A 72,089-nucleotide genomic window follows, 5' to 3' on the forward strand; every position below is an offset into this window, starting at 1 on the left:
CTATACAACTGTCACAAATATATAGAAGGCCTAGGTTGGACCCATGAGGACTCCTTAGTTTACAGTCAAGTGTCTATGAGCTCCTACCAGCCCAGGTTAGTAGTCTTTGTGGGTTCCCTTGTGATGACCTTGACCACCCTGACTCAAACAATCCTTCCTCCTTCTCTTAACAGTATTCCAGATGTTGGCCAAGTGCTTGACTGTGGTCACTTTTGATTTTCCATGTGTGGCATACACAGTAATACACATCTTCTGACTAATCCAAAATTTTATAATCTTAAGCCAGTTAGAGATAATCCTGTAGAGCAGAGTTTGCAAAAAAAATAAGGTAATTGGTTTAGATTTTGTTTGAAAACCTTCCTTTCTTATTCTAGTTATGCTAAAATTTTATATACATATATATATATACATATATAGCTAAAATTATATATAAACATATATATATATATATATATATATATATATATATATATTATGTGTGTGTGTTTTGTTCATTCCTAGCTAGAATGGAGATGAAGTCTGCAGCTGCTTAAAGCTGAATAATTCTTCCAGAATTCCATTAGTTCACAGAATGATGGAATACACTGATGTCTAGGAAAACATCATCTTGAAAAGAGACAATTTGAAAGAATGTATTACAGAAACTAATGTAGTGATTCATATATTATCTTATTTATAAATTGTGGAAATTCTCTATTTTATATTAAAATACAAAATCTTTATGAGTGTGGAAGTAAAGTCTCTTAAAATGATGTATTTTGTAACTTACATGGAAATTCACATCCAGATTTAAGGATAATAAGAGGATAGCCATATGGAAAATAGCTAATTTAACCAGAATATATTTCTGTTTTAGCACAATTACTGATTAGTTTGGAGTCACAGAAAATCAATCTCACCAAGCTAAGACTTGAGGTTTTAAACTGTATAAAGTGATGGCCAAAAGCAAACGTGATAGAATTTTATTTCCAATCCAGATTGTTCTATTTGGCAGTTAAAAGCAATGTACACTGCCAGTGTCATTGTAGCTTGTTTTCTTTTGCCTAGTTGTTACCATTATGGGGAAATCAATACATGGTTATGTGATCCCCTTGCCCAAGATCTGCTCCTTCTCTAAAATTTTTCACATTTATATCTTATATTCAATTGTTATCAAAACACTGTAAATATGGAAATTGATCCTAAAAATTCCAATAGATGTTTGATTTTGAATCATCACACTGATCTAAATTATTTTTAAATTATGAATACAGAGATAGATAGATAGATAGATAGATAGATAGATAGATAGATACAGACAGACAGACAGACAGACAGACAGAAACAAAGAGAGAGAGAAAGAGAAAGCAACTTCTTAAATCCAACTGGTCTTTTGTGAATATGTCTATTTTCTAAGGACTCTACCATCATATTTCCTATCTCTTGTTCCTTAAAAAGGACCCCCATTTAGTCCTCTTTCTTTCAATAGCTTTGATTTCAAAGGTTGTTTTTAATGAGGCAATTCTACGTAATTTTTCTGGTAATCAAGAGAGGTTTATTTCTGGGGTAACTTCCAGTCAGTTGGGGTTGGATACAAGATCTGAGAGAGATGAGGTTCCATCCAATGGAGAACTCTGTCTTGGTCTCATATCCAGCTTCCAGGACCATGAGGTATTCAGAAGGACTCAGATCATATGCACCTTGAGTCATTTTTTTATGTTGTTTTTTTTTTTTTTTGCTGTCTTTTTTTATTATTTTATTTTATTTTACAATACTATTCAGTTCTACATAACAGCCACAGATTCCCTTGTTCTCCCCCTTCCTGTCCCCCTCCCCTTCCCCCCAGTCCAGCCCCCATTCCCACCTCCTCCAGAGCAAGGCCTTCCCCGAGGACTGAGATCGACCTGATAGACTCAGTCCAGGCAGGTCCAGTCCCCTCCTCCCAGATTGAGCCAAGCATCCCTGCATAAGTCCCAGGTTTCAAACAGCTAATTCATGCAATGAGCCCAGGACCTGGTACCACTGCCTAGATGCCTCCCAAACAGATCAAGCCAATCAACTGTCTCACCTATTCAGAAGGCCTGATCCAGTTGGGGGCCCCTCAGCCTTTGGTTCATAGTTCATGTGTTTCCATTCATTTGGCTATTTGTCCCTGTGCTTTATTCAACCTTGGTTTCAACAATTCTTGCTCATATAAAACCTCCTCTTTCTTGCTAATTAGACTCCCGGCGCTCCACCCGGGGCCTAGCCATGGATGTCTGCATTTAGATTCCTCAGTCCTTGGATGGGGTTTCTGGCACAACTATTAGGGTGTTTGGCCATCCCATCACCAGAGTAGGTCAGTCCCGGCTGTCTCTCGGCCATTGCCAGCAGTCTATCACAAGAACACTTGCTCAGCTATGTTCATATCAGCATTGTTTGTAATAGCCAAAACCTGGAAACAACCTAGATGCCCTTCAACTGAAGAATGGATAAATAAATTGTGGCACATATACACAATGGAATACTACTCAGCAGAGAAAAATAATGACATCATGAGGTTTGCAGGCAAATGGATGGATCTAGATAAAATCATCCTGAGTGAGGTAACCCAGACTCAGAAAGACAAATATGGTATGCATTCACTCATAGGAGGATACTAGATGTGGAACAAGGATGACTGGACTGCTACTCACATCACCAGTGAGGCTACCTGGAAAACAGGACCCCAAGAAAGACACGAGGATTACCCAATGACAGAGAAATGGCTGAGATCTACATGAACAGCCTGGGCATGAGTGGAGCGATGAAAGGCAAGGGTCGAGGGAAAGAGAGCGGGAGATCCCAGCTGTATCAAGAACAGAGAGGGAGAAGAAGGAATAGGAGACCATGGTAAATGAAGACCACACGAGAAAAGGAAGAAACAAAGTGCTAAAGAGGCCAACAGAAATCCACAAAGATACCCCCACAAAAGACTGCACCTTGAATCATAAGGGGCTCCCTATTTGCCATGCCCCAGGGGCAGGTTATAGGCAGGTGTGACAGTTCCTGCTGTTACTCTAGGGTCAGTGTTTCAAGGTCAAACCTGGAACAGCTACCCACTACATCCCCCCCTTTTGTCTAAATAAGAAAATTCTAATCTAATATAAAACCATTTACAAAAGTGATCATTACCAAATATTTTCCCAGAGGAATAGGGATAATGACCTATACAAGATGAAACTAAACAAACAAGAACAACACCAAACAAGGAACACATACTAAAATCCAGAGGAGTCTGGAACATAGGTAAATGGCATGTGACAGAGATCCTTCCAAAAGATGTCTTACATTGAAGAACATGAATCTAATCCTTAATATGTTCTAGCTAAGATACAAGAAGATTGTAATTATAACTGTTAGTCTCCAATCCCATCAAAGACCTGAGAATGAATATAATAATAGGTGAGAAACTGGAGAAGGACTAAAGCAACTTTTGGGAGTCTTGCAAGACCAGACAGAGACAGCTGGTAACCTGGACAGTTACCTAGAATTTCTCAGTATTGTTGATACATTCAAATTGGCTACAGGCCTACAGTATCTATCAGATCATTTTCAGAAGCAGGTTTTTTGAAAGACCATCCTAAACCTGTCTTGACAGAGTTAAATAGTTGCTTTTCCTTGTGTCCTGATCAAACCAAAGGGACAGTATTCATGCTGTCAACACTTGAGGCAAGACAAGTCTTTGTCCAATAGGCCATTTTTTTTGTGCCAAAAAGAAGACAAACTTCCAAATGGAAATGTCTCAGAAGCCCAACATTCTCTCAGGATCAGATCAGTCCTGTTAGGAGCAGTCATGTCTCGTGTCAACAGAATTCTAAATTATCAAAACATTTAAATGCCATATGCTCTAGGTCTATGAAGTGTTTGAAGACTACCTATCCATCTGACATATGTTTCTGTAAGTCTGAAGAACCTAACTAACATAACTATAGAAATGACAAACATGAGAGACTATAACTCAGTATGACTTCTCTGCTAAAATAACTTAAGGACTAATGCTTCCCATAATAAGATAAATAGTCTGTAAGCAGATATACTATATAAGGACAATGACTAACAGATTGTGACAATACACAAAATAGATTAAACAGAGGTAGGAATGAATATATAGTACAATATGCAATATGACAATAATCTTAAACATATATCAGTATACAAAATATCTTAAACAGAGGTAGAACATACATACAGTTTGACAAATATAATTTTACATTTGTATCAATACACAAAATACTTCAAACAGGAGTAGAAATATACATACATTACAACAAATATAGTTCTGTATTTGTATCAATATACAATGTATCTTATATAGGCATATAAAAACAGTTTGTATTTCTATCAATATACAATCAACCAATCAGTGAAAATTATCTAAGGTTGATACTTTACTAAATTAATTTACTAGTAAATACAATAATCTACCTCTAATATCCTATACCTACCCATTCCCCCTTTTTTTAAAAGAAAAAAAGAATATAGAGTCCAAATTTTATTGTTCCACCCCCAACCATACAACCATACATTTATCTCAGAAAAAAATGAAACATTTGGGAGAGGGGCATCATTTTCTTATAGTTATTTCCTGTTGTTTAGGGGTCGATGGTATCTCTGTGGGGTACTAGAAGAAAGCTTAGATTGTTATGTCTCAATAAGGCTATCCATAGAGTATGCAGCTAGTCTCAGAAATGGATAAGATTTTCTGATATCTGGCTAAAACTGTAGTATGATGGACTATCTCATCTTGGAACTGTCCTGAAGAGTTTTCAGTCTGAAGCTGATCATGAATAATGTTCCTAGGTACCATGGCATCATTCTTTATTGGGTAGAGTTGTTGTCGCAGGGCCCCATTTTCCTTCTGGAAACTTCAGAAATTGCTATTGGAGAAAAATTACTTTTTGTTGTGGAAAAATGAGCATTATTAATATCAAAGTGGAAAGTTTGGATTTAAGGATAACATGGCATTTAAAAAGGAATTTCAAGAAATCAAGAATAAGCATGGGGAGAAATAGAATCTTGATGACAATGGTCCTTTTTTATTGTTTTTTTCTGTCCTACATCAGATGGCTCTTTTGATATGAGGCAGAATCTCTCTCTCTCTCTCTCTTTCTCTCTCTCTCTCTCTCTCTCTTTCTCTCTCTCTCTCTCTCTCTCTCTCTCTCTCTCTCTCTCTCTCTCTCTCTCTCTAGCAATATGCTTGGTATTAGAGAAAAAGGGAGCAAACTTCCAAATCCAAGGCAAGCTTGATATATAATTGAATCAGAACCATAACTTTTCTAGAATTAAAGAGATATGGATGTTAGGGAGTGAGATTTTACCTTATGTAGATGGGTACCAATAGATTCTTTTCTTCTGTTGTAGATGTTTAAATATCCAAGGCCTTGTGATTTCTGGAAGATGGGTATTTTTATTATCCTGTAAAGACAAAAAACAGAACCCTGCCCCAAGCCTTGTTTGTTAAGTATTTCTTACAACTTATAGAGATGTCACATCTGTGGATGAGCTTTTACTTCTCCTCATCAAGGTGTTTCTCCTGTTTAAATCAATTTTTTTTATTAATTTTGTTAGTATCCATAACCTTTCTTCTTTTGCAGAAACAAAAGCAAAACCTCTTCTCCAACTTAGGATGTATCCTGGTTTTCATTTTGAGTTCAACACATCCTTGAAATAAACCAGTTGGGTTAGCTCAGAAGCTTTATCTGTTGTCCAATGTCTTTCCACAGATGATATTTCTTTCTCATCAGCACTGAGAAAATTCAAGATAAATAAAGCAATATGCAATCGATTTCTAGGAGTCATTGTTACCTGTTGCTGTTTATTTAGCATCTCCTTTAAAGTTTGATTGGATCTTTCTCTGACTACTTGGCCTGTGGGATTGTGTGGTATACCTGTAGCATGCTTCATATTGTAATAGACAAAAAAACTGTCTCATTTTATTGGAGACATATGCTGGGGCATTTTTCTGTCTTAATTTGTAAAGGTATTCCCACAATGGTAATAACTTATAATAGGTGTAATCACAGAATCAGCCTTTTTAGAACTCATAGGAATTGCCCACTGAAATCATGAATAGGTATCAATGGTATGATGTACATACTTTAATTTTTCCAAATTCTGTGAAATGAAACACATCCACCTGACAAATTTTATTTCTTTGTATAGCTTTTTGATTGCTTCCTGCAGGTAATGGATTTTGGTTATAGAAGGAATAAGTAGGTTATTTTCTTACAATTTCTTTTGCTTGTTGCCAAGTGATAGAGAAATCCTTCTTCAAACATTTGTTATTTACATGATGTTTCTTGTGAAATTCTGAGGCTTCTACCATGTTACCTACTAGTAACTGATTAATCTCATCATTACCTTGTGCTAGAGATTCTGGCAGATCTGTATGGGATCACATGTGAGTTATATATAAGGGAGGCTTTCTATTCCTGATTATTTCTTGCAACTGAATAAGTAACAAGGTTATTTCTGACTTATCAGGGATAAATTCTGCAATCTCAATATGTAATACCACTCTTTCAGTATACTGAGAATCAGTAGCTATATTAAGAGGTTCCAAAAAAAATCCATTAATATCAACAGAACAGCAGACAATTCCAATTTTTGAACCGAATTATTAGGACTTTGAACAATTTTACATAAATAGTCTGACTTGTAACCTGACTTTCCTTGTTTATTTGCATCCATATAAAATTTAAGGGCTCCAGATATGGGTTTTTTCCTTACAATATGAGGTAGAATATAATCAGCTCTCTTTATTATTTAATTCTATCACATTTGGGATATTTGCTATTAATCTCTTCAAAAAATTACTGCAAGCTCTTTGCCAAGGTTCACTTTCTGCCCATAATTTGTCAATGTCATCCTTAGTTAAAGGTACTATAATTTCTGCTGGATCAATTCCTGCTAATTGACAAAGTCTCAATTTTCCTTTTAAAATCAAATCAGAGGCCTTTTCTACATAAGTTTTTAATTTTTTACTCTATTTGGTAGAATTATCCATCCCAATATATCTTTACTCTCCATTAAAATTCATGTAGGAGAATGCTAAGAGGGTAAAATAACCAAAATGCAATCAAGATTTGGATCCACATGATCCACATGTCTTTCCTGTACTTTCTCTTCCACCAAAGCCAATTCTTTCTCCACCTCAGCTGGTAATTTGTTTGGACTATTTAAGTCCTTGTCACCTTCTAAGGTTTTGAACAAATTACTCAGTTCATCATTTTTTTTACCCTAACAACAGTTCATAAATGGGAAATGTCTCCAAATAATCTTTGAAAGTCATTAAGAGTGTGCAATTGATTTATCCTAATTTGCATCTTTTGGGGTCTAATTTTCTGTAGACCTATCTTATATCCAAAATAATTGATAGAATCTCCTCTTCGTGTCTTTTCAGGAGCAATTTGTAATCCCCAATGAGGCAAATTTTTCTTTATTTCTTCAAACTTTTTTGTTTAAGGTAGCTGCGTTTGAATCAGCTAGTCAAATATCATCCATGTAATGATAAATTATAGATTCAGGAAATTGTTTATGTATTACTTCCAATGGCTGTCATACAAAATATTGGAACAGGGTTGAGCTATTTATCATTTCCTCTGGGAGGACTCTCTATTGAGACCTCTTAACAGGCTGAGAACTATTATAAGTAGGCACTGTGAAGATAATTTTTTCTCTGTCTTTTTCTTGTAAGGGTATTGAGAAGAAAGAGTCTTTTAAATCAATAACTATAAGAGGCTATCCTTTAGGTAGCAAAGTAGGCAAAGAAATTACAGATTGTAAGAGCTCATTGGCTGAATTACATTGTTAATTTCTCTTAGGTCTATTACCATTCTCCATTTACCAGATTTCTTTTTAATAACAAAAACTGGAGAACTCCAAGGGCTGGTAGATTCTTCAATGTGTTGAACATTTAATTGCTCTTGAACCAGCTGTTCTAAAGCTTGTAACTTCTCTTTTGTCAAAGGCCATTGTCCAAATCTAGACAGGTTTATCAGTTAGCCGTTTTAATGGTAGGGCTGTTGGTACTTCTGAGAGTTAAACAGCAGTTGTACTCTGCTTTTGTACAAACTGAATGTATAATGTTATAATATTATTCCTAAAAAAATGTATTGGTCTGTTTTCCCTTTCTGAGACTGTAGAAATTTTAATATGGGTATTCTATTACTGTAACAGATCTTAGCCCCAAAGAGTAACTGCTACATTTACCACATATGGCTTCAGCCTTCCTTTCTGTCCTTCTGGCCCTATGCATTTGACCCATGTTGAACTCTGTTTTGTTCTGACATAGGGTTCTAATCCTTAAAAGTTGGACATCTACTTCTTGATGAGGCCAATTTGGATGCCATGATTTTGGTGTAATTATAGTCATACCCATATCTGTGTCTGGCAGACTTTCCAGAACAATGCCATTAATTCAAATTCTAAGCTTTGATCTTTGTTAATTTATGGAAGTCTGCCAAAATATTCATTTTATTGTGTTCTTTGGAACTTTTGATTCTCCTATCAGTGTTGTTCTATCATCCAGTGCAGTGTCACTCTCTACATTATGCATTGGTTTATTTAATTGTCCTGGAGAGGCATTTCCTCCACAGTGGCTGGAAATGTTTGGACCACATTCAATTTTGAGCCTGCAAGAGGTCCCCTGAGGTGTTTCCCACTTGTAAAGGGTTGCCTCTTGTATCTATTACTGATCTGCACTCATTGGTCCAATGTCAGCCTTTGCCATATCTTCTACATAATCAAGAGAGTTGGGGTCTCCTCTTTTGGTTATTTCTAGAAGTATTACTTCTAGGAGCACCCCATGTACAGTTTTTACTTATATGACCTGGTGTACTACATTTAAAACATTTTGTACTTCGGGTTCTTCTTCCACTTCTGGAAATTGCCTATTATATCCAAGCCTTGTTACTATTGTTAAGAGACTCAACACCATCTGTATACTGAATCCATTCTTCCAAAGGAGCTGATCTGACATTTAATGGCATAAGTATTATTTTGCATTCTGTATTAGCATTGTTGAATGCCAAGGACTCAGTTAATACTTGTCTTAATCCTTTATCTGACATAGCTTTCATTATAGCTGTGGTCATTCTTTGTAAAAAAAAAAAAATCAGTGAAGGGTTCATGTGGTCCCTGAAGTATCTTTGTATATACCACGGTTGGTTTTCCTGGTTCTGGAACTTTCCCCCAAGCATTTAGTGCTGCTGTACAGCATGGAGATATTGTATACTCATCATAAGTGGCTTGTACATTCCTATCAGCAAAATGTCCCTCAAAAAGAATTAGATCTTGGGAGATCTCAAAACCTTTGATATTACCTTGTTGTTCTAAAAATTCTGCCTCTTCTCTCAACCAGTTTTTCCATTGTAACTGCTGGCTATATTCTAGAACAGCTGAAATTAATTGATTCCAGTCATCTGGAATAATTCTATGTGAGGTAGATCACGAATTTAACATCTGTCTCATATATGTTGAGTGCATACCATATATAACTATGGCTTCCTTCATATTTTTAAAAATCCTTCATCAATATCAGTTGTAATGTATATTTCAGATATGGCTCAGGGTGTCTATCATCTGCTGGCCTCTCATGGAGGATGACAGGATAAGCCACTGTATAAGAGCCATCTGGAGATGTTATGACCTATATGGTTTTGCCCTTCTGCTTATTGGGTCCCTTGTTATGTTTACTGAGAGTTTCTTCCAGGGCTTATAAATGAGCACCTAGTGTCTGTCCTAATGAGTAAACCTCTGTTGCAAGATACTCTAAATTTCTCATGGCATCATGCAACTTTTTATGTTCTTCTGAAAAACCTGATTCCATGGACCTTATTTTATCAATTCATGATAATCTTTCTTCTTTGTAAAGTGTCTGAGCAGCGACAACATCACCCTGCAAAGTTATTGTTCTGTCCATTGTGTATTCATATTTATTATCAATAAAATCAATTCTGTTTGTACATTTGTTATTAATAGACTGACATTCTTGTAATAAGTTAGCAGATTACCAAGTAAGGAGCCTGTTATTTAATTCTGTATTGCTCTCTTATAAATCCTGGTTAGTAGATTTCAAGCAAGAATCTGTTTATTCAAGTCTGTAGTTATACCCTGTAAAGCCTGAGTAGCAGATTATATAGAAAGAGTATTTTTGCTTAAATCTTGGTTGCTATATTACAAAGCCTGTATCAGTCCCAATAATGAGTCATCTTTGTTATTATATATAACCAGTTGCTCAATGCTATGTAAATTATTATGGTATATGTCAAATTGGTGTATGCTAGATACATTCCAGAAAATTCGTACATTTTCCATAATATTTCATCTATCATATGAACAAAGAAGTTTTTGAATCCTTGTGAAGTAATATTTTGAGAAATATTCACAATTTGTAAAGAAAATTTTATTAATTTGTTTATTTATTAATCAGTTTTAAGGTGTAAAATTATCAAATACTCTTACTTGCTTGTGTTTACTTTTTTGTGATAATTGTTTGGGTGTAGTAATGCATTCGGCCATTAGGAGGTGGTGGTGTGTCATTAAAGCAGTACTTTTTTTGGGGGGGGGGAGGTGTAGTAACACAGTTTGGCCAGTAGGTGCAAGGTCAAAGCTGGAGCAACTAACCACTACAGGTTGTTTTCTGAATTACAAAGATAATGACAAAATTCAAAAAAGGTTGTGTTTGTTCATACCAGTAATCTCAAAACCTGGCACATGAACAATCCCAGGCAAAGATTAAACATGATTAAACATGGCCTTTACCTGGTTTATATAATGACTTGTTTCCCTACTTTGTATTCACTCATGAGATGATTAATGATATAACACGTTGATGGGATATTCCTTTTAAATGTCCTACACTCAATATTTCATTCTTCTCTATTTATTAAAGAATCTTTTTTTTTGTTTTCCATGCTTTTTTATTGTCCTCTTGTATTACTTAGTTATACTGCTTTGTACTTTTATTAGATTTAAGTTTTTCTTGTTAGCTAGATGAGTAATCCTTTGTATTAGCATCAGTTGCTTATTAGGATGGTTTCTACTCTGTAAAAAATGTTGTTTACTTTTGGTAACAAATCTTAATGTTACAATGTTTTAAGCAAACATCTCAATCATTGTTTTTGCTCCTTGCCATTGATCTGTATGTCATGAGTCCAATACCAGATGAACAATGTCACAGCACATATGTCTCTGGGGGACACTCAGAATGACAGAAATTATTGTTATTGTGGTTCAAAGCCTTAAAGACTTGAAACAGCTGTTCTTCTGATAGCAAAGGAGGTGCCAAGAGATACTATTTATCAGTGTTATAATAAACAGAGACCCAATGCTCACCATGAATGCATTTGTCTTTACCTTTAATACAGTTAAAAGACAATATTAAGATACACCAGGACGAGAGAGAGGTTATTGATGAACAATGAAATTTTCAGTTCTGAAAGTAAAGTAAGGCAGAGTAATAAAATCTATAGTAAGGAAGAAAATAGGGGCCACAGGCTTGTAGGTGTATGAAGGAACATCTCCTTTCCAAGAGTCTTCCTCTTGGCAGCAAATTTTGTGCTAACAATCATATTCAAGACAATACATGCAAATGTTTATAAGTCATAGAGTTGCTAATATAATAAAATTATTTTACTGGACTAAATATTTGCTATAATATACGCTAATTCATGATAAACATTAATTATAAAACTAGAAACCTGTTTTTCTAGATACAGCATATTTCATATCAAGTTTATCATGTGTCTTGGTTACATCATGTTCGTTATGGAGATAGTTTGCTCATTATGGCTTCAAAATACACAAAGTCAATTTCCAACTTTGACTGTAAAAGACCATGCCAAATAATTGACTAAGCTACGGATATGAAAGTAATAAATGATTACTTGTGTGGAAAATCAATGCTGGGTCACAAACCAGGCAGTTCACTTTCCACCATATTAACCATCATAAACAAGAGCAAAGTGGTGGGAGCTGTTAAATGACCCGATTCATTAAAAGCTACTAGTATAACAAGAACTCCTGTCACATCATGGAAAAATTTTAATTATGTAAATCCAAAACCAAGCATTACATATCTGTCAGCAGTATAATAATTTTTGCTGAATAAAATGCTTGTTTTTAACATTCACGAAGCAGCATGTATGCAATTAGATGAACTGTTATAACTGAGTTGTCTAAAGACATCAATACTTGTTAATGTTCATGGTACTAGAAGGAACAATGCATGCCACAAAATGAAAAAAAAGTCAACCTAGATGTAAAACATTTGATGTACAACATTCTGTTAGTGCAATATGTTAGTGCAATAGTGACACAAGTATGGTTGGAATACTCAAACACTATCTGAACTGATTTAAGACCCACTCCATGAGATGGAATCCTCGTCTAACACTGCTCATGGGGCCAGAAACCCAACAGTGGATAGCCCATGGATCTGGGGAAACCAATACTATTTACTGTTCTCTTAAATTAATATAATCATATAATATAATCATAAAATGACTCAATGCCATTCTGCTATAATCTTAGAACAGTGACTTATTCAACTTGTGTCAGAAAAACTTCCTTTTGTAGTACATGGGAACATAAATAGAGACTCAAAATTGGACATTCTAAATGGATATGTACATAAAATCCCTCCCTTCAAGTCTTAGGGAAATCTGTAAAAGAGGTGGCAAAAAGATTGTAAAAACCAGTAAGGATGGTTGACCACCAAGGCAACAATGTCTTCTAAACACAACAGGACTGACACACATATGGATTCACATGGAGTGTGGCTATATGCACAGGGCCTGCACATGTCTAAGACAGATGGGGTTTCAGGTCTGAGAGAGCAATTGTATTCAAGCTTCCATCCCTAACCCAGGAGCTTTCTCCAATTGATAACTCCTCACAAAAGAAATACTGTTTTCTCATACAGATTCTCACTAGGTACACAGAATATTGTAAGAGCCAGTGAGAATAGAAGACAACCAAGGCAAATGTCTTCTATACACAACAGAACTGAAACACATATGAATTCATGGAGAGTTTGGCTGTATACACAGGGCCTATACATGTCTATCTATGTTTATACTAAATATATTATCTAAATCAATATCTATATCTGTCTGAAAGCTGACAGTGACTTGGACTCTTTGAACAACAAAGCCTTTCTAGACTTCTCTTCTTAAGACAGTGAAGTTTTACCTACATGAAATATCTGTTCTTTCATTTGTATTTCTTTCACCTTTAGCTCAGGTGGAGTGTCCAAAGACTATTATGCTCATAAACTATATGCACCTTCATATTACACATTGATTTTTTTTATTTTGCAAAAATTAATTGTTTTTAAGTTTTAACTAATTTTTTTGAAATATTTTTTTCTGACACAAAATATTCTAATGATGATTTCTCTTCCTTGGATTCCACCCAGGTCCATCCCACCTCCACATTCACCCAAATCCACGAGCTTTCTTTCTTTCTCAGAAAAAAATATACATGCATCTTAAAAAAATAATTAAAAAATTAAGAACAAAACAAAGCAAAATAGGATAAAACAAACAAAAAAGTATAAGTGAATCAGAAGAAGAAACACATACAGATGCAGAGACACACATTGTTATACATAGAAACCCTATAAAAACACAAAACTGGAAACTGTAATATATAAACAAAAGATACTGTTAGTATCATCATTACTCAAACACAGGTTAAACTATCACCACGCCTTTGTCCACATCTTGATGACATCATTATAGGCATACTGTTGAAAACACACAACCTACTTTTGTAGATTATTCTCATTCCAATATCTAAAGGCCACTTTTCCCTCAAAACATCATAGCTCTGATCAGTGAACCAAAATGTTATAATAAATTTATCTGAGGAGAGCCTTTCTCATGCTATGGGTGCATCCACAGACACATTTAGAAAACCTGGATGCAACTCTATAAAATGTTGACTTCTTAGCTGTAACAAGAACAATGCCCTTGCCGGGCGGTGGTGGCGCACGCCTTTAATCCCAGCACTGGGGGGGGGAGGGGGGGGCAGAGCCAGGCGGATCTCTGTGAGTTCGAGGCCAGCCTGGGCTACCAAGTGAGTTCCAAGAAAGGCGCAAAGCTACACAGAGAAACCCTGTCTCGAAAAACCAAAAAAAAAAAAAAAAAAAAAAAAAAAAAAAAAGGAACAATGCTCAAGCTTATAATGATATCATCAACATGTAGAGAGCTGCATGCAGCCGCGCCTCAAAGATGGCGCTGGCTCTGCCTTCCACACTCCCGATGGTAAGTGCTCTCTATGATAAACAACTCCTTATTTGGCTTGCTTCTGCGTACCTGGACCTATCCGCAGTATGCACGTGGCAGATTGGTGTTGGCTGTCCAGAAGCTATTTAGGTTGTGGGTTGGTTTTCCCCGGGGTCAGAAGATTGTTTCAAGGTTCCTGAATAAACTGCTTGGAGAAGAGCCTGGTGTTGCCTCTTCCTTGCTGGTGAAGGCGGACGCGACATCAACATATGAACAAAAGGCATGTGAAATACTATATGTTAACAACCTTGCTTCAGGCTACAAACTGAAATCCTTTCCCTCCAAGCAGATTTTAAAGCCCTAAGCTTTAGAGCCGATCAAGATGTGCAACCTGCCAGTATCTTACAGTGACAGGGCAGCATGTCAAGAATTACTTGCATCTACTTCTAAGATGCCTTCATACTTTGTATACCTTGGAATGAAAGAAAACAAACAAACAAATGAAAAGGCAAGGAGCAAACAAACATAAGCATTGTTTGGAAAGAAACGTATTTTAAATCATTTAAAATTTCAACAATATAAAAATAAGTGTAAATATTTTAACAGACTATATTCCTGAGTAAAAGCTGTTTCAAAGAGTTGTAGCACAAAGCATGCCAGAGCATAAGAAAATCTCATTTGATAGAACATGCTACAGCCTTATGATTCAGTATACATCTGTGTGTAAAAGAGGTGTCAGCTGCAGTAAGAAGGTATTTATATAGGACTAACATACTAGTATTACTAAACAGTGTCTATAAGCCTTGATTTTTAACAAGTAATATTCTTTATCTCCTTTCAAGAATTAGTGACAGTGATTGACAAGTGCACTATACTTCTGCACATCTAAAGAATCAGTCAACCAGGTGAAGAGTTAGCCAATGGAGTGGGATAGAATCTATGGAAGCCACAAATATGATGGAGGATTATTATTCAAAATATGGAAAGAACTCTAAAACAAAGAATCAAAAAGAGAATTATCCATTTGACAAGTGGACATTGGAGCTATAGAGAGAAAGACTTCTGAATGCAGAAAAAAAATGGCTAAGAAATACCTAAAAAACTGTTGCCTCTTGCAATTATGGAATTTGAAATGAAAATATATATGTTTTTAATTTCATTGAAATAATATTTTCCCACTTATTTTGCACACCAACAGCACTTTGTCCTCCCTCTTTCCCTCTCAACCCCTTCCCACCTGCCTCTCTTTCCATTCACTCCTCCTCCACCTCCATTCAGGCCTCCCATGGAGTTACACACAGCATGGCACACTATGTTGAGGTAGGAACAAGTTCCTCTCCTTGCCTCAAGGCTGGGCGAGGTAATCCAGCATGAGGAATGGGTTCCCAAAAGCCAGCTAAGTGCCAGGGATAGGTCTTGATTTCATTGCTAGGAACCTTACAAAGAGACCAAGCTACAAATCTGTCACACATATGTGGAGGGACTGGGTCAGTCCCGTGCAGGTTCCCTAACTGTTGGTCCAGAGTCCATGAGGTCCTACAATTTCAGGTCAGCTGTCTCTGTGGGTTCTCCCATCATGACCTCCCAGAGATCAGCCCAGGGCTTGGCTGTGGATCTCTGCATCTACATTCATCAGTCACTGGACAGAGTATCTCTGATGACAATTAGGGTAGTTACCAGTCTGATTACAGTAGATGGCCAGTTCAGGCACCCTCTCCACTATTGCTAGGAGTCTTAGCTGGGGTTATCCTTGTGGATTCCTGGGTGTTTCCCTGGTATCAGGTTTCTCCCTATCCCCCAAATGCCCTCCCATCAAGACATCTCTTTCTTTACTCTTACCACCCCCCCATTCACCTCCCCTGCAGAGCCTGCCCAAACGAATTCCTCAAGTTCTAATTCCTACACCCCCCACACCTCCAGATTCCCTGGGAGATCTCTTCTATTTCTCCTACCCAGAGAAATTCATGCATCCCTCTTTGGGCTCTCCTTGTTATCTAGCCTCTCTGGGGCTCTGAATTGTAGGTTGATTATGCTATACTGTACTCCTAATACCCATATATGAGTGAGTAGATACCATGTTTATCTTTGTGCATCTGGGTTACCTCACTCAGAATGATTTTTTTTTTTCTAGTTCCATCCATTTGCCTGCAAATGTCATGATGTCGTTGTTTTTTACAGCTGGGTGATACACTATTGTATAAATGTATTACATTTTCTTTATCCATTCTTTCATTGAAGGACATCTAGGTCATTTCCAGGTTCTAGTTATTATGAAGAATGATACTATGAACATAGTTATGCAAGTGTCCTTGTGGTATGATTGAACATCCCTTGTATATATGCCCAAGATTGGTATAGCTGGGTCTTGATGGAGATTGATGCCCAATTTTCTGAGAAAGCGCCATATTGATTTCCAAAGTGTCTGTACAAGTTTACATTCCCACTGGAAGTGAAGCAATGTTCCTCTCAAAACAACTTGGAGATTTCCTCCTCCTACTACTGTCTGAATGGCTAAGACCGACACAACCAAGAATAAACTGTGGAGTGTGAAAATCAGAACCCACACTCATTGTGGGTAGAATTGCAAACTGGTGCAACCACCATGGAAATTACTGTGGAGAATCCCCCAAAATATGTCCTATTCAGGAACACCTTTCCTATGCTTGTGTCATATTTGGTACAGTCTATGTTTTCTTATATCAGTTTCCATGTTTTGGGTTTTATGTTTAGATATTTCATATTTGGATTTAATTTTTTGTTATAGCTCATAGATATATGTCTGATTTCATTCATTTGCATATGAACCTCTGGTTTTCACAGTGCCATTTCTTGAAGATTTTTTTCCTTTCCCCCAGCTTATATGTTTGGCATCATTGTCAACTATTAAATGGCTGAAGTTACACATATACATGTTTGAGTCTTCAATTTTGTTTTATCTGATAACACTTCTGGTTTTGAGTCAGTACAATTTTGTTTTTATTATAACATGTTTGTAATATTTGTTATGATCTGGTATGGTAATACTTACTGTGTTGTTCTTTGTCAGGGAATTTTTGGCTATGTATGGACTTCCAAGGCTTTAGGTGAATTTCATAATAGTTTTTTCCTATTTCTGTGAAAAATAGAATGGGGATTTTGATAGAGGTTGAATTGAATGTATAAATACCTTTGGACAAATGGTCATAAACACAATATTAATTGTACCAATCCATAACTCATGACTTTTTTTTCTTTTTCTTTATGTATTTATTTATTTATTATGTATACAACATTTCTGACTGCAGGCCAGGAGAGGGCACCAGATCTCATTATAGATGGTTGTGAGCCACCATGTGGTTGCTGAGAATTGAACTCAGGACCTCTGGAAGAGCAGTCAGTGCTCTTAACCTCTGAGCTATTTCTCCAGCCCCATTTTTGCCTTTTCTATCATTGTTCTGTCTCTTTATTCAGAAGTTAAAAGTTTTCATTGTAAATGTCCTCTTTCTTATTGGTGTTTATTTCTAAATATTTATTTTCTTTTCAGCTATTGTGGTGGAAAATCCCATTCTCTGTATGTTCACTGTTATTGAATAGAAAAGCTATTGGTTGTGCAGGTTGTATCTTTATCCTCTCACATTCCTGAATTTATCACTTGTAGATGTTTTGGGTGTAGAACTTTGCGGATCTTTAACATAGAGTATCATGCCATCTGCAAGTGGGAATAGTTTGACTTCTTTCTTTACATGGATCACTTTAATCTCCTTGTGCCTTATTGCTCTAGCTAGTACTTTTAAAACAATATTCAAAAATGAATGTAAATTGTTGAAGTATCTGCCATCTTCATTAATTCAGTAGGATGGCTTCAAACTTATTTTTTTGATGATGATGACTATGTTTTTTTTCAAACCTATATTTTATTGTGTTGAAGTATGTTCCCTTTAACTTACATTTTCTCATATTTTTATGATGAAGGCATGCTGGAATCTAACACGGGCTGTTGTTACATCTCTTGTGATGATCAAGTGATTTTTTTCTTAATAGTTCATGGTTCTTTATTTTTACTGATTATATTTGTATTGAACCATTCATACATTCAGTGATAAAGCCAACTTGATTATTTGTATAATCTTTGTCATGTATGTCTGTATCCTATTTACAACTATCTTATGATCATATTTGAGTCTGTCCTCATTACGAATATTGACCTGTAGTTTTCTCTTTTGTTTTTCTTTATCTTCTATTTTTGTCTATTTTAACTTAATTTATTTTTGAGACAATTAAGTGTTTACATTTCCTCCCCTTTACTCCTACAAAATTTCCCATATAGACATTACCATTATAAATTTATATCTTCTTTTTTAACTACTTGTTATCATATGCATATGTATGTATATATGTATTCTTAAATATAACCTATTTAGTCTATATAATATTTTTGTATGTGTATTTTAGGGCTAAATATTTGACATTGAGCAATCAATTGCATATAAGAGCTCTCTATTAGGTCTTAAACACTCAGCAAGTGGGAAATAATGTCTGATACTGAATATCTAGCTAAATTTTGAGACTAGTAAACTCATGGTTAGTGGAAGAGACTCTACAAGGTCTTATTCATTAAACCATCAGAATTTATAACTATCTGTAAACATTTGTCTTTATATCCAAAGATAAGTGTAGTCTTCTCCCCTCACCCTGGCTGTGTTTTCAGTGTCATACTGGCCTCACAGAATGAATTTGGGAATGCTATTTCTTTTTCTATTCGTTTGAATTTTTGAAAAAAGAATGGGTATACATTTCCTGTGACAGTCTGAAGAGAACTATGCTATGAATCTGTCTGACCTTGGATACATGTTAACTAAAAGGCTTTTGATCAGTGTTTCAACCTCTGAATTTGTTATGGGTCTAATTAAATTCTTAACTTCTTGGTGTAAATTGGTTGTTTGTCTGAATCTAGGAGTTAATCTATTTCTTTTAGGATTTTGATCTTAGGGAGAAATACTCTACTATAATATTCTTAATTTCTTTGGCATCTGTTGTATATTTCCCTGTTCATTTCTGATTCTGTTAAATAGGTTCTTCTCTCTCATTTGTTTGGTTAGTTGTGCCAAGGATCTATCAATCTTAATCTCTTCAAAGAACCAGTTTTTAGAGTCTTTGTATTGTTCCTAGTTCATTAATTTCCATTTTGATTTTTATTATTTCTTGCCATAAACTGGGTTTGAATTTGGTTTGTTCTCAATTTTCCAAGTATCTGGGTTGCATCATTAAGCCCATTATTTGTGCTCTTTCTGACTTTTTAGTCTAGGTAATTTGAACTATGTAATTCTCTCACATAACTGCTTTCAATATGCCCCAGATATTTCTCTGTGTTGTGTTTCAATTTTAATGTAGTTGCAGGAAATTATTATTTCTTTTTTTATTTCTTCTCTGACCCATTCTTCATTTAGTAATGAGCCATTTAATCTCCATGAGTTGCAGACTCAGTAGATATATGTGTGTTTTCAATTTTAAGTTTTATTTTGTGGTGGTCAAATAGGATAAAGAGAGTTATTTCAATCTTTTTGAATTGTAAAGATTTATTTTCTCTCACAGGATGTGTTCTGTTTTTGAAATGTTTCTGTATATGCTTTGTAGGAAGTTTATCTTTTGTTGCTTGGTTGGAATATTTTGTAGGTACATATGAAGCCCAATTGATGTGTGATGTCAATTAATATGGATGTTTCTCTGTTAATATTTTGCCCACATAATCTGTGTATTAGATGCAATTGGGTATTAAAATGACTTAAAGTTGATGGATTGAAGTTAATCTGTATTTTTAACCCAGCAGGCTTTTTTTTAAAGTAAAAAATTGTGTGCCACAGAATTTCATGTGCATGTGTTTAGGGTAATATTTTTGTTGCTGTTCAGATCTATTAGGATGAAGTGTCTCTCTTTATCTCCTCTGATTAGTTTTAGTTTGACATCTGTTTTGTCAGATACCACGATAGGCGTGTCTGCTTGCATCCTAGTCCCATTCCAGTGGTATACTTTTGTTCATCCTTTCTCACTAAGGTGATGCCTACCTATATGTGTTTCTTGTGCACAACAATTGGTTCGATTTTGTTTCTTGATCCATTCAGACAGCCTGTGTGTATTGATAGAAAATTAGTCCATTGATATTTAAAGATATTATTGGTAAGTGTACATTGATGACTTGGGGGTTATAACTAGAAAACTGAAAGGAAAACCTTGCAATTTGAGTTATTGTGTTTTTCAATTCCATCTTCTTTTCAGGTTGGGTCTTTGTAAGTGTCAGGACTTACTTATCATAAGTGGCTCTTCTACTATGGTTGGTGAATATTAAAACTAAGCTAGTTTGGAGAAATCTCAGTAAGACTGATGCTGAGATAAGCTTATTCTAAGCAATCATATTTTTATACACTTATCACAACAAAATGAAATGACAGTTGCCATGATATAAAGGTGGTTGCAAGCTAGACAAGTTTCACAAGAAGAATGTCTAATGCTATTTTTTCTGCCAAGCTCTACATGCTTACTGATTTGTGAGGAACCCAGAGAACCACAGGTGGCCTGAATACTTCACTGCATGAGGGAGTATCTCCGTTTATCAGGAACTATGAGACACACAGTTTCCCCATAAGCCATGTACTCAAAACTCAGACATTCATGATGTGTGCATCTCTAGGCAGCTAGACCATGCCAATTCCATGACTCCCTGCAGGTCCTCTTCAATATTCCTACATCCTTACTGAATTCATTTCTTGAGTCCTGGATTGTCCTCATCATTACCATCATCTTTATGTTTGGGTTTTATGTGCATCCCTCAGGCATTTATTTATTATCTTCTTAATTTTAATGATCTCTTTCTTTGTGTCTTCCTTACACTTGAACTATTTGCTTAATTTTCTGATTGTTGTTTTCAATTCTATGTCCTAGGATTCAACTAGACAATTCTTCTCATCAAATGTTTTTAAGGAAATATTAGGTTTGGGGAGAAAGAATAATAGCTGAATCTGCCATAATAATGAGAGTTTTGATGTGATATCTTAAATCTTCTTTCATTATTTCTAAATCTAGTTTAGACAAACAGAGCAGGTTGTGTGAGAAGATAAAATGTGTGAGTTGTTTGGATCTAGAGGTAGGCAATGGCCTAAGTACAATGGAGTCAGTAGGACTCAGGGGACTGGCTGGATGTTTCAGTATGTGCCTTCTCTTACAAGCCTAGAAAGTGATAGTAGATCTGGATTGGTGGAAAGGTTGGCTGTGGCCTCAGAAAGGTCCATGTCCAGGGTCTTAAGAATGTAAGATTCTTCCAGAAGCCTACAAGTCATTTACAGTTCAGGCACTGGAGGTCAGACTATCTCAGACACTGTGTGTGGGACCTAAGTTAGATCTGGCAGGTTGGGGAGCATGCTTAGGTGGTGAGGTCAGGGAGACTCACTGTGCAATACCCCCAAGAAAGTGTGAGGTCTGGCTGTGTGGTGAGGTATAAATGGTAACAGGGAAGGAAGGTTCTCACAGAAGCCAGAAGATGTTTGATGTACAGGCATGGGTAGCCAGAGTAGGATAGGACACTGGGTGTGGATACTTGAATAGACCTGTCTGATGATGTAGAAGGCATGGGTAAGGAAGATATGAAGATTTCCTGGAATGGAGCCTATACAGAGAAGTTCCTACTACTGATTTTTGATAAGATGAGAGAAAAATATTTTCCAAAAATGATTATTGGAAAATACATATCTACCCTAAATAGAATGAAGCTGTTCTGGATGTAAGACCTAAATGTAATATTGAAACTGTAAAATCCTTTGATAAAAATCCAGAGGGGAGATATTTTTCAGATAATGGATTTGGAAATGAGGTTTTAACAACACAAGAAATTGAAGGAAGTAGATTGAACCCTATCAAAGTTAATGATTTGTGAATCAGTTCTTTGCTATAATGGCATCTTATCAGTAATAATATAGTATGTTGGATAGTTTCTTGTCACCTTGACACAAATTAGAGTCATCTGGGAAGAGAAAGTCACAGTTGAGAAAATGCCTGTATCAGATTGTACTATATGCAAGTCTGTGGGACAATTTCTTGAGTAGTTGATATAAGAGGTCCCATTCCAGTATGGAAGGTGCATTCCATGTGTCAGTGGTCCAGGTCATATGAATCAATAAGCTGTAAGAGCCGTAGAGTGCCTACCAGTAAGCATTATTTCTCTTTGGCTTTCACTTTAGTTTCCTACCATCATCTTTCAGTCCCTGACCTGACTTCCCTTCATAAAAGACTATAATCTGAAAAATGAAATAACATCACAGCAACAGAAAGCAAACTAGAAATCTAGGATGAGTCATAAAATTGGAAGATATTTTTCAAGATAATGCTTAATGTGACACATTTGTTCCTTTTTGAATTCATAAAATATTTACAGAAGCATGCATATAAGAAACATTTTAAGGACTGAACAGGATATATTAAGGAATATATATATCACATGCACGTGATAACAATTAGTTTTAAAATGAGGCCGTGAATTTGAAGGAGAGCAGGAAAGAGTATATGTAAAAGTTTTGAGGGAGGGAATGGCTAAAGTGTTGTAATTAAATTATAATCTCAAACGTTCAAAAATGTAGGCAATTAAAACAATATTTACAAATACAAATTAGGATGGAACACATCTTTAATGTGTTAAAAGAATGACATAGCATAATGTGGGTGTTAGTCTTGGCGTGAGTGAATATGAGAATCAACAAGGAAATGTGGTTTCCCCATTTTAGTCAGGGCTACTATTGCTGCGATGAATACCATGACCAAAAGCAACTTGGGAGAGAAATGAATTTATTTGACTTGCACTTTCATATCCCTGTTCATCATTAAAGAAAATCATGACAGGAAGTCAATCAGGTCAGGAAGTTAGAGGCAGGAGCTGATGCAGAAGCAATGGAGGGATGCAGCTTACTGGCTTGCTCATTATGGTTTACTCAGTCTCTCTTATATAACTCAGATCCATAAGCCCAGGGATGGCATTATCCACAATGAGATGGGCCCTCTAACATCATTCACTGAGAAAATGCCCTATAGTCTTGCCAATAGCCCAATAGTATGGAGGCTTTTTCTCAATTGAGGCTACTCCCTACCTGATGACTCTGGCTTGTATCAACTTGACATAAAACTAGCCAGCACATCCCCTTAACATTTATGAAACTTGGAATAAAGTCAATGAATACAGCATTCTATTATTGCTGTTATTCCAGCTTAATAAAACATCCTAGTACAAAAAGCAAAACAATAAGCTACCACTACTTTCTTTCTAGACAAATTGTGGATCTCTGCATTTATAATTATCTCTTTTTATATGAACACAGAGAGAGACATTTTCTAGTTTCATATGATAATAGAGCTGTCAGCAAAAGTTAAAATAATAGAAACCAACATAAAAATATATATGGTGAAAAGAAATGGATTGGAAAAGGCAAACTGATACTTCTACCAAACAAAGTTAATATTAGTGACCTTTTATGACATGCTTGTTTCTTGCTCTATTAATTTTTTTGAAATTTATTATACATACACATATATACATATAATATTTATAACATAAAAAGTATTATGTTGTACATGATGACATATTAATTTTCTACAACTTTGCTCTTTCTATATTGATACACATAATGAATTGTTCTATTGTTAGTTGACCAAACAAAAGTACCTTTTTTCTATTTTGATTTTTTTCTGTTTTCAGTTAAAAAAGTTTAAAAAAAGTCAACAGTGTAGGGGAAAGAGGCCATGATGTACTTCAATTATTATTCTTCAAATACTTCTATGTCACAAATAAATTAATTATTTGCTTACTGAACTTGTCTTGTGATAATATGAAAACTGTAGAAAACTCTTTTCTTTTCCTTTCAGGTAAATATTTCATAATTTGACAACTTTTATCTTACTTCACAATACATAACTTCAGAAATCATAAATAAAATTAATTACTGAGAAATTCATTGAACATTTTAGATTGTTATGTATGCCATTAATCAGTATAAAGGTATTTGTGTTATTTTTCAGACATTTAAAAATACTTGAATTCAAAGAATTACAGAATTTGAATGTAACAGTTGATATCATAAGCATAAAAAGGACATATCTTAACCTATTTTGTAATCATTTGTTAATACTAGTATTTAAATATAAAGCTGAAGATATGTAAGTGTTGCTGGAGGGCTTCTCTCCAGGTTCCACCAAACCACGAAGTCCCACAATCCACGTATAAAATAATCACTCAGACACTTATATTACTTATAAACTGTATGGCCATGGCAGGCTTCTTGCTAACTGTTCTTTTATCTTAAATTAACCCGTTTTTATAAATCTATACCTTGCCACATGGCTGGTGGCTTACCAGAGTCTTTACATGCTGCTTGTCCTGGCAGTGGCTGCAGTGTCTTCCCCTCAGCCTTCTGCTTCCCAGAATTCTCCTCTCTCCTTGTCCCACCTACTTTCTGCCTGGCCACCTACTTCCTGCCTGGTCCCTGGCCATCAGTGTTTTATTTAAATAGAACGATTTCCACAGCATTTGACAACTTTTATCTTACTTCACAATACATAACTTCAGAAATCATAAATAAAATTAATTACTGAGAAATTCATTGAACATTTTAGATTGTTATGTATGCCATTAATCAGTATAAAGGTATTTGTGTTATTTTTCAGACATTTAAAAATACTTGAATTCAAAGAATTACAGAATTTGAATGTAACAGTAGATATTATAAGCATAAAAAGGACATATCTTAACCTATTTTGTAATAATTTGTTAATACTAGTATTTAAATATAAATCTAAAGATATGTAGGTGCTCTCACTAACTAATAAAAACCAATAATGGCTGTGGAGATGGTTCCTTGGGGAACGAACTTACTGCACAAACAAGAGTAGTTGAATTTGGATTTCCAGAAACCATCTATAGAGCTAGGATAAGTGGCATCTGAAGCCCAAACTTCAAGGATGTAGGTAGATTATGGTGGGTTTACTAGCCAGCCAGTCTAATGAAAGAGCGATCTTCAGTTTTAGTGTGAGAGCCTGCCTCAAAAAATAAGGCTAAGAAACAATGTACATGTAAATGCATATAATATAAATGTATATATGGTGATATTTTATTTGTGCTGAAATGTAATTTTATTTGTATGTTAATAAATAAAGTTGCCTGGGGATCAGAGCTAATAGCAAGCCATTTAGCTGAAGTCTGGCAGTGGTAGCACACGCCATTAATCCACATGGCAGGCAGAGTGTCTGTGTGTTCAAGGACACAGCCAGCATGGTGAAACATGCCTTTAATCCTAGTACCAGCCATAGAGACCTGGAGGTCTGTATAGACAGGCAGTGACGAGAAAGTCATGTGGTTGGGTTTAGAGCCAATGAGAAGACAGAACAGAAAGGCAATAAAAAGACAGGATACAGGAAGAAGGTCTTTCTCAAGAGAAGGACAGCAGTGAGTGATAAGATAAGGTGGTCTTAGCTCTTGGCTACTGCTCTGATCTCTGGGATTTTAGCTCTTTATTTGGCTCTGTGTTTCATATTTAATAAGACTGTTTAGAATTACATCTACATACATATATATAATATATATATTTTATATATATATATATTATATATATATATATATAATATATATATAAAATACACACATATATAACAGATGTTAAACATAAACACAAAATGATAGAAATGCCCTCACTCCTCCAAATGCTTCTGCTTATTTGCTGTAACTCTAGGTCCTCCTTTCCTGACTTTTCCAATTTACAAAGCCCCTTATTGTCTGAGATTTGTCTTCAACCTGATGTTTCCTATCACACCATTCCTATTTATCTACTGTTATCCCATGTATCTGTGGCTGGAGAGTTCTCCAGTCCTACCTGGCCCACAGTCAGGACAAAGCTCTCTCACCCGTCAGTCCTGCAGCTGCTCAGACCCAATCAAACATACAGAGACTTATATTGCTTACAAACTGTATGGCCATGTCAGGATTCTTGCTATCTAATTCTTCTAACTTAAATTAACCCATGTCTATTAGTCTATAAGTTGCCACATGGATCGTGTCCTTCCAGTACCTTGCATCTTGCTTGTCATGGTAGCAGCTGGCAATGTCTCTTCATTTCAGCCTTCTTGTTCCCAGAATTCTCCTCTCTGCTTGTCCTGCCTCTACTTCCTGCCTGGCTACTGGCCAATCAGCATTTTATTTATACAGAGCTATATCCACAGCATGTATCTTTAGTTTTGTTCAAAATGATGATTAGAAGGATTTCATCTAAATATTTTAAATTATATGTCGTGATTAATTGTACCTATGTACATGTATAGAGGTATGTATGTCATGTCAGGTGAAATTTTCCCCAGTTTTCAGTCTTGAATATTAGTCCACAAACAACCCTGTAAAACTGTTATTGACATATTTTTAAGAGTTTTTCTCAAGGCTTATCTTCCACTTCCTTTTTCAAATTTTACACTAACTTACATTACATAAGAGAAGTCCACATGCTCCTATCTAATGAACCAACTAACAACAAATTATGAAGGAAGTGTAGGGGCACAGTAATATTCATTCACTATTGGTAGGATTGTGAACTTGTGCAACCAGTATGGAAATTAGTGTGGAGAACTCTCAAAAACCTAAAAATAAATTTACCATATGACCTAGTAACACTACTCCTTGGCATGTATCCAAAGAACAAGGCATCCTATTCTACAGATACAAATTCAGCATTGTTCATTGCTGCTCAATTCACAATTACTAGGAAATGGAAACAACCTAATGTTCTACAGTTTATGACTAGATAATGAAATTGTGGTATATGTACACTACACAATACTATTTTCCTGTTAAAAAATGAAATTATGAGTTTTGCAGATAATGGGGAGGAACAAAAATAGCATATATAGTACATAAACTGCCACTCAGAGAAACAAGCTGAGAGTTTTCTCTCTTATCTGAAGATCTTAGCCCCAAATCTCAGATGTGAGTGCATATTTTTTGAGGAACTGCAGAAAAAAGGAAAGGGGAAAGGGACCATTGCTGGAGTGGGGAGGTGTGGGGTTGATAGATACAAGTGTTCTGATTGGAGAAGTGGAGAAAACTGTGGGAGAGCCTAATTTAGTGAAGGTGGGGGTAAATAAATAAAAAGAAGACAGGAGAAGGTTAAAGAAACATTAAAGAAATCTGAAAAGTAATAAGAATTTATTCTATTAATTATTTACCTAAAAACCCCTACCATACTTGTAAGTATATGTACACATATAGATATACATTTTAAAATATATAAATTTTAGTCAGGTCTAAGAGTCTTTCAAGAAAATAATGACAACTTAACAGAAACCACAATATATGATGCAAAAAGTCTTCTTTTGAGTTCTTGGTCTCAATTGTCCAGGAGATTCCTCAAATGTCTTTGTTATAGCTCTTGGTTGTCTCCAAAGAGGTGGATTGCTGAATGCATAATGCACTTCAGACCGAGCCCTCAGAATACACTGACCTGGAACCTGAATGACTCCTCCCTGAGGACTGACTTTCATAGTAGTAGAAGGCACCACAGAAGCTTCCAAAGGAGGGAAACAACCAAGAGTTCTACACAGCTATGATGCCCAGTAGCCACAGCATCAATGAGCATGATATGATAACCCCAAAGGTACCTTGGAAATTACCAACAGCTTTCTAATTGGACTTAAAATTCCATCAATTAAAGGGAAATAATGCCTAATACCCAATACCTAGACAACTATCCAGGACCAGTGAAGAAGAACCTACAACTTCCACTTTACTAAACCAACAAAACTGTTAATTACACTCTAAATATTTGTCCTTACACCATCATCGTAGTCATGATCCTTCATCAAGGAAACTTCTCTTTGCAACTTTTCTTGAAGAAGATAATGAGAGAAAGAGACAACCAATAAAAATGCAGAATTGTGGATGTCAGTACCAAGGGATATACCTACCAAAATATTCCTGCACCTAAGGCTCAAGGAATATTGTGGAAGGGGTGTGTAAAGACTCTAAGAACAGGGGAGAGAGATGGTTTAGTGATTAAGAACAATAGCTACTCTTCCAGAGGACCTAAGTTCAGTTCCTAGTACCCACAGGACAGCTCACAGTTGTCTGCAATTCCAGTTCCAGCGGATCTCACACCCTCATACAGACATACATGTAGGTAAAACACCAATGCATATAAAATTAAAATTAAAATTAGAAGAAAGAAAAAATACACTTAAAATATATTATGATAAAAGTGTGTAAGAGCCACATGATCATAAAGTTTGCTGGAGACTGTGTCTCCTAATAATGTCAGAAGTTATACCTAGAAACTCACACCAACACGAGGAGAACAATTTCAAAAACAATACACATGCAAAACAAGACAGAGGAAAGTCCACTGAACCTCAGCATTCCACACAGACCTACAGACAATTAAATAGTCTTCTGCAGGGATGAACACATCAATCAGTTTTCCAATATCAAATGGTTAGCCCTGAAATCATAATGCATGTAATGTTGTACAGATTGAAAATGCTTTATTTAGGAATACATACACACACACACACACACACACACACACACACACACACACACACACATACACACACTATATATATACATTCAAATAGATATATTCATGTAAGAATAATTTATGAAAGAGGATTAAAGTAGAAAAATGGACTGGAACTATAATTGAGGGATTGGAGTGGGAATGTAAAGGAATACCTTATTTAATTATATTACTATGTCAAAAAGAAAAGAAATAATCTAGGTTTTCGACCTGTATCTTTATATTTAAGTTCAAAATAATGTTTCTAAAATAATAAACACTAGTTCTACCAATTTACAATTTTATAAAGAAATATTTATTTCTTCAAAAACGTTCAGATATTGTTCCTTAGTTTTTATTTTCAATATTATTACATTTCATGTATATAAAAATCTGAATTGTTTTTTCAAATGCCTTCTGTGTTCTAAAAATTAGATGCCTTTACTTTTTACTTTCTATGCCTAATTAATTTTTGTAGTTTATTTAATACTACTTGTCATTTATCTATCATATGAGATAATTTATTTCTGTAACTCATATTCATATTAACTGTCTGCGTCTTCTCAACATTTTTTAAATTTGTTGTTTTGAAAAAAAAATGAAATGTATTATTTTTTAAACATAGTCTAGATCTCTAACTGTACTTCTTGAATCTTTGCTAATGAAATACATGAAAGAAGACACTGTTTGCTTACTTACATCAAAGTCCAACAAGCAGCAATCGTGTGCACAAGAATAGATTCTTTATGCTCTAAATCTATGAACTACATCATAGTTACATGCCTTTCTCTGTCAGTAGTAGGAATGAGCTGTATAAGCAGCTATAAGAAGACAATAGCTCAAAAGTAACCTTAAATAACTTCTCTGTCGTATAGAAGCAATTGATTCTATATGAGCTGTACTATCATTCCCAGAATGTGCTTGACCATGCAGCTGTCCTGGCCTAGTTTTTGCATTAAATATTTCCACGCTCATGTTAAGATTATGCAAGTGTTTGCTTTGATGATATTTCTACTATATACTGATTCTCCTTTGGGCATTTGGGCTTCATTTATGCATATCCTGCATCATGTTTAATAGATAATTGTTTTACAGCACACTGTTATAATATATATTCACCTTTACTAAATATAAACAAATTTGAAAAAATGTCACAGTAGATATATTGTGTTGCCTATTCATATATTTCTTTACAAAACAGAAGAAAGGAATTAAAGTGTGAAATGGACAGTCCTATTTCAACAACACTCCTCTGATATACACTGCAATTTGAAGCGTTTTTTGCACAGGATGCTTTTACAACATTGACCGAGCCGAAGTCCCTGAGAAGGGAAATGATGGGTTGTGGTTGTGGTATTAAACATGTGGCTTTGGGCATAGACTGTTCTCCAAATGCTTCACAGGAATCAGTCATCCTAAATGCTGTGCCACCCTTTCCAGGAACCATGCCATCATTACAGTCTCTATCCCAGGCTTCCTACCAAAACCAGGTGAATCCTGAAGTACAACTCAAGAAGCAGTCACCCAAAATGTTGGCAGCATGCCTCTGATGATTTCAGACAAAGGTAAGATATTCTGAAATAGGTTTTGTGCTATCAGACCCAATGGAGCACTCCAGGGTATGAAAAATGTTTGAAATAAAGTGAGTAAATGAGTGAAGTAATGTGAGTTTGAAGTAAAGTAAGTAAAATGTTGGAAGGGATTTGCCCTCCAACTGATTCCTTAACCACCTCAAACTGCTTTGTCTTTTCACAATCCACAGAGGTATATAAGAACTCATTTCAAAGCTTTCCAATTGATTGCTTTAGAACCATTTTTCTTAGAGCAGAAAAGAAACACTCTGCCCTTTTCTCTTTGTTAGAGACCAAGTGTATGCACGGCTCTCTGATAAAGGAGCTGCCTAAACAGAATGTCACAGCTGGTATCTCGGTGAAAGTAGTGTGTATTAAAACTAGATATAGGCCAGAAGGAAGGCTCAGTTGGTAAAGGGACTTGCCACACAATCCTGACCTGACTTCAACTTTTGGAAACTACATAAAGTGGAAGAAGGAAAGAACCAGCTCCACAAACTTTTCCTCTAACCTACACATGTACATTGTGGCATGAATTACCACGCAGGCATCACACACACTCACAATCATACTAATTTTTAAAACATATAAATATACATGTATATGTGTGTACAAATACACACACACACACACACACACACACACACACACACATATATAATTTTATTTTCAACTTAGGAATGGAATTCAAAGTGTTGCAAACTCACTATTATGTGTATTCTTTCATTATATAATCTAAAAACAGATTACTGAATCTCAGCACAGTTCTGCTCTTGATAGGCTTTTATTTAATGCACTGACTGTTTACTCTAGGTATTGTTCAGTAAACTCGATTTCTGTATGTTACATAATGAGACATCCATCTACTTAATTTTATCATAACATTTTCATACATTTTGACAAAGAGAACAAAACACAATGTCATACTGAGAATTCATTGTCTGGCTATTTAGTACTGTCCATATTTTAACAATGTGCTGAATGCTTCTCTACTTTTTGCAGGTGATCATTAGTGATTTTAGTATAAAAACTAAAAATTAATGTTTTAATATAAAATATTTTCTCAGTACAGGCTAGAATATCTCACTATTTGGTATCATTTATTTCTTGCTAAACATAAATAACTGTAGCACAAATAACTACAGAGAAGATGGATTTCACAAAACAGTATAGTAGTAGTTTACATATTGTCCTAGCCAAAGTGACTCACTCAAATTAATTAGCAAGAAAACACTTAAAATACTACTATGTAAAGATCAAGGTAATTAATATGAAAATAAATTACACTTTTTTCTTAGAATTAAATACATATTCTTGTTCATTTAGAAAATAAGTTGTGTGGTGTAAGTGGCTTAATTCTGAATATACTTTGCTATGTTGTGAGTAGATAATTATCTTTTGTACAAAATGTATATGTGTCTGCATGAAATCCATGCTTCAGAGTACTGAACTCTAAGAGCATAACTTTAATCTATGAAACAAATTACATACTGAATGACCTTTTAATCTTCCAAAAATATAAATTGTAATATTCTCTCATATCATGTTTTTATTAAATCAAACTTTACATGTTATCATACATCAACATATTATAGGAAACCTCAGATTATTCTTTGTATTTATAATGTTTTAATTAAATAATATGAAAATTAAATTCTATAGCAAAGAACATAAAAACTGTATTCATGAATACAGCCAAATCTGGTAATCTTAAACTTGGATATATGGCCATATAAGTCCAGGAAGAACTATGGTATTCTTTTAACTACAAGTAATATGTATTCTGTGTTACTACCAGAATTGTTTTCCACATAGATTTTCAAATATCAGGTTATTAAGGAAGCAGTTAACTGAATACATACACTTACTCTTTGGCTGTAGTATGCAAATAATTATAAGAAGACATAGTCTTCATGAATGATATTTTTCTGCTTGACAACAGTTTTTTATAAGCATTGGCATTTAGGTTTTGGCAACTTAAAATATTATCCAAAGGTACTAAATTTTAATAAATATTTTTCGCTAAATCAGTATTTAGAAGAATGTGACTTTGTGAAATATTAGAAGTTTGTATCTCTCCCCCATATCTCACATATACCTTTATACTGCCATGCATGCCTCATGTGCATTCTAAGGCTTGAGGTGATTGGCTGCAGGCAAAACGCTTGTGACCCTTTAGTTCATGTAGCTCACTTTTTTGACAAAGTGCTTGACAAAATCACTTAAGAAAGAAGGTTGTATATTGTGCTCAGTGAGTGACAGCAGTGGGAACAGGTCTATCTGTGATGGCTGGGGACTGATGCAGCCAGTCACTTGTGCAGGAAATCAGGGAAAAGAGAGAATATTGGTGTTCAGCTGGCCTCCTTCTTTACAATTTCCATGAAACTGATGCCAAAAGTCTAAGCTGTAGATCCGCCCACATTCAGGGAGGATTTTTTTCTCCTCAGTTAATCCTGACTGGAAATGCTCTCAAAGCCATACCCAAAGGTATGTTCCTTGTGTGATGGTGATTTCAAATCTAATCACTATAGACTACACTACAAAAATCAATCAACTCATGATGTGTTTATCTAATTATTTATTATCAATACAAATCAGAACTCAAATATTGGGATAAGAACAGGAAAAATCAGAGAAGCAGTGGAGCAGCCACCAGTGACCTCCCATCTCTTCTGTCCCTCCATCCAAAAAGGACGAGATCCTCTCCCAGTCTTGCTTTATTACTTCCTGTCCCCTATCTGTCCTCTGTCTGCCATTAGTGGTGAGCTCCCTGCTCTGACTCCAAGCAAGATTTACTGTCAGCGTATGACAAAATATCACACAACTTTCCCCCCTTTTTGTCTAAACAAACGGTAAGGTTTTTAACTAACATAGTAAAACTAAATACAGTAAGTACAATAACTATATATAAACATATACAGAAAGGGATCACCTTAACAATGTCCAGTCCATTTGCCTTTGGCAAATGCAAAGACAGTACTCCATTAGCTATTACATTTTGGTAAGTTCAAAGTGTTGTACCTAATTCATTTTCTACCCTAACTTGCAATACCAACCCAAAATTACATTTTCATGTCTCTCAATTTTATACACTTTATGCCTCTTTTGTGATTTTCTTTTCTGGTTTTGGTAGCAAGGAAAACTAATTATATCTAGTCTTCAACTAAATCAGAGACTTGAGAAAGATAAAATGTTACCTGAGTAAATAGGAAGTACAAATAAAACAGCTTCAAAAGCTAGAGGGTCATTCAAGGTTCTTCTGTAACATTGAAGTATCCATCTTTGGTCTATAGGCCTAGAATATCTGACAGACTTTTCTGTGAGGCAGCAATTTTGAAAGACTGTCCCACTCACCTTGTTCTGGCAAATTTCAGCAGTCACTATCTTTTGTGTCCTGCTTGTCCAATTTGGGCAGCATACTTTCAGCAGTTGATGCAAGGGCAGTTTCTTCTTCAGTGGATATCTTTTGTCAGAAAGAAAGCAGACTCCATATGGAGTTTCTTTGATATCCATCATCTTCTCTGAAGTACATTGGTGCTGTCAGAAGTAGACATGTCTCATTGTCATAAAAAATCTTATATTATTAAAACTTATTAAATGTCATATTCTGTATATCTTTGGAGTGGTAGAAGAACATCTGACTATCTAAAATATATCTCTGTTCAACCTTAAAAACATACCAAACATGCCTACAAGTCTGGTTGTAATAAGCAAGCAACTAATAACCTGCAGTTCTTTATTATCCTAAATAGTCTGTAATAATAACTTTGAAGGACTAGAGATTTACATTGCATTGTTAAATGAGCTGTACAGGTAAAATAATACCTTAAACAAGAATAGAAAGTTATGTACAGTTTGTACTAACAAAAAATAATCTTAAATTTGTATCAACTTACAGAAATCCATACCAGTGTAACATATTTAAGACTAATAGATGCTTTTTTATTTAAAAGTAAATCAAATAACCTACCCTTTTTTTCTATTATTTCTATAACCCCCATTTTTCTTTTCAGAATGAGATTCTTGAATTTACTCTCCTTTGTTCAGCTTCTTTCCTGGCCATTACCAATAACAATTTGTAACAAACTCCCCAATGATGACAACCCACTAAATGTCCAAAAACTACCCACCCCTCCTCTTTGGAATATGGTCATCATGTTCTTAAAGGCACTTCCTGTTGTCTGGGGGTGATGGCATTTTTAGGGAACTCCAAGAAATTGGGATAATCAAGTCCTAGGAGACCTAGCTGCATCATTGTGTTCCAGTCTCTGTGTAATGGGAAAAAAGAGGGCTTATCTCAGTTCCTGGCTAGAGTAGTCTGTGAGGCTGGATCATCTCAGGTAGCCATCTTGAAATTGTCCTGAGAAGTTTGCAGTCTAAAGCTGATTTTGGGGTGGTGTTTGGCAGCTTAGTAGAATTACCATAGTCCTGGTGAAATCGTCCTTGTGGGGCTCCATTCTCATTTTGGCTACTTCAAAAGTCACTATTAGATTTGAATGGTCACAGTTCACTACAGAAAACTTAAACATTTTAAATGTTGAAGAGGTTAAAGGACCACGATTTGTTATGTACATCCAGAGCACAAAAGTACCTGCAAGAGACCCAAAGCTGAAATCACATACAGGAATCTAGATGAAGTCCTTTTCTAGAATTAGTTACTAATCTACATGACCATTAATATAATAACAGAAAGTTTGAAATATATAATTATTAACTTTGAGATAATTTTTTATACCTTAAGAAAAGTTTTAAAGAATCAAAATAAAATCAAAGAAATATGAGATTAGTGGCAATACATTAGTCCCTTAATTTTGGTTTTCTTCTGTTCCATACCAAGTGGCTCTTCTAATATAAAACAGAGATTTTTGATTTTCCTTTAACAAGCATGCTTGAGTTTAAAGAAGGAGAGAGTCACACTCCAAATCCAAAGCTAGCTTTAATTTTTAATTGGACTAAAACTACAAAAAGACCATTTGCTTTATGTGTCTGTAGAGAAAAGCAAAATCAAACATTTAGGAAGATTTATGAAATTTGAACCTGTTAAAAATGTGATATATCAATAGGCCAATTTACTCTTTTTCTTGTGATATTTTCTCTGAATAATTTGCCCTTCTTCAGATTTCTCATTTGTCCAGTGGTCTTCAGAGTCCTTAGTTGGATACTTTTATTCTTCTAGAAAGACAAAAACAAAGCCCTATCCCAACCCTAACTTGGTGTTTCCTTTTTGGCAAGTTATATGTGTTCAAGTAGTATTTGTTAGTCATATAAGTTTAGATTGAATGGTGACACTGTTTGATGAATGATCACCTCTTTTAATCAAAAGGCTCTCCTGTTCAAATCTAATCTTTATCAGTTTTGATGGTATTTATAGCATTTTTTTTCTCCTGTGGAAACAAAAGAAAAACCTCTCCCCCAACATAACACACATCCTGGTTTCCATTCTGAGATCAACACATCTTTAAAGAATACAGGTTGATTTAATTCAACAGTGTTTTCTATTACCCCATGTCTCTCCATGACTGTCATTCCTTTATCATTACCATTTAAAAATTTAAAATTAATATAGTATTGTAAAACCTATCTCTGTGGGTCTTTATTACTCCTTTCTGTTTATTAAATATATCTTTTAGAGTGTGATTAGATCTTTCTATAACTGCTTGCTTCTATCATTCTGTGATATACCTGCATATGCATTATGTTTAAAATGCAAAAAAAAAATGTTTCATTTTACTAGAAACATATGCTGGAGCATTCTCTGTCTTAATTCATCCAGATGTCCATCCCCATGATGGCCATATCTTCTAATAAATCTGTAATTACACAATCAGCCATTTCAGAAATCAGAGCAGTTGCCCAATGAAATCCTGAATATACATCTATGGTTTAATGTACATATTTTAATTTTCCAAACTGTGCAAAATTAAACACATCCATTTGGCAAATTTCAATTCTTTGAGTACCCTTTGGGTTATTTTCTAGAGGTAGTAGTGTTTGGTTATACAAAGAACAAGTAGGACATTTCCTTATAATTTTCTTCTATTGTTGCCAAGTGATGGAAAAATCTTTATTCAAACGTTTGTTATTAACATGGTGTTTCTTAAGAAATTCTGCAGCTTATAGCACATTTCCTACCATAAGTTGATCACTATCATCATCAACTTGTGCTAGAGGGCCTCATAGACCTGTATGGAATCTGACAGGTGTTATATAGAAGTGATAATTTCTATTTCTGATTATTTTTTGTAATTGAATAAATAACAAAGTTAATTCTGAACCTTCTGGAATAAATTAATTAGTTTCAATATGTAAAACTATCTTTTCTACATATTGAAAGACAGTAACTATATTAAGAGGTTCAGGAAAATCTAATAATACCATGAGAAAAGCACATACATCTGACATTTGAACAGAATCATAAAGACTTTGAGCCACCTTACTTAAATTTTATAACTTATAACCTGCCTTTTCTGATTTGTTTGCATCAGTATAGAATGTAGGGGCTACAGAAATTTGTGGTCCCCATAAAATGTGAGAAAACATCCAGTTAGTTCTCTTTATAAACTGAAGTTTCTTGCTTTGGGGATATTTGTTGCTAATTTCTCCAAAAAGAAAAAAATTACTGCAAGCTCTTTGTCAATGTTCATTTTCCATCCATAATAAGGAAATTTCTTTATTAGTAAACGGTATCACAATTTCTGTTGGATCTATTCCTGCTAATTGATGAAGTCTTAATTTTTCCTTTCTGAATCAAATTAGACCCTTTCCGCATAGATATTTATTTTTTCATTCTGTTTGTGTTGTAAAAATATCCATTCTAATATAATATATTATCTTCTGTCTGCATTACAATTCCTGTAGGGGAATGCCCAGAAGGTAGAATAACCAAAATACAATCAAGCTCCTGACCCAAACAATACACATGTGCATTCTGTAATTTTTTTTCTACTGAAGCAAATCTTCTCTCATCCTCAGCTGATAATTTTCTTGGACTATTTAAGTACTTATCACCTTCTAAAATTTGAAATAAATTACTTAGTTATTGAGTTGTTAATCCAATTGTGGGCAATAGCCAGTTAATATCTCCCAGCAATTTTTTGAAAATCACTAAGTGTTCATAATTGATCTTTCCTGATTTGTACTATCTGTGGTTGAATTTTTGTAAACCTATCTTATATCCTAGGTAATTAATAGTTTTGTATTTTTTTTTTCAGGAGCAATTTGTAATCCCCAACAAGGCAAATTTTTTCTTTACTTCTTCAAGCATTTTCTATAAGATGTCTCCATTTGAATTAGCTAATAAGTTATCATTCATATAATGATAAATTATAGATTGAGGAAACTGATAATGAATTATTTCTAATGACTATTATACAAATTATTGACACAAGGTAGAGCTATTTAACATTCATTTGGAAGAATTTTCCATTGATATCTTTTAACAGGTGGACATAATAAGTAGGCACTATGAAGGCAAAATTTTCTCCATCCTGTTCTGGCAAAGGTGTAGTTAAAAAAAAAGTCCTTTAAATCAATACTATAATAGAGCATCCTTTAGGTAATAGAAAAAGTAAAGGAATTTCATGCTGTAAAGAGCCTATTGGCTGAATCACCTTATTAATAGATCTTAGATATGTTACCATTCTCCATTTCTAGATTTCTTTTTAATAACAAATACAGGAGAATTCCAAATGACTTGTCAGTTTTTCAATATACTGAGCATTTAGCTCCTCCTATGCTCCTATCCCAGCTTCTCAAACGCCTGTAATTTTTTTTATGTCAATGCCCATTGTTCCACCCAGGCAGGTTTTTCAATTAACCATTTTAAGAGTAGGGCTGTTGGTACCTTTGGAAGATCAGCAGTTGCCGTGGACTGTTTATGTACAACACGAATTGTCAGTGACTATTCTTTATAATCTTTTAATATTTTTCTCAGAAACATAAGTTAGTTTACACCTTGTTTCTAAGATTGGAGGAATGTTCTTCTGGGTAGTCATTGCTGAAACAAACTATGTTTCCATAAATTCATTGCTATGTTAACTACACATGGTTTTAATTTTTTTATTTGTCCTCACCCTATGCATTCGATCCATTTTGCACTTTGTTTTACTGGGTATAAAGTTCCAATCCCCAAGAGATAAAAATTTACCTCCTGAAGAGGCCAATTTGGATTCCAAGATTTTGATGCAATTATTAATTTTTTGTTATATACAATTTTACTATGTTAAGGTTAAAGCACTCTTTTTTAATTAGACAAAAGGAGGGATAATCTTGTACCTGTGAAAATGTATTGCTCTCATTGTTAATAAAAAAAGCTGTTTGGCAGGTACTAATCAGGTTTTAGGGGCAGAGAGAATGCTGAAATGAAGAAAGGCAGAGTCTGAGGAGTTGCCAGGAGATGTAAAGGGAGCATGACAAGGTGGAGGACAGGTAAAGCCACGAGTCATGTGTCAATACATAGATGAATAGAAATGGATTAATTTAAATTGTTAGAGCTAGTTAGTAATAAGCCTGATATACTAGCCGAGCCTTTATAATTAATATTAAGCCTTTGTGTGTTTAGTTTGGAGCTAAGAGTCTGGACAAAACTCTGCCTACAATCTCATTTATATTTGCTATAAGTAAAATATCGAATGAGTTTAATCTTTGATACTCAGAAAAATAAATACTTTGCATTAGAAAATTAAATCTTTAAAAATAAAGTTTTCATTGTGTTTAAAGGTAATAGAGTCAATGCTATAATTAAAATGGTATTTGATACTTATATTGGCTTTGATTATCTGATTGAAAAATACCAAAATAGTTCTTTGTGCTTGAGGACTTGATCAATGCAGGTTCTGTAGTTTTAAGAAGATATGGAACATTTAAGCAATGGGTTACAGATGCAAGAAGCAGAATACATTTTGAAATCTTCCATGATAGCCACATTATGGTTCTTGGTCAGTCAAGATTTTGGCAAGCAGTCTCATGTTTTTTCTTCCACAAAAACGCCCAAACGCCATTTATTCTCCTATATGATGGATCATTGCCTTCCACAATGACAATATCATCTAAAACTCTGAGAGAAATGGCTCCTCGATTATTTAAATTTATTATAGATATTCAATAATCTTGCTATTACAAACAGTTGTTTCAAAATTTTCACACTTATTCTTTTTTCTTTTTAAATTTTTATTTTTATTAATTATTTTTTCTCATCTGGTTCACAGTCTCCCCTCCCTCCCTTCCCTCCTCTCAGTCACTCCCCCAACCTTCACTCTCCCCCCCATTCACTCCTCCTCCTTTCCTTTAAGAAAAGGAGGGAATATCCTATATATATATATTTTCCACCCAGGCAGGTTTTCCAATTAAAAATTGAGGGTCAATTCAAATATATATCAGCTAGCCCTGGCAAATCTAGTTGCATCTCCTCATCTATTAAGGTTGGATAATGCAATTCAGTGGAAGGAAAGGGTCCCAAAGGCAGTTATCAACCAGAGACAGCTCCTCCTGCTCCTACTGTTAGAAGTCCCACAAGAAGTCCAAGCCACACAACTATAAAATATGTACAGAGGGCCTAGTCCTATGCAAATTCTCTAGTTGGCAGTTCAGTCTCTGTGAGTCCCTATGAGGCCAAGTTAGTTGATTCTTGCAGTCACATGATTGGAACTGGAAAAGATCATCCCGAGTGAGATAACCTATATTCTCACTCAAACATGGTATGTACTCACGTATAGGTGTATATTAGCTATAAAGTAGAGGATAATCATGTTACAGTCCCTCAAAGAAGCTAAGTAAGAAGGAGGGCTCAAGGGGGTGGGACACATGAATCTCACTGTGAAGGAAAATGGAATAGACATTACAGGTGGGCATGGGAGGTGTCTGGATGGGGAGTAGGCATGGGATAAGGCGGGATCAGGTGAGGGGAGAATAGAGGGGAAAGTACTTGGAAAGACAACTGTAATTAAGGGGATCTCTGGGATGAGCTAGAAACCTAGTGCAATGGAAACTCCCAGGAATCTACGAGGGTGACCCTAGCTAAGATTTCTAACAATTGGAAGATATGGAGCCTTCAGTAGCCATTTACTGTAACTTGGAAAGACTTTCAGTCGAATGCCATGGGATGTCTTTCTGTATGCTGTGAATATGTGTTTCTCTGATTGATTGATAAACAAAGCTGCTTTGGCCTGTGGCAGGGCAGGATGGAGCCAGGTGGGAAAATCCAGAAGAAATAGTGAATGGAGAAAGGAGTGTAAGGGTAGACGCCAAACTGCCATCCAAGAAACAACAGGTAATGGGATGCAGGTAAGGTCATGGAACATGTGGTGATACTTAGATTAATACAAATGGGTTAATTTAAGATGAAAGTGTGCTTGATATATTGTAAACCCCAATAAACTTATCTGAGGGTCAGAGAACAGAACAGCCACTATATTAAACATAGGTTTAGGCAGTGGTAGCACATGTCTTTAATTCTAACATTCTGGAGGCAGAGATCCGTTTGGATGTCTGTGAGTTCAAAGCCACACTGGAAACAGATAGGCATGGTGACACACACCTTTAATTCCAGGAAGTGATGGCAGGAAACAGAAAAGTATATAAAGCATGAGGACCAGGAATTAGAGGCTTCTTAAGTTTTTAGGCTTTTAGCAGCAGTTCAGTTGAGATCAATTTGGATTAAGACACAGAGACTTCCAGTTTGAGGAAACAAGATCAGATGAGGAATTGGCAAGGTAAGGTTGGCTGGCTTGTTTTGTTTTTCTGATCTTTCAGTGTTCACCCCAATACCTGGCTCTGGGTTTGTTTTTATTAATAAGATCATTTAAGATTAATGCTACATGAAGGAGCTAGCTAGCAAGAACCTTGCCATAGGCAACACAGTTGGTAATTAATATAAGCCTCTGAATGATTATTTTATGAGTGGCTGTGGGACCTCAGGGCTAGGTAGGACCAGAGAAACTTCCAGCTACAGTGGAGGGCAAGGACCCCAATCCACCACATAACCTTTGACCTAGAACTTGCCCCACCTACAAGATATGTTGAGGTAAAGATGACATAGAAGTTATGGGAGTGGCCAAACAATGACTGGTTCAGCTTGAGACCGATATCATATGAGGGAGCCCATCCCTAATACTGCCTGAAGGGCCAGGACTCGGGGATTGGACAGCCAAGAAACCTAGATAAAACCCAACATGACTGGCAAGATAATAAAATTGTTCCAAATGATGTCTGCTACACTCATAGATTGTTGCCTTGACCAGTTGTCATCAAAGAGGCTTCACCCAGCAACAGACAGAAACAGATTCAGAGACTCACAACCAACCATTAGGCAGACCTTGAGGAATCCTGTGGAAGAGAGGAAGAAAGACTATAGGATCCAAAGATACCAAGGACACTATAAGAAAACATCCTTATTCCAAATTATCGCACACCAGACTCACAGTCTAAGCCACTTAGTGATATTACTTACGGTGACAATTGGCATTTGAAAGAGAAGCCGTGAAGCTTCACATTAAATTTAAACTTCCAATTTCTAATATATGAACTTATTTATCACTGAAAACAAAGACTCCATGACAGAATTAGAACTAGAAAAACAATTATCTTTTTACAACCTTTTATAACTTCCTGTACATTTTTAAAGAAAACATTGTGAAATATTTTCAGGAATACAGGTTTATTCTTTCTGTTCTTGAAGAATCCTATCTGTCATAATTCAGACAAAATGTGATTGAAATGTGCCAACCTCCTGCAGGTTAACAAGAATCACATGATATATGCCCCGTCTATGAATGCTGCCTTGTTCCCAGAGGGATGTTTCTGTAGTGACTCAGAAACAAACATTCATTCTTAAGGTTATATCCTGTGGGTTAAGAACTAAACAGTGCAGTGTTTGCTCCAGTGTCTTGCCGAAGGGGATTAGGGACAAAAATCTTTCAATTTTTACAGAGAAAATTCTATCTTCACAGGATTTGAACATGAATCAACTGAGAGTCTGAACACTGAGATAATCCAAATGGCATAGAGTATGTCGTGCTGAGAACCGGCCTTCTGTGAATGGACTGGCTAGAAAGCAAAATCAGAGTTACTATGAAAATAATGAACAGATCCCTTCCATGCCCCCAGGCTGTGAGTATTCCAGTCATATTGATGATAATATGCCAGTATCAAGACAGACACCCTAGGCTCATTTATACAGGAAACATATAAAATTCATCTTATCTCTTGTGACTTTTGTGTAAGACCATTGCAGAAAAAAAAAAGTGACACACTTTATGCTTCATAGCATTACATATGTGGTCTGAATAATACCCGTGGAAACAGTTTTTTCATTGTTTTTAGTTGCATATTAGGATATAAAAAAATTCAGACAATGTAGTTGACATGCTTTAGTCAATTACAACTCATAGGCCATTACTCTATTTGCAAGAGCTCCTGCATAATAATATGAAAAATACTCTAAAGGCATTCAACTGCTTAAATGGGCAAAAGGCTAACCTGAAAGCCTATTTGTCGTTAATTTGTTGTATTATTCATGGTCTTCTAAAGTAACAGAACTTACAGAAGGAACCTCCCTTCCTCTCTCCTCTCTCCTCTCTCCTCTCTCCTCTCTCCTCTCTCCTCTCTCCTCTCTCCTCTCTCCTCTCTCCTCTCTCCTCTCTCCTCTCTCCTCTCTCCTCTCTCCTCTCTCCTCTCTCCTCTCTCCTCTCTCCTCTCTCCTCTCTCTCTCTCTCCTCTCTCCTCTCTCCTCTCTCCTCTCTCCTCTCTCCTCTCTCCTCTCTCCTCTCTCCTCTCTCCTCTCTCCTCTCTCTCTCTCTCTCTCTCTCTCTCTCTCTCTCTCTCTCTCTCTCTCTCTCTCTCTCTCTCTCTCTCCCCCCTGCAAGAAAGGGAGTTTATTAGAATTACTTATAGGCTGGTTGTGCGTAGAAAATTCAAGAATCCAGTAGATATTTAGTCCACAAGGCTATATGTCTCAGCTGGTCTTCAGTACACATAAAAATCCTGAAGAATAAGGCTCTAATGCCAGTGGAGGAATGGATGGATTGCTAGCAAGGTAGGTGAAGGTAAGCAGGCAAATAGCAAAAATTTCCAGCAGAAGGTGTGGCCCAAATTTAGGAAGTGTTTTCCTACCTTAAGACCCAGATTAAAGGCTTGTGTCTTCTTACTTCATCATCTAAATTAAAAGCATATGTCTTCTTATCTCAAAGATCCAGATTAGAAGTAAATCTAACTGTTTCAAATTAACCAGAAATCCATCACAGGTGTGCATGCCTTCCATTTTTTTTGATTTTAGTTAATTCTAGATATAGTCAAATTGACAAAAATATGTATCACATTTGATAATTCTTTTTTTTTTTTTTTTTTTTTTTTGGTTTTTCGAGGCAGGGTTTCTCTGTGTAGCTTTGTGCCTTTCCTGGAGCTCACTTGGTAGCCCAGGGTGGCCTCGAATTCACAGAGATCCGCCTGCCTCTGCCTCCCGAGTGCTGGGATTAAAGGCGTGTGCCACCAACGCCCGGCGATAATTCTTTGACATATCTAATTTATTGGCCTTCCTATTGGTTCAGTTAAAATCATCTAAATCTTATTTCTGTTTCTCAAATTGAGGACTTCATACAACTTTCCTACTAGATATTGGAGGTTCTATATTTACCTATCTTTAGCTGTATATTTACTGTATTTCTTGATAAGTGTGTGCATTATTGCAGTGATGTGAGAAAGAGAAAGAAGAGAATAAAGAAAAAGGAGCAACTTGGACTCAAATGTATATCAGCACATAGATAGAACTCAACATTTTTTGAGTCTGAATACCTTATTTTCAGATTTTAAATAATAAGAGAGTATTACACTGAAAATAACATATGTCAAGCTTTGTATATCAAGGCCAATAGATAAAGGTTTGGGTCCAAAAAGAGACATTGTAAGGCTTACTGTCATGACACTAACATGTGGTTTGCTATTCTGAGCTTTCCATTCTGGAAATTCTCTAACTCTCCAGAAAGCACCCATTTAATCTGTCACATGGCCAAGTTGCAAAGCATTTTCTAAAATCAAATTTTATTTCCAAGCCATTTCAAGTATATATGATACACTCTTGAAAAAAAAAAAGTGGAAAAGACAAAATAAGGATGAAACATTTGCATTTTTGGCAGACAAATGATCATTCAGGCAGGCATCTATGAGTGGATATTTGAAAGTGATGCCTTGATTAACCAATTAGGATTCTTCCATGCAGGATATTTCCATTCCTATGTATTTATTCTTTTATATTGTATTTTTGTAAACAAAAGGAAGACTTATCAAAAAGACCATTTGAAAGTGTCAGTAATACATTTTTATTAATATGACAGCATAAAATAGCCACATTGGCTTCAATTTCACTAACTTGTGCTAATCATGTACCAAGTATAAACAGGCTAATAGTTAAAGGACAAAACTCTATTTTCTTTTATTCAGAAGTACTTCTCATAAATACTTGTCACAGTTTTATTTAGAATGTCAAATAAAGTACAAATAGATCATGTTATAACAATGAACTACAATATATCAACATGTCTGGAATATATTACAACAGACATGCTAGTGATTAAAAGAGTAAAAGCAAACCTATATTTGAATATCATGGTCAGTGCCATGTTGACGACAATTAGTGCTTCTGGTTCCCTATAATGTGCTAACAATCACACACACACACACACACACACACACACACACACACACACACACATTTTTGTGTATACACTCATGTGTTTTTCTTTCTGTATCCATTGATTGTACAAAAAGTAATTGAAATCTATTTCTATGTTCTGTTAGTTCACGTAAATACTGTGACAAGTAGACTGGATTTTTAATCCCTTTAGTTCAGTGAGACTTTCCATCGTTTTTATCTGTTACATGAGAACAAGGGGAAAAAAATCAACTGACATTTTCTCTCAAGTGAATATATTTTATCCAATTGTCATTGAAATTCCAATGGGTTATTTTACTGTGTGTGAATACATCCACCATCATATATGCACCCCTGAAAACTCATTCCCAAGAAATCATTGTCATCACATCAGTAGGAGACCTTTCTGATTGTGGTTCTTGCTAATTAGTTGTAGTGGAGCATTTCATTCTTGAGCATGATCATTTAGAATCACCCCTTTGCACAGGTCGTACCTATAAACAATGCCAGTCAAGGTTCCTGGAGCATAGCACAACTCAAAAAGAATAGAAAAATTCATCTATGTAGGTCAATCTGAATCTCTCTGTTTCCAGTGGAAAGAATGCATCCCCTATAGATTGTTGATGCCAGTAAAGACTTCGGAGATCAGCAGCTGCCACACTTTACAGACGAGGAAGCTCAAAATCAGGGACATGGAGATGTTCTGGGTCAGACAGCTAATTAGTGGCAACAGCAAGGTGAAAACCCTGGTTTCACAATTCACAGCCGGATGCTCTCCTGCTTCATCAGCCGCTTGTTCTTTTGACTGAAGATCAGAAACAAAGTCTCCCTGTGGGAAACAGCGCCTTGTTTGCAATTAACCAGGAGTGTTGCTTTTCATTTCCGATCTGTAAACACAAAAGGAGCAAAACAAAGTTTTAGATGTATTGCAAACAGCGTACTCTAATACAGAGGTTCTGAAGTTATACATAAAACCCAGCTTTGCAGATTTAGTGATACAGGGCCACCTCCAAATCTTGTAAAATATAGGTGAGCTCCAGAGGCTGCAGGCGACTTCCACCTACTGCATCCTACCCTTGCTCATTTTCACAGACATGGTGAATGTTCTTTTCCTCTTGTTGATATTAACTGATCTCTGTTGTGTCACTACCCGTCTTTAAGCTTTCTGTCCTCTCCTCATTCCTATGTCTATAAGAAAGCTCTGGAAGAGAATGACCAGCTTGGAAATGCTCTAAACTCTCCCTTTTGCCAGATTCAATCCTTAGAAATGCATATAGCTACAACAAACATTGTTTCCTGATGCACAGGCCAGTGGAAACATTATTCTAATAAAATAAGTATGCCAAGTGTCTGGCTTTGCCCTACATCTACTATACCTCTTGTTTAAAGATCACCAACATCAAAATTTATTTAGCTAAACATCATATTCAAGTCTCCTTTCCTCTATCCAGACTGCTTTTACTAAATGACCAGGAGAAATTACTTTCAGGGCTATCTTTTTAGGAAGAAAATAGTATTTTCCTATTAATTTAGCCCATTCCCTTGAAAATAATTATGCCTGGCTACTTATTAAAATGGTCTGAAAATGCGCAAATGCTGTTGTAATATTCTGGGTCCACCTCTCTGCAGGCTTCCCTTCCATGGGTTACGTGAGCACAGCAAGCTGGACAACACAGAGTGATGGCTAAGGCTGCGGAGAAGCTGGGATGCAAACAGACGATTCTGTTCTATTTGGGCTTTTGCCTTCTATCCGGGAACATCTGTGATACTAATTGTGTAGGAGGTGTTGGTTCTAGAAGTGTGGAATGTCAACATTCTACTTGAAGGCTGTAATAAACAGGTGCAAGTTTGCATGTTTTTTCATCATGCTCTTTTTCTCTCTTTGTGGTCATGCCCCTCAGCTTTCTCATGAGTCTTTCGCCTTATTCAGCATCTCCTCTTTCCTTTAAAATTTCTTCAATCTCCTTGATTTAAAAGTAATTTTCCCTAAAAACTTAACTAGCATTTTAGCAATATAAATGGAAGTGGAAATAGCTAAACTGTAAGTGAAAACAAAACACACAAGTCAATTCTTAGTTACATCTGGACCACAACTGTGTTCCATAAGGAACTGAGCAATGCAATACTAAAGGATGAAACATTCTAATAAATTGTAAGATGGAGTAGATTTTTTTAGGAGAAAGTTTTACATCATAGTCCAATTTTCTTTCTAACACTGCATGTCGCAGGATGAACTATTTGGCGTCTGTGTCTAGTAGCCTCATCAATGATCTTAAGGTGGCAGGGGCTTTTGTAACAGCACTGTGTATTACAGTTAGATTGAACAAATACAGAATCTCCCAAATTAAAATGAAAAATAAGCTTTGACTACCCATCTGATCCTGCACAGATGCCTAACTTGTTCACTAGAGTGTAGTAAGTACAGCGCAGGTGGTACCCCGCATAGGTCTGTAATAAAGGAAGAGATGTGCATGCATAAGTACACAGAGAGCAGCCTCCAGAGACCTTCTTTCGGAAGTTAAGAGAATGCTGCTTTCTATCCATTCATCGCATGATTTATTGTAACTGTGCCAAGGAGCAGCACCCAGCAGAGAAACTGTACTTGAAGTTGTCTTGCTGTTTCCTTCATAAATCCCTCTTTTTGAATGATTTATAACTTGGTTGTTTTTACTCACTTCTCTCTAAAAATTTGGCATATCGGTGCTTTCACTGTGAATCGTTATTTCTTCACATTTAATTTAAACTGGTTTAGTCTTGATTTCTTTCTCTTTCTGTCCCATCAACCAGAGAAGCACAAAAAAAAAAAAAGAAAAAGTCACATGGGACATCAGAAATTCTATGTAGCTAAAATAGGGCACTTGCTGCCAGGAAGCAGATAATAATTATCATCTGAACATCCTCTTTAAAATCCCTGTCAGACAAAATGAGCATGTGGCGTGTTGTAGAGCAACCCAGTGCTCTTCCCAAAACCAGTTCTGTGTTTGACTCAGTGAGGCACATTTTCAGATAAAATTTGCAACCCTGGAACCCTGCTTATAAATCAAGAAATCAAGAACTATTTCTTAAAATGTGAATTAATTAGCTCTGTCTACAAAGCAGAATGAATTGGCTTGATCAAAAATCCAAAACATCATAGCTATTCTTACGTTGAATCTAGTATTGTATAGTTGAAAATAATGATATTTTTTCCTCTTTTTTGGGATCCTTTGAATTAGGATCATGCAGATAGCAGTTATGATTACAACTGTATTTTAAATAGTAACTAAATGTTACTTTGTAATAAAGCTCCAGGTTTGTGCACATACTAACTTAACAATTTAAACATACACTTGGAGATAGTGTTATATAATGAATGTGAATAACTTAAACTGTTTAATTGAATAGGTGTTAACTGTGAGATCTATGTGTAACATAAAGTGTGTAAGGCCCTGGGGTGACCCCCATAGACTCATTTGCTACAGCTGACATTAGCCCCTTCTCCCTCCATTTAGCTCACAAAGTGGTCCATCATTCGAGTACTCCCAAGACAGGATGTGGAAGTATTGATGTGAGTTTTCTTTTCCCGCAATGCAGAATGCGAAGAACATAGCTTAGGGCACCTTCCACCATGATTTTAAAAAAGTCTCAGAGAAATGATCAGAATTTAAATGAAGTTTTGGAAACCTCATAACCCCAAAGGTGTTGAATCATGATAATAGAGTTTTCATGAGGATCTCAGGAATAAGGCCCGCTTGAAATGTTCAATTAAGGACTGCTGGGCAAATTTGAAGACAATGTACAATGATAGCTTTAGAAACTAGTAATGTGGCCTGCATAAAGACATGAAGATGTGGCTGCTGCTGCCATTAGGGATGAACCTTGTCACAGTGTACATAAGATACAGGCTTGGAACATCAAGATTTAGTATCTGTCCTGCTGGGATTGGTCTAGCTTTAGGATGGACATTCATTCCCTTATACATTCCTATTTTTGTCTATAAAAATTGGAATGCTTATATCCTCTTCTTGTTACACAAATATATATTCTAAATATTTACCTCAGTTGGATTTTACTGCTCACGGGCAAGAAAATTTCTCTGATAAGACTTTTGTTTTAATTTTTAAGCAATGTTTCAACTTGTTCAAAATCAACATTAAGAATCATTCAGAATCAACAGGCCAGAATGAATGTATTTTCCATAGTTTAAAGGAGATGGTCTTTGGTACATTTAAGAAAAGTAAAATGGTTTTGGTGTTCTTTGTCCTGTCAGGGTTCACATATATTGGACGTAGAAGGTGGAGAGACAGTCTACTTGGAGAGCATTGTAGACACTGCCCTTGGAATCAAGTGATGTGGACTTCAGAGGGCCCAAGTCTTTTCTCATGAGATGGTTACCAGACAAAGAGCAAGCTGGCCTCCTCATCCACATCCCGATTTTCTGTTTACAATGTGACTTCTTCGTCTATTCATCACTGGGATCCATCCTCAAGAAGGATAGTACTGAAGGTGATACTATGCCCACATACCTCTAGAACTTTTAGCTAAGTATCTTTATTTTAATTTTTAAAAATTATTTTATTAAGATTATTCTTTAAAAACTTCATACATATACATAGCATATTATTGTTATTGTCTTGCTCCCCCTTTCCAACTTTCTTGCATCTCTAACAAATCCCCTACCTCCATCTCCTTTCTCCAATCTCATATTTTTTAAATATTTTCTGAACAGCAGAGTTTAAACCGGTCCATCTGTGTGAACATTAACTTAAAGCTATCCATGGGAACCTATAGACTTACCTGGCAGTATCAACTGAAAGCAATGGCTCCTTGTTTATCACAGGCTATCAGTAACCAATAACTTATAGATGAGATTGAGTTCTCCTGAACCTTTCCCCATCCACGCCTGACTATTGGCTGACCCATTTCTGGGTAGACCTAATATAGATGTTCTCAGCTGGTTTGAGTTTATGATCTCAGTGGCTGTGACTTGCCAAGGAAATTATACTTCACAATCCTCTCTGTTTCTAATTTTAAATTCTTTCTGCTCTGTCTTCTGTAGTGTTCTGTAGCCTTGGATGGGGTATAATGAATGTCTTTTAGGGAGGAACACTCAGCCATTACTGATTCTCAATACCTTGAGTATGCGTGACTCTCTGTATTTACTACCATTAACTGGGAAGATCCACGTTGCATATTTTGTGACAGTCACATAATAAAAGAAATAAAAAAGACTAATACAGCATCCTGTAAGAGTGTTAATTTTATGCTGGACTACTTGTTTCTGTCAGTCTTATTAAATTTAACAGTCCCGATACAATTTATAAGAAGTATTTTTATTTTTTGCAAATGACATTCATGTTTTATTAAGCAGTAAAAAGGAAGCCATGACTTAACCTGAGACTATGAATGATGAAGTTACTTCCCAGGAAGCACAGTAGCATTTTATTCCTACAGTCCACATTAGCTAATATGAATCATAACAATGAACTGAACTCAATACATGCCTCTTTGGTAATCCATCTCTGGTTGTTTCATTGAGAATAAAGCTCTATTTCCTTTGAATTTTTGGATCATTCAAAATAATCTCTTTTTATTCAGTTGAAACATCATTGCTTGTATACTATCTTACCTTTGTCAACTGATCATGTGTGTGAGAACAGACTTCAAGAAGTACTCATTTGTATACTGTAGGAACACTTGAAGCTTACATTTAATTATGCAATATAGAGAATATTATGAAAAAAAAACAAATTTAGTAAATGGTTTATTTAATTTATACAAATATTAATTTTAGTCACATTATTACTATACCTGTGTAAAAACACCTTTTAAAAATTGTTATTTTGAATATGATTATATAATGTCAAACTCAGGAAGTAAGATAAGGAAACAACTTGATTAAAATATTTAAATTTTGATGAATATCAACCAATCAAACATTACACTTATCAAAATATATTTTGGCATTGTAGTGTAATAATTACATATTATACCTATTTTTACTTATTAATATATTATTTTATTTGTAGACTAGTATATAGCTTCATTGATACTGCTTGTGAAATTTGAGGCTTTAAAGATTAATTATGCTACAAGTGACAGACAGCTATACTAATGTGTGCAATTTGATGAGCTATGACATTCATATTAACCCAGTAAACTGTTATTAAAGCGAGAAGAAGAGAACATAAGCTGATTATGAAGTCAAAAATTTTCACTAAGTCTGTATTTGCTATCCCACTCTGTCCTAAATCATTCTCACACAGAAATACATTTGTGCCATTATAAAGCAGTTCAAAACATGAAAAATTTTACATAAGAGAAATTTATATTGTATGTATTCTGCATCATTTGGCTTTTATAGATTAAGTAAGATCATTTGGATGTCTCTACACCATTGCATTTTTATCAGTGTTTTATATTTATTGAATGATGTCTGTAATCAATGTTTTATATTCTTCCCTTGTTGTGTGGATTACCTTATTCTCTTAGTGGGTGTTTTGAAGATGAAAAATTTCCAATTTTATAAGGCTTTTCAATTCCTCTTTGTAGAAGAAGCATCTGGTATTGTATTTCAAATTTCATTTCCTACCCTAAAGCCACAAAACTTTTCTCATGATGATTTATAAAGCTCTATACATATAATCCCTCTTCCCTCTGTTCGATTGGACTCCTGGAGCTCCGCCTGGTGCTTGGCTGTTGATCTCTGCATCTGCTTCCATCAGTTACTGGATGAAGGCTCTGTGATGACAGTTAGGGTATTTACCAGTCTGATTACCAGAGACCTCTATTTCTAGTATACTAATCTGGGTTCATCCTTGTCAGTTCCTAGAACTTACCCTGTTGGAAGAGAGAATGAGGGGTGGGTCAGGGAAAGGGGTGTGGATGGAGTGGGAGGAGGGATGAGAGTGGTATATATGGTTGGTATATAAAATGAATAAAAAAAATTTTTAAAAACATTCTATATCTTAGTCAGGCTGTGGTGGCACATGCCTTTAATTGCAGCACTTGGGAGGCAGAGGCAGGTGGATCTCAGTGAGTTAGAGGCCAGCCTGGTTACATGGAGAAACCCTGTCTCAAAAAACAAAAACAAAACAAACAAAAAATTCTATAAAGTAGAACTTAAATTTCTTGCTATGATTTATCTAAATTCAAAACCTATCCCATGAAAACTCTAATTTTTATGTGTTGTGTGTGAGTATTTGTGTGGTATATATCATGTTATATGTGTTTGTTACTGTGTGTATGTGTGTAGCATATGGTGTGTTGTATGTGTAGTGCAGTATGTTGTGTGTGGGGCAGGTGTTGTACAGCCTGTGTGTGTGTGTGTGTGTGTGTGTGTGTGTGTGTGTGTGTGTGTGTTTGTGCATTTGTAAAACCTCTGAAGATACATTCCCTTAAACTCTCTGTCCTTTGACAAGCAATACCCTTGGCAAATTTGTCAAATAATTTATCAAACATAATTGTATGGTGGTATTTTATTTGTACTGAAATGTGATTTTAATTGTATGTTAATAAATAAAGTTGCCTGGGGGTCAGAGATAATAGCAAGCCATAGCAGAGCTGGACATTCGTGGCACATACCTTTAATCCCAGCACTTGGTAGGCAGAGCTAGGTAGATCTCTGTGTGTTCAAGGATACAGCCAGCATTGGAGACACATGCCTTTAATCTCAATACCAACCATAGAAGACCTGGAAGTCTCTACAGACAGGCATTGACTAGGCAGTCATGTGTTTGGGTTTACAACCAATGAGAAGGCAGAACAGAAAGACTATATAAAGACAAACACACAGGAAGTAGGTCTTTTTCGGAGAGGTCTCTTGGCTGAAGAGGCTAGTTGCAGCAGGCGGTAAGGCTCTTAGCTCTGATCTCTTGGCTTTCTTCTTTGCGTTGGTTCTGTGTTTCTTATTTAATAAGATGGTTGGTTACATCTACATAATTATTCTTTTTAGACATATTTAGTTGCCTTGTTGTCTATCCATGTCTGTGTAGGGTAGCAGTTTCCTCTGAGATTGAAACATTCCTACTAGCAGGAAGCTTCTTAAGCCAGAAGGTAAACAACTCAATATAGCTTCAAGAAGTCCCTGAAACTGACCAGGTTAACTAGGCCCCTCCCTCTCAAAGGTAAACTGCTGTGGGATATTCTATATGCTCTGAATGTGTTGCTCTGATTGGTTAATAAAGTGCTGATGGGCCAGTAGCCAGGCAGGAAGTATAGGCAGGACAAAGAGAGAGGAGAAGTCGGGGAAGTGGAAGGCTGAGGCAGAGAGACACTGCCAGCTGCTGCCATGAGGAGCAGGATGTAGAGTATTGGTAAGCCACAAGCCACATGGAAAGGTATAGATTTATAGAAATGGGTTAATTTAAGATATAAGAACTAGATAGCAAGAAGCCTGAGCCACACGGCCATACATTTTATAAGTAATGTAAGTCTCTGTGTGTTTGTTTGGGTCCAAGCGGCTGGGAGACTGGCAGGTGAGGGAGATTTGTCTTGACCATGGGCCAGGCAGGATCAGGAAAACTTCAGCTACAGTAAACAATAATGACTGCTGAGAATCGTTGTCAGGTAAGTTAAGCAGCAGTGAAAATTCTCAGAGCAGTCCAGCTACCTGGAAGAAGCAGAAAGGAGAACATCTGTGTGACAAACCAATAGGGTCACTTGAAAAGGACACTCTCCAACATGTTCAGTTTCCAGTAGGCTCTTTATTATGCTCCAAGTTGCCAGATTTTGTGATTTTCCACCCATGCTAGGGTAGATTTTGGTGGTGCAGCTATTGTTTTAGTCATTACCACTCGTATAAGTATTGAATGTCTCACTCATATTGCCTTAAGTAATATCAATAAAACTCAGTGGTTCAATAAGGTGGACTTTGATGGTATTCTTAAAGTGGTCTATTATGGGTTCCCTATCTGGGTGAGCAGAAATGCATTGTGTCTCACCAGGATAAATTTTGTCATAGAACACTGTAACAATATCTCACAATCATGATTACCATGTTTATTACATATAATATCAGATATGTTTGTTTTCCCATTTTTTCTTTATTTTCCAGCATCTGTATTATTGTCTTTCAATGTGTCTCAACCTATCCTAGAGTTCACAATTCCTTATTCACACTTCCAAGTGCAGAAATGAGCCACCATGCCTAGATTTTTAACTGCATTTTCATTTTGTGTTTAGTCAAAGTTGTTCCTTCTTATTTCCACCATACATTTTAGAATCAGGGTATCTACGGAGAATTTTGAATGTATAGATCAGCTTTTAGATAATTGATATCTGATACTATTACATCTCTTATAAACTATGTATCTCATGTTTATTTAAGTCTTCAATTAATATCACTTGTTTTATATTAATATTTCCCTTATTAGTGATATTTCAATACAGGTATGCTTTGAAATATTACCATATACCAAAATTTTACCTCCAATTCTCATCCATATTCTCTCTCTTTCTTCTACTTCTTCTTCTTTTCCCTTCTTCCTTCTTCTTCTTCTTCTTCTTCTTCTTCTTCTTCTTCTTCTTCTTCTTCTTCTTCTTCTTCTTCTTCTTCTTCTTCTCCTTCTTCTTCCTTTTCTTCATCACCGTCATCATCTTCTTTTTGGATAATCCATTAAACCCAGTTAGTCATGCCCATGTATGCCTTTGTGTAGTGCCATCCACTGGAACACAGGAATCTTACCAGTGACTGTATCTTTTTAAAAGATTTATTCTCCCCAATAGCAACTGTCAGTTACCAGTACTCCACTGGGGCTCATTTCTGTAGGAGGTCTGTGTGTTTGTGGTACATAAATGTGTATGTGCAGATGTGCTAACACATGCACATTCCCAGAGGTCAGTGAGAACATCCAGTGATTTCTTTTTTACAATGCCCTTCAGCTGATTCATTGGAGACATACTGTCTCATTGAATCTAGACCTTCCTGGCTTTGCCTTGCAGTTTTCACCAAGGCTGACTGGCCTGCCAGCCTCTGCGATCTTCCTGTCTTTGGTGTCCTACTACAGTCATCTGGGATTACAGGTAAATGCCGTCTTTCCTGCTTGTATGTGGGGACTTGGAAACCAAATTCAAGTCTCCATTCTGGTCCAGCAAGTGCTCCTACCAACTTGGCCAATCAACCTAGTAGAATCTTTTTGAAGTTTCATCTGCACCATCACTTGCACTGTACTGATCTTTATGTGTTTGTTAGATGCTTGCACAGCATATCCTGGTCTCCTTGAAGGTGTTCTTTTTAAGTTTTATTTTCTATCTCTTCCTATATATTCATATTTTTAACTTTCCACACTCATTTTTAATTCATTAACAATTTTCATTTTTGTAGATATTTACAATGAAAGAGTATTGTGTTTGATATTAACGATCACTTTTCTACATTTTCTTTTTGAATACAAAAAAAGATGTCTCATTTTTTGCTATATATTCTGTGTTTCATTCAGTTTAATGTTAAATTAAATAATGAGAATTGACCAGCTTTTTGTCTTGGAAATTATGTATATTCATTTTGCATTTCAGTGTTCATTAACTTTAGACTTTTATTTGTTTTTTGTTACTGAGCCAAGAAAAAAATTCTATCTTTAATGAGCAGCAAGTTTTTAAAGAGATGAATGTTGAATTGTCTGAAGTATTTTTTAGATTATCTACATAGCTTTTTGTATATACTGTTATTTTTATTTATATAATGTAGTATATTTCACTGATTTTAAATGCAGGAGTGTTATTCTGTTATCACGATGTAGTACCTTTAATAATGATGGAGTTTCTGATGTTCATTTTCACATTAAATTATCTTAGAGTATGTTAACACTTTCCCACTGATATTCATGGCATTATTTTCCTTATTTTAGGTAATGCTCTTATATCTGATGACCACTTTTTCAGTATTAGTAAAACACTATAGAATTATTTTAATTGTGTAGTATGATATAAAATTTTTGAACTTTTAACATTTCACATCTTTATATGTAAATTTCATTTCAATAACCTATAGTTAGTTGCTATTTTTATAATTTAGATGAAATTGAAGGCCTTTTAATCAGCATTTAATTTATTTGCATTTAATCTACTTTTGACTAATTAAAAACAATTTTATAGTGCTGGATATGGCTCATAGGTTAACAACACTTGCTGAATTTGGAGAGAACCAAAGGTCAGTTCCTAGCATCCATATCAGGTGGCTTATAGCCACATTCAACCAGAGCTTGTACGTGTTTAATGCCCTATATTTGTCTTTGCAGGCATCCACATCCATATCCACATATGTAAAAATACATCAAACTAATTGTATCAGTTTACAGTTTTCAATTCAAGCTATTTGTCATTTGGAAAACAAGATAAAAAATAAGAACATCTAACATGAATTATTATTAATGTAAGAAACAAGGCTTTTCTTTTTCTGAATATATCTGTGTATATGGAAGCCACTATATGGTACTTCTGTGAGATGGTCTGTATGTCAAATTGCTCTGATTGGTCAATAAATAAAACACTGATTGGCCAGTGGCCAGGCAGGAAGTAGGTGGGACAAGGAGAGAGGACAATTCTGGAAAGCAGAAGGCTGAGGCAGAGAGATACTGCCAGCCACCACCATGACCAGCAGCATGTGAAGACACCGGTAAGCCACCAGCCACATGGCAAGGTATAGATTTATGGAAATGGATTAATTTAAGCTATAAAAACAGTTAGCAAGAAGCCTGCCACGGCCATACAGTTTGTATGCAATATAAGTCTCTGCGTTTACTTGGTTGTGTCTGAGCGACTGTGGGACTGGCGGGTGACAGAGATTTGTCCTAACTGTGAGCAAGGCAGGAAAACTCTTGCTACAAATGGTGCCCAACGAGTTGGCAAGAGTTTCCACCTAAAACCTGAGAAAAGATTCTAAAACGGAACTAAAAACAGCTTTCTAATTATCTCTCTCAAATGAGCAGCAGCTGCCGGTTTGAGTTACTGGTGGGTTCCTGGCGTGTGCACTTGACCTGCAGTATGGCAGGAATGAGGCCTCTGCAAGTGGCACATTAAGCTGCATGGTGGATTTTGCCTTTGCTAGTACAAAACAAAAAGAGGTTTCTGGGCTACACACTGCTTTGATAAGAAGCATAGACCCACTATTTCTGAGATTGATGGCTCCCAAAGCTGGTGGAAAATGTACCACCGCCATGTTGGGAAGCTGAAGTGGGCGGAGCCAGCAGCCACAGTGCCTTTTCAGTCTTAGAAGGATGCAGTTTAAAGCAATAGGCTCAAGGTAATATAAAACATAAGCCACATAAAGATGGCTACCACACAGAGAATCTGCATTATGTTCTCTTTGATATTTGTAACTGAAGAAAAACATTTGATTGCAAAAGCTGTTCAGTTATGCCAAAATGTATATTTTAAAGGTACCTTGACTTCAAAATTTAGCTATAAGGATATGTTGCTTTGGAAAAGAGGCTCTGCTTTTATTTCTACAGAAAGCCAGAGGCTATGGATTTGTTCCAGATTAAGATACATCAGGTTTGACCAGCCAAGACCACCTGAAAGGTCTCCAATGACACCATGGCCCAGATGATCCAACATCCAGAATCGTTTCAAGGCAACTGGCTCAGATGATACAGTCTCACGGACAACTCCATGATCCTAAAATTTTCTTTGTGTCCCCATAAGATACAGCGCCTCCCTCCAACAGGAAGTAGTAAGAGAAGCTACGCCCAAATTCCCAAATATACCAAGCTTGCTTTGGAAATGTATAAAAGTTAAAACCTTCCTTTTTAAAAAAAGAAAAGGGGAAGTGCTGTGAGATGGTCTGTATGTCAAATTGCTCTGATTGGTCAATAAATAAAACATTGATTGGCCAGTGGCCAGGCAGGAAATATAGGCGGGACTAATAGAGAGGAGAAATGAGGGAACAGGAAGGCTGAGGCAGAGAGACACTGCCAGCCGCTGCCATGACCAGCAGCAGCATGTGAAGACACCGGTAAGCCACCATCCACATGGCAAGGTATAGATTTATGGAAATGGATTAATTTAAGCTATAAGAACAGTTAGCAAGAAGCCTGCCACGGCCATACAGTTTGTATGCAATAAAAGTCTCTGTGTTTACTTGGTTGGGTCTGAGCGGCTGTGGGACTGGCGGGTGACAGAGATTTGTCCTAACTGTGGGCAAGGCAGGAAAGCTCTAGCTACATGGTAGACTAATATCATCCTTCTTTTTTAATTTTTTTTCATTGAAAACATTCTCTCATGTAATACATCCTAATCAATTTCCCCTCCCTCCACTCTTCCTTGATGTACCCTACCTCTCCTCTCTCCCGGATCAAGTCCCTCTCCATTTCCTCTTCAGAAAAAAAAAAAAAAAAAAAAAACACAAAAACAAAAACAAAAACAAAAACAAAAAAACCGGTAACTCATGCAATGAGCCCAGGACCTGGTACCACTGCCTAGATGCCTCCCAAACAGATCAAGCCAATCGACTGTCTCACCTATTCAGAGGGCCTGATCCAGTTGGGGGCCCCTCAGCCTTTGGTTCATAGTTCATGTGTTTCCATTCATTTGGTTATTTGTCCCTGTGCTTTATCCAACCTTGGTTTCAACAATTCTCGCTCATATAAACCCTCCTCTTTCTCTTCATTAAACCAATCACAGCACTATATCATAACACAGTGTGCAAACATCCCAGAGCACCGTATCTCTGCAGTACCAAATGAAATCTATTTTTGGTATGGAGTTGAGAATATTCCTTTCAAGTTCTATAAAGAATTTTGCTGGGATTTTGAAGAGATTGTGTTGTATCTATCGATTGCTTTTGGTTGGATGGTCACTTTTACTATCCTTATCCTTGAGCATGGGAAATCTTTCCATTCTTTGATATCTTCTCGAATTTCTTTCTTCAAAGACTTGAAGTTTTCAATCATACAAGTCTTTCACTTGTTTGGTTAGAGTTGTCCCAAGATATTGTATATGATTTTAAGCTATTGTGAAAGGCATTTTTCCCTGATTTCGTTCTCAGCCATTTGTACTTATGAGGGCTCCACATTTCTGTTGGTTAATCTTGTATCAGTTACTTTGCTAAAAGTGTATATCCGCATCGGAGTTCCCTAGTAGAAAATTTTTGTGTCACTTATAAATAATATCATTTCCTTTGCAAATAAAACTATTTTGACTTGTTTTCCAATTTGTATCCCCTTGATTTCCTTCAGTCATCTTATTGCTCTAGTTAAAACTTCAAATACTGTGTCACATAGATATGAATAGTGTGGATAATCTTGTCTTATTCCTGATTTTAGTGAATTGTTTGAGTTTCTCTACATTTCACTAGAGGTTGGCTATAGGCTTGCTTTAAATTGCCTTTATAATGTTTGGACATGTCCTTTTAAACCATAATCCTTAGAGTAACTTTATCATGAATAGATGTTGTATTTTGCCAAAGGCTTTTTCAGCATCTAATGAGATAATCACATTTCTTTTTTCTTTCAGTTTACTTACATGGTGGATTACATTTAATAATTTTTTTTTGTTGTGCCATTCCAACATCTTTTGGGTGAAGCAAACTTTATCATGGTAGGTGGATCTTTTTCATGTGTTTTTGGATTATGTTTGCAAATATTTTATTATTTCTGCATATTTATAAGGGAAATTGGTCAGTAATTATCTTTCTTTGTTGAATCTTTACGTGATTTGGGTATCAGGGTAACTGTAGCCCATTAAAATGAATTGGGAAATGTTCTTTAGTTTTTTATTATGTTCAATAATTGGAGGAATATTGGCATTAACTCTTCTTTGAAAGTCTGCACTGTAACCATTTGGCCTGAGCTTTTTTTCTTTCCACTTTTTTTTTGGTGAAAAAATTTTTTTAAAGATTTATTTTTATTTATTTATTTTGTATACAGCATATATGACTGCAGGCCAGAAGAGGGCACCAGATCTCATCACGGATGGTTGTGAGCCACCATGTGGTTGCTGGAAATTGAACTCAGGACCTCCAGAAGAGCAGTCAGTGCTCTTAACCTCTGAGCCATCTTTCCAGCGCCTTTTGGTGAAAATTTTAATGAACACTTTTATTTCAATGGGGTTACAGGTCTATATAAATTGTTTATCTGATGTTGATTTAAATTTGATAAGTGACACCTTTGGAAAAATTATCCATTTTTTTTTTTTTAGATTTTCCAATTTGATGTAATGAAGGTTTTTTAAATATGTGTTTATGATTCTCTGAATTCTTTATGTCTGTTGTTATTTCCTGCTTTTCATTTCTGATTTTTTAGTTTAGATATTCTTTCTCTGTCTTTTAGATAATTTGAATAAGAGTTTGTCTGTCTTGCTGAATGTTTCAAAGAACCAACTTTTTGTTTCGTTGTTTGTTCTTTGTTTCTATTTTATTTATTTAAGCCCTCAATTTCATGATATCATGCCATCTACTTCTCTTCAGTATGCTTACTTTTTGCTCAACAGTTTTCAAGTATGCTACTTAGTTGCTAAAATAAGATCTCTTAAATAACTTTATACAGACACTTAATGCTATGAACTTTCCTCTTGGTACTACTGTAACTAGAGTATTCCTGTAGCTGCTCAAGCCCAATTAAACACACAGATACTTATATATTACTTATAAACTGTATGGCTGTGGCAGGCTTCTTGCTATCTGTTCTTATATCTTAATCTATAATCTAATCTTAATCTTAATCTAATTTTATGTCTGTTAATCTATAAGTTGCTATATGGATTGTGGCTTACTGGTATCTTAACATCTGCTTCACATCATGGTGGCTGGCAGCGTCTCTCTGCCTCAGCCTTCCACTTCCCAGAATTCTCCTCTCTCTTTGTCTTGCCTATACTTCCTGCCTGGCTACTGGCTAATCAGCATTTTATTTATCAATCAGTCATAGCAACATATATTCACCGCGTACAGGACATCCCACAGCACACTGCTTTCATTATGTCCCATAAGTTTGGGTTTATTGTGTATTCATTTTCATTGAATTCTAGAAAGTCTTTATTTCTTTATTTTGTCTTGACCCATTTCTTATTCAGTTTCCAAAAATTAGTAAACTTTCTGCTGTTTCAGTTGTTGTTGTCATCTAGCTTTAATCCATGATGATATGAAATGTCTTCTCAGGGTAGTATTTTAATTTTCTTCTATCTAATGAGAATTGAGAGATGACAAGCAGAAGCTGTATTGTTTTGTGTTTTGATAAAATGTTCTGTAAATATCTATTAGGTTTATTTGGTTTATAGCGTCCTTTAGTTCCAAGGTTTCCTTTTTTAGTTTCTGTCTGGGTTATCTGTTCAATGGTGAGAGTTGGATTAGATGTCTCCCATTATCAGTATGTAATGGTCAGTGTGTGGTTTAAGCTGTAATAATATTTTTTTTGACAAAGGTGGTTATCCATTATTTGGGAGCATAGATGTTTAGAATTGAAATGCCATCTTGGCAGATTTTTTCTTTTGATAAATATTCAGTGCCCTTTCAAATCTCTTTTGATTAATTTTTATTTGAAGTCTACATTTTTTTAGATATTAAAATGGATATAACAGCTTGTGTTTTAGGTCCATTTGCTTGGAATATCTTTTATCCAAACCTTTACCCTAAGATAATATCTATCCTTAATGTTGAGGTGTGTTGCTTGTATGCCTCAGAATGACGGATCCTGTTTTCATGTTCATTCTGTTAATCTGTGTCTTTTTATAAGGGAATTGAATCCAATGATATTGAGATCTATCAAGGAACAATGGTTGTTAATTACTGTTATTTTGTTGCTGTTGTTATTGGTAGTGGTGGTGATGGTGTATGTGTGGATAGGAGGATGGGTGGGTGTGGGTGGGTGTTGTTTGTGTGTGTATCTTTCCCTCATTTGTTTTTGCTGCTGTGAGATTACTCATTTCTTGAGGAGTGCATTCATATGTGTTATCATCCTCCTTTGTTTGGATTTTTTCTTCTAGCACTTTCTATAATGCTAGACAGGTAGATACTGTATAATTTTGACTTTATCATGCAATATTTTCTGTTCTCCATTAATGCTGGTCAGCAGTTTTGATGGGTAAAGTAATCTGATTTGGTATCAGCGATCTCTTAGAGTCTGCAACACATCTGTCCAAGATCTTATAAAGGTACAAGAAGCACAAAAAACATCAAATGATTAGACCAGAAAAGATAGTCCCCTCTGCATATAATAATCAAAACACAAAACATATAGAACAAATAAAGAATATTGAAAGATGCAAGGGAAAAAGCCCAAGTAACATATAAAGGCAGACTTACAAAATTGTACCTGACTGCTAATGGAGTCACCAAAAGACATCAGACATGGAGATGTGGAGTTTGGAGTGTGCCCAGCTGGATTTGGTCTTGCTTTGGTCTAGTATTTCCTCCCTATTCTCTGTTCTTTATATTTTGGAAACATAATGTTTGTCCTCTGCCATTATATTTTGGAAATATGTGATATTTCTTAAGCTTGATTTTTAGGGGATTACAGTTAAGAGATTGCAAGAAACTCAGAAGAGACTTTCAATTTTGTGCTTATAAACATTGTTAAGGCTGTGATAGACTATGGGTATTTTTGAAGTTGAACTTTGCATTATGGTATTATTACAAGCTTATAGCAGCCAGGGAGTGGAATATTGTAGCTTGAATGTAATTGGCCCCCATAAGCTCACAGTAAGAAACACTATTACGACCTGTGTCTTTGTTGGAGTAGCTATAGCCTTGTTAGAGGAGATGTGTAACTGTGGGTGAGGGCTTTAAGGTTTCATATGTGCTCAAGTAGTGCCCAGTGTATTAGACTACTTCCTGTTTGGATATTAGACTATAGAATTCTCAGCCCCTTCTCCAGCACCATGTATGCCTCCATGCTATCATGTCCCAGCATGCTGATAATGGACTAAACCTTTGAGCTGTAAGCCACACAATTAAATGTTTTATTTGATAAGAATTTCCATCTTCAGGCAGGCGGTGGTGGCACATGCTTTAATCCCAGCACTCAGGAGGCAGAGGCAGGCAGATCTCTGTGAGTTTGAGGCCAGCCTGGTCTACAGAGTGAGATCCAGGACAGGCACCAAAACTATAAGAGAAACCTTGTCTCAAAAAAACAAACAAAACAAAACAAAACAAAAAAAAAAAAAAAAGAAAAGAAAGCCAACTTCATGGTATTTCTTCACAATAAGAGAAACCCTAAGACACTGATCTAGCTCTTGATTTATGGGTTTGTTTTGGCAAGGAGTGTCTTCCATCCAATAATGCCTGTGGTTGAGCAGAGGTGGTTTGCCTGTCCACAGTTCTATTTTTATTACAGCATTTTACTTGGGACTGGAGAAATAGGTCAGTAACAGAACACTTGTCTAATTATCTATCATGTACACAAAGTTATAGATTTAATCCCTTACTTAACTGCTTTTCTACTGAGGTAATAAAGCATCATGATGAGGGCAACTTACAAAAAAATTAATTTGAGACTTACAGTTTCAGAGGATCAGAGTCAATGATAGTGGGGTACAGACACAGTCATAGCAGCAAGAATAGTTGACAACTTACATCTATTTTGCTGCTTTAATTTTTGAGATTATAATCCAATTACATTCCCTTCTTCCCTTTCCTCCAAAACCTCTATATACACCTACTTGCTATCTTTCAAAGTCATGGCATATTTATTCATTAATTGTTGCTACACAGATATGTATGTATGTATATATGTATATATGTGTATATATATATATGCATATATATATATTCTAATTTAAATACAAACTGCTGGGTCTGTATAATGCTACTCCTATGTATGTTTTCTGTGCTGGCAATTTGTTATTAGATAACAAATTGGCATGCTCTTTCTTGGGAAAGATTTTTTCTTACTCTCAGCATTTGTTAGTTACAGGTAGTTCTTCATGTAGTCTTCAGGCCTCCCAGGCTTTCCCCTCTCAACTTTAACTTGTCTATTGTCTGTGTTCAGCTTATGTTTAGGCAGTCCAGTTGGTGAGAATTTGTGGGTAGAGCTTCTGATTTAGCCAGTTATGTAGGCGTAGTAAAGTCTATAGTTTATCCTTGGAGGATAAACTATCGTCACCACTTTACTAAGACCAGCATAATCTTTAAGTGTAGTCTAAGTATTTGTCTTTATACTGACAGGTAAGTATTGTCCTAATCCCTCATCACAGAAGATTTTCACAACAACAGAGAGTTCTTGCATCTTCACCTTCAAGCTGGATGCAGAAAGAGTGCTAAATGAGTCTTTTGAAGCCTCCAATGTGACTCCAGTAACTCACCTCTTCCAATATGGCTACAACTCATAAAAGTTCCCAAAGAGTTCTACCAACTGGGGATCAAGCATTAAAATATATGAGCCTAGAGAGGCCATTCTCATTTGAAGCACCACAATCTCCAATAATGTAAAAAAATCTAAACATTTTCCATTATGATAAAATATTTTCAAACACCATATAAAATGTAATCACAATGTGATTTTTTTGTAAATAGTATGGAAAAGATGTATATAGCCTACATCATTGAACTTTTAATGAGTTTATTAAATCTTGTCCCAATAAAAAAATAATAATTTTTATTATCACAATTAATGCTACAACACACCATTCCATCCAGATGCTTTATGCTGTTTGTGTTGACTTCTTGGGATAATTATTTTCTGAAAGACATAAGTTGTTTTGTACTTTAACTGAGATTGCCCTCAGGTTTCCTGTATAGACCAGACTATTTAAAAATTAAGACCCGTCTACATAGATCTATTGAAGAATGCTTAAAGTAGAGTCAAAATACAATATACCAAACAAGAAAACCTGTAAATAATAAATTATTATTCAAACTTGGAACTTTTTTAATTGTTCACATTTTGAGTGAAAATATAAAGGGAACATCAAAGATATTTTGAAATGTCTTATTGTCTATAAATGTTTCTGTTACTTACCTTGATACTGTTTAATAGATTCATTGATAATCCATTTCTCCTGTGACTTTCTTTATATTTTATGTGTTAAATTTTCTTAGTCCCACAGGTGTGTCATTGGCTTATTAGGGCATTCTGACAGCATATTTGCTGTAATATCATCACAATTTATTTCTTTTGAATTTTACTCAGAATTGTGTGCCTTTAGGTCATGACATATATTATTCTTTTATAATTTCATCAATCATAATTTTCCAACTTGGATATACTGGATGTACTTTCCAAGCCAAGCTGTTGTAAGCAAATTATGTTTGCTTGTTTCTATTTATCATTTATAGAACTTCATTATCAGCAAAAAATCATCAAATTAATTTTAATATAATTTTAAAGTAAATATAAGATTTGATTTTTATAACTGCCCTAATTAGCTTTTAAAAAACATTTTATGCTGAATAAACTTTTTCTTTACAAACATATATGAGAAATTAGTTTTTGCTACTAAGTCTTAGACAAGTAGTGCTTATTTTGTTTGTATAATTTGTTCTGAATATATCAGAGAAGCTGACTTCAGTCCCTTCTGAATTATCAACGAAGATATCATACGCTTTTTAAATGTCTTTGTTGGTCTTCCACTGTTTACATTTTATTTTTCCCTATATTTATTAGTGTAAAAAATAAATCATAAAGTAGATGAGACCTCTGATTTTAATTGAGACTTGATCTTAAGGCTTTACGAAAAGAAAAAGCAACCAGTGCTCATGTTTTGAATGTTGAGTTATGTATAACATCAGGGAAAAGGTTTAAATAGGAGGTCATTGTCTTTAGAACAGGAAAAAAGAAAGGAATAGAAAAGAGAAAGGCTGTTTGGGAGTAGAGTTGAAGGACCTGCTCACCTTGATCTATCACAAGGTCTGGAGAAGAGGTCAGTAGTATTACTTTACTCACTATTCACTTTTCAAGCACTATCATATTTGCCATTTTCAGGCTTCTCTAAAGTGCATGGCTTCTTACGTTCTTGAATCTGTACTTGAGTAGAGATAGGTCACAAGCTGCTCTCACTGCAAAATTGGGATTCTTCTCATCTCCAATATTCAGCTCAGGCTTTCTATGACATGAGCAGTTTTATTATTCATGTAGGTGACCTATTGAAACCAAGTCTTCATATTTTATATTTTGAATACCTGTGATTCTAAAAGCATCCAAATTTTCACAGTAAAAAAAATCCTATACCTAATATACCCAGACCTTCAGAGTTATTTCTTCAGCTAAACTTCTAAACAATGCTCTCTTGATAGCCTGCATTCTAAACTTTGTTTTCAGCTTCCCTGACATCTCCACTATTTCTTTTGTGTTAACCGTGTCTGGTGTGTACCCTGTCCTTTGACGCAGCCTGTGTTCCACTCTTATGTGACTTGATTCTCAGTTCTCCTTGCAGGTCTTTTCCACTTTCCTCTATACAGGCAGTGAACCCATGTTCAATGCTATTTGTTTCTTCTGTTCCTACAGAATAGAGAAATCTACAGAGTAAATACAGGAGGCACATTCTCAAACTTCAGCAGAAATGAGTCCTGGATCATAAACCATTTTTCTTTTCCTTTTTCAGCTATAGCATATATTCTTCCAACCATTCCTGAATATACCTAGGTGTCAGATCCAGTCTCAGTTGCTCAGGGGGACGACTGTGCTTTGTCTGTTAGGAAGGATATTGAGGATAAATAGTGTTACCTCTCAGTGTCCTGCCTCCTACTCACAGGAAAACAATTCAGCAGGCCCTCTGCTTACCATCTCCAGGCCAGTGGACTGATTCTAATTTGCTTTCTGGGCAATCTATGAGGAAATGGGTATCATAATTTTGTTGATAGTGTGCTCTAGCATACGAGTCGTGTGTTAAAATTCAACTATGGAAAATAACATACAAAGAGCATTCTCCTAACAATGATCTTACTCTTTGTCTCTCTTCTTAACCTGCACATGAACAAATAGTTTAGAGATGAAGCAAGGAAGGAAAGTCACTGATATGACTCCAACAAATGTAACTGATTACTTTTGGTCTTAATCTTCCAAACGGTGGTTTTAATGGGATTAACAAATGTCTCCTCTTATTGGCCACTGATAATATGTAAAGCTTTTTTCTCAAATAATATTCTCATAAATCATATTCAGAATTAGCAATTGAAAATGTGTTACTGTTTGCTTGTACAAATACATATCCTTTTTTTCCATGACTCTGGAATATTCAGTGTAATATAAAATAAGATCCACCAGGCATCTCTCGCTCATGGAAATTCACACTTAAAAGTTAAGGCATTTTTTAAAATTTATATTTAATAATGAGAGTCTCAAAGAAAACAGAATTTCTTGGTTTTTTGTTCTTTTAATAATTTTTACTGATGTATTACAAATTGCAGAGTACTACATAAAAATAAAATTAGGCTTAGATTATTACTATATGAAATTTACAAAAATGAAAATTTAATTATTAAACTAATTTTTGTCTTTTAAAAAGTAAATATTTAAGTTAAAGCCCTGATCTTCTCAGCTATAACATATATTTAAAGATCAAGTAATTAGCATGTGAGACCTTTAGTTTTGATCTCAGTATAACACATATTCATGTATTCATGTGTGTGTATACATATGATATTTATATTTCTGAGTCTAGTTCATTTTGCATTGATATGGATAATATTTGTCTTTCTTAGTTTAGGTTATCTTGCTCAGTTTGAACAACTCCATTGTGTCTATCTTCAAGTATAATTTTATTTGTTTTTACAGCTGACTAAAACTGCATTGCGAATCATTACCATATTTTCTTCATTTATTTGGTGAAAGATGACCAGACTGAATCCATCATTGAGATTTAGAAGTGGTGGACTTGGGGCTTGTAGAAGTTCTGATTTTAGATTTTGTGGAACCTTCAATTTTATTTCCATAGCCAATGAACTAATTTACATTCCCAGCATCATTGTATAATGGTCCTTCCCTGGTGAATTCATCACCATCTATTTTGTACTGGTCTCTTAAATGATAGACATTCTGATTGGGGCCAAATGGGATTTCAGTAGAGTTTTAATTTTCATTTTTCTGAAGTCTAAGTATTTTGAACATTTTTCCATCTATTTATTACCTATCAGTGTTTCTTCTTTTAAACTCTCACCCTTTTTAAATCAAATATTCTAACACAATAAAATAAAGAAGATGTGCTGCTTTGATACCTACAGGCTAAAGAATGGCATGAGGAAATATTAAAGATTTTGCTTTCCAAAATTATTCCGTATGTGTCCATAAGATTATAAAACTTGACTTCTTCCTTTCCAATTTGTATCCCCTTAATCTCCTTATGCTGATAGAGTTTCTAAACACCTTCAGCAACATAGCAGGATATAAGATCAATGAAAAAAAAAATCGGTAGCCCTTCTATATACAATTGACAAACAGGCTGAGGAAGAAATCAGAGATACATCACCCTTTACAATAGCTACAAATGGTATAAAATACCTTGGGATAACACTAACCAAACAAGTGAAGGACCTATATGACAAGAACTTTAAGTCCCTGAAAAAATAAATTGAAGATGTCAGAAAATGGAAGGATCTCCTATGCTCATGGATAGGCAGGATTAACATAGTAAAAATGGCAATCTTACCAAAAGCAATCTACAGATTCAATGCAATTCCCATCAAAATACCAACACAATTCTTCACAAACCTGGAAAGAATCATACTCAACTTCATATGGAAAAACAAAAAACCCAGGATAGCCAAAAGAATCCTGTACAATATAACAACCTCTGGAGGCATCACGATCCCTTACCTCAAAGCTCTACTATAGAGCTACAGTAATAAAAACAGCTTGGTACTGGCATAAAAACCAACATGTGGACCAATGGAATCGAATTGAAGACCCTGACATTAATCCGCACACCTATGAACATATAATTTTTGACAAAGAAGCCAAAACTGTACAATGGAAAAAAAGAAAGCATCTTCAACAAATGGTGCTGGCATAACTGGATGTCAATGTGTAGAAGGCTACAAATAGATCCATATCTGTCACCATGCACAAAACTTAAGTCCAAGTTGATCAAAGACCTCAACATAAATCCAGCTACTCTGAACCTGCTAGAAGAGAAAGTAGGAAGTAGTCTTGAATGCATTGACATAGGAGATCACTTCCTAAATATAACACCAGTAGCACAGACACTGAGAGAAACAATCAATCAATGGGACCTCTTGAAACTGAGAAGCTTTTGTAGAGCAAAGGATATGGTCAACAAGGCAAAGTGACAACCTACAGAATGGGAAAAGGTCTTCAGCAACCCCACATCTGACAAAGGACTGATATCCAGAATATATAAAGAACTCAAAAAATTAGACATCAAAATGCCCAACAGTCCAATTAAGAAATGGGCTTTAGCCGGGCGGTGGTGGCGCAAAGCTACGCAGAGAAACCCTGTCTCGAAAAACCAAAAAAAAAAAAAAAAAAAAAAAGAAATGGGCTTTAGAGGCCGGGCGGTGGTGGCGCACGCCTTTAATCCCAGCACTTGGGAGGCAGAGGCAGGCGGATCTCTGTGAGTTCGAGGCCAGCCTGGGCTACCGAGTGAGTTCCAGGAAAGGCGCAAAGCTACATAGAGAAACCCTGTCTCAAAAAAAAAAAAAAAAAAAAAAAAAAAAAAAAAAAAAAAAAAAAAAAAAAAAAAAAAAAAAAGAAAGAAAGAAATGGGCTTTAGAATTAAACAGAGAATTCTCAACAGAGTAAACTCAAATGGCTGAAAGACATTTAAGGAATTGTTGAGCATTCCTAATCATTAGGGAAATGCAAATCAAAATGACTCTGAGATACTACCTTACACCTGTCAGAATGGCTAAATTCAAAAACACAGAAAACAGCTTATGCTGGAGAGGATGTGGAGCTAGGGGAACTCTCTTCCACTGCTGGTGGGAATGCAAGCTTGTACAACCACTTTGGAAATCAATATGGCGCTTTCATAGAAAATTGGGAATCAATCTCCCCCAAGATTCAGCTATACCACTCTTGGGCATATAACCAAGGAATGCTCAATCATACCACAAGGGCACTTGCTCAGCTATGTTCATATCAGCATTGTTTGTAATAGCTAGAAACTGGAAACAACATAGAAACCCTTCAACTGAAGAATGGATAAATAAAATGTGGTACATATACACAATGGAATACTACTCAGCAGAGAAAAACAATGACATCATGAGGTTTGAAGGCAAATGAATGGATCTAGAAAAAAATCATTTTGAGTGAGGTAACCCAGACTCAGAAAGGCAAATATGGTATGTACTCACTCATAGGAGGATACTAGATGTAAAACAAAGATGACTAGACTGCTACTCACAACTCCAGGGAGGCTACCTAGAAAACAGAACCCCAAGAAAGACAAAGGGATCATCCAGTGACAGAGAAATGGATGAGATCTACATGAACAACATGGACTTGAGTGGGAGTAAGGAAGGTCAAGGGTCGAGGGAAAGAGAGCTTAGGGGAGCGGGAGATCCCAGCTGGATCAAGAACAGAGAGGGAAATCAAGGAATAGGAGACCATGATAAATGAAGACCACAGGAGAATAGGCAGAAGAAAAATGCTAGAGAGGTCCACAGAAATCCACAAAGATACCCCCACAATAGACTACTGGCAATGGTCAAGAGACAACTGGCACTGACCTACTCTGACGATAGGATGGCCAAACATCCTAGAAACCCTATCCAATGACTGAGGGAACTGGATGCAGAGATCCACAGCCAGGCACCAGGTGGAGCTCCAGGAGTCCAATTGGCAAGAAAGTGGAGGGTTTGTAAGCACAGGGACAAATATCCAAAGAATGGAAACACATGAACTGTGAACCAATAGCTGAGGAGCCCCCAACTTGATCAGGCCCTCTGGATAAATAAGACAGTTGATTAGCTCGATCTTCTTGGGAGGCATCCAGACAGTGGGACCAAGTCCTGTCCTCAGTGCATGAACTGGCTGTTTGGAACCTGGAGCTTATACAGGGACACTTGGCTCAGCCTGGGAGGAGGAGACTGGACCTGCCTGGACTGAGTCTACCAGGTTGATCTCAGTCCTCAGGGGAGTCTTTGCCCTGGAGGAGATGGGAATGGGGGGTAGGCTGGGGGGAAGGCGTGGGGGGCAGGAGTGGGGAGAACAAGGGAATCCGTGGCTGATATGTAAAATTAAATTTAATAAATTTAAAAAAAGATTATAAAACTTTAATTGTATAAAATTAACTGTAAGTCTGCATGCACAATAGCTTTACTTATGAACTGTATAGCTAAAGGCAGTGTTCAAGGCCTCTTACAGCTTGATGAAACGGACACAGGCTTTCTGAACCGAGGCTATGGTGAAGTCACAATTTTCAACACAGGGAAGAATTGCGAAGCACATCTTTGATTCCTTATGCTTTTGATTTGAGTTACTTTTTGACAAGGAAATTTCATAAAACCTTCACTGTTTATAAGTATTTCTGAAGCACACATTCAGTTATATGACCTTTTTTCGGGTTACAATTCACAATTTAAGAAACTAACCATAATCAATCAAATAAAAGAATGTTTTTATTTTGTGCATAGGTTTTTTTTTTTGTTACAATTTTAAAGGCAAAGTTCCTCTGATCACTGATGCTTCTATCCTGATATAAACTCAGTCAATAATTACTGTACTTTGCATTATTTATAGAAGCAAGTCTGCAAATTTTTACCGGAGAACATAAAAGGTTAAAAATACCACTTTTGACTTTTAAGTTCCAGTAAGAATGTCAATGTTATCAAAGGACTCTATTTTCTTTAAAATGAATCCAATCTAAAATTACCATATAATTTCCTAGTATACAGGACTTATGAGTATTTAATAATTATTCAAGATTCTTAATTTGAAGTATAAAAACACAATGTTGAAAATATTTGCACAATCCAGATTATAAAAGCTTGATGCTATAACATGAAAGATAAAAGTGAAGCACAACCAAGCCAAATGGATTTTATTGTAGAGCATGAAAGGATTATAGTATGGTTTCAGATTCCACAGTGCAGTAATGGGGTATCCTACTAAGATATGTCATATCATATCACTCATCAGTGTTAGTATGATATCAGGAGTAATACCCACAATTATGTGAATGTGTTCTAATACATTTCCCTCCTTTCATATTTTGTAGAACCAAAGTTTCTTTATATATTTAAGTTAAATATCATAGTGCATAATTAATATCAAATATCTGATGAGTAACACAAATT

Source organism: Peromyscus maniculatus, chromosome 21 (genome assembly GCF_049852395.1).
Source record: "Peromyscus maniculatus bairdii isolate BWxNUB_F1_BW_parent chromosome 21, HU_Pman_BW_mat_3.1, whole genome shotgun sequence".
Lineage (NCBI taxonomy): Eukaryota > Metazoa > Chordata > Mammalia > Rodentia > Cricetidae > Peromyscus > Peromyscus maniculatus.